The 72089-nt window shown below is 33.8% G+C and overlaps 1 long non-coding RNA gene across 1 annotated transcript; it reads left to right on the plus strand.

Annotated features, from left to right (window-relative positions):
- Nucleotides 1-7502: 7502 nt before the first annotated feature.
- On the plus strand, nucleotides 7503-48351 carry LOC145670754 (uncharacterized). Its single transcript, XR_014128412.1, has 3 exons — nucleotides 7503-7806; nucleotides 45630-45812; nucleotides 48047-48351. It is a non-coding gene; the product is annotated as an uncharacterized LOC145670754 (long non-coding RNA).
- The last annotated feature ends 23738 nt before the right edge of the window (nucleotides 48352-72089 follow it).

Consider the following 72089-nt stretch of genomic DNA (forward strand, 5'->3'; position numbering starts at 1 on the left):
CTTGAGAGAGAATGAGGATCAGCTTTGTCTCATACACAATACACAATTGCGGATGTATTGTCGCACATCAGTATAAATGTCTTCCCAAAAGAAATTTTCTAGAAGCATCGTGTGTGTCTTCGCATAGCCAAAATGACCCCTGTCATCATGGTAACATCTGAGTACTCTCTTTACTAAACTTTTGGGTACAACTATCCTCCATTTATCTTTCAGATGAAAATCACGTTTTAACAGCACACCTTGTTGGATCTTATAATACAGCCGTACTGATTTACCCCAACTTATTTCTGGTACATTGGTCTGTTCTTGCTCCAGAGCACCAATATCCTTCATTAACCTTGGATATTTACGCTGGTATTGCTTCCAATCCTCACTGGTCATATTTGCTAAATCTCCTGGAAGGACATGAAAATTTAAATTGTAACAATTCTAGGTGATTGGCATACGGTAATACAAGACAAAGTATCCGCTGCTACATTGGTTACTCCAGGTATGTATTAGATTTCCAACTCCACATCTTGCATTTCAATACACCACAGATAGAGCCTGGTAATCCAATATTTTATGCTCTTAAAATGCACTAAAGCTTGGAGGTCAGTTTGTACGATCACATGATGCCCGATCAATAGATTACGAAATTTTCTTATAGCTTTCACAACACCCAACATCTCTATCTAAGTAATTGTATAACGAGATTCGCAAGGCTAAGTATGTATCCAGTGAAACCAATAACTCGTTTCCCATCTTTATAATCTTGTGTCAAAATAGCAGCCGTCCCAATAGTCGAGCCGTCGACTATGATATTGAAGTCTTTTGACATATCTGCATGCACCAAAGTATATTTTTACAGATCTCATGTTTTATTTCTTCAAAACAATTCGTATGTCCAGGCAACCACGTCCATTTCTTCCCTTGAAAAAATCCTAAGGTCCTCTGCAATGTTTTTATAGTTGTTGGCCTTGGCAATGATTTTACTAGATCCACGTACTCTGGATTTTTCGCTATTCCTACAGGTGTTACCACAAAACCCTAAGAAATTTCCCTCAGATATCATAAATGTGCATTTCTCTAAATTGACTGCCATATTTGCTTCCTCTAATTTATGGAATACTTGGTCTAACAACTCGATATGAGATACTGGATCAGTCCCTGGAATTAAAATGTTATATATATACAGTAAGATCTTTTCAAGAATAGCAACTCCCAACACTATCTGCAACGCTGCCATTAAACAAGCATCCACATACCTGTGAGCCGCATACTTCCTCCGGATGGTATTCGAATTAACTCCTTTCTTCTTCTATGAAATGCACAGGAAGATGGTCATCCACACTCAACTCATTAATTATATTATTTCATGTATTTTCTCTCTCCTTCGATTCAACCATGGGTACTACGACATCTTGCTCCCCAGTTTGAATGATTACCATGCCATTTCCAAAATTCATTCCCACTTGAAACTTGCTCATGTAATCACGACCCAGTAGAAGATCTTGGTTGTGCCCGCCGACCACAAAAGCTCGAACATCCGTCTGTATTCCTTTAATTGTCACACGAAGATATACTTCTCCTTTCACCATTTTCTTCCTGGTTTCACTATAATCGACAAGAACTACGTGGGGTGCTGGTTTCAATTTCGGATGTGATATAATTTTCGTAACCTTTCTCCATCATTCTAAACTACATAACGTCACCTCAACAAGTGCTTGCACAACTCCATCCAACACACTTACTCGTATGATACCAGACCATTCTTTTATTCGTTCAAAGTCAGTCTTCACGTCGTCAATATTCTCACAATCTGTGTTATACTCCAATTCTTGTCCAGCTTTACATTAAAATTTAACTCGAAAAATATTTACCTCATTCCTATACTCATACTCACGTACACATAAAGGACTATATACACCACTATATACTTCCTCAGGTAATTCCTCACTTACACTTTTCTCATGGGTCTTGTCACAACAAAAGTCGTATCTACCTCCGACCACCGAGGTGGATACTTCATTTAGTTTTTTTAATCTGGACTTCCCCGAGGATCCCAACGGTATTGAATGTCCTCTTTGGAGGATCTCGGGTCATCCTTTCATATTCTTCGTGTGTGTACCATTTCCTTCCTGGTCGTCTATTTCCCCTCCAAGAACTTGCACGATCACCTCGTCTGCCGCGTCCTCGTACACCATCTCGTCCTTCGTACAGTGATTCTTCTCTTGTGTTCGCAGGCTCTGTTTTGTTATCCTCCTGGTCCTTCGATATAGCTCCTACTTTAGCTTTACGAGTAATCAACTCTTCACCGTCCTCCCATCTTATAGCGTCATCTCTTCCTGTTTTCCGTGTTGCTTCCCATGTGTCGTGAATCAGTTCAAATCGTCGGACTGTTTCAAGAATTTCTTCTAACTCCTGGCCTCGGGATGAAACCAACTGTCTCTGATACTGAACTGGTAGCAAAGTTATGATAGTGTTGCAAATCTGGACTTCACTGCTCTGTGAATCCAAGTCCCTAATCTGACAAAATCGATTCTTAAAAGAACGTTCAAAACTCCCATCAACCTTAGGGTTGAATGGTATAGTCTTAAGGCGCGTTAGCCTAGCACATGTCACGTCTTCTGAATGATAATGTTTTAAAAACATTTGCTTGAAATCGGCATACGTGAGGAATTTATTTATTATACATTTGAATAATACCATGACAGCACTGCGTCTCTTAGTACGAATGGTAATACCTTAAGCGCCTGACTAGGTCGCACACCCATTAGCACACTCTCGTTCAAACTGTACGATAAACGCTTGAGCTGACAAATCACCTCTCTCTGGTGGATAATGCGTGAACGATTTTATATCCGTTAATCGCAATTTCAATTCCTCTTCGTCTTCTTCCTTTTCCATTTCCTCCCTATAGTCCTGAGCTGCTTCCGCATACGTTCCGCGACGGTTCGTTAGTCTTGTGGCGTTTCTGTTATTCTTCCCATTATAAGGAAGCTGTCTTCTTTGTCGGTTCCTTCTTTCCGTCTTCGGGAGCCATCCATCTTCTTCTGAATATCTGCTCTCATCAGACCAACTGGTCTTAATCCGTCTCCTTCGTCTTCTCCGATAACTCGGGTGCACCTCAGATTCTTTGCTCCGAGAAGCCGCCGTACTATTGATGGCACTTCTTCCACAGCAGGTACCACTGGAATCACTTCTATTGTGCCTTCCATCTAAGCTTGGAGATTGAGCAGGATTGTATGGCCGCTTCACTTCTGTTTTCTCTTCTACGCCTGAAATATGTCTTTGCCATTCCTCCTCGATCCTTCGTTGAAGTGACGCGATTGCTACCTCCTGACAAGCCAAATTTCTTGTACTTTCCACAGTTCCGAAGTGTTTCCCACATGACAGCCTTCGACTGACTCACTTCCGCGCGACACTCTTGCAGTTGATTATTCATCACCGCGTTGGCTAATTATTCTTCCAGAAACCTCTTATATCACCTTTCTACATCCATAAGTCTTCTGCATGACTTTTAACTCTTCTTTGGCTAACCGATCTTCTATCTGTGCGGTAGTCATCTGCAACACCTTATGCTTCACTTCTGCAATCTCATGCTGCATCCTGTTCTGACATTCTGCCATTCCTGCTACACAGCTTTTCGATACCTGATCGATTCTTTTATTTACTTCTTCAAATTGCTGACTCACTTTTCTCTGTTAGTATTGCCACTTCCTCGAGTTTCAAGACGGTATTCTTCAAATCTTGAATCTCCTGCTGAGTTCCGTCCATATTTCGTGACAATTCATTTACCTGTTTAGTTAACGAGGCGCTCGTCCTGTCACACTTCTTGCTAGCTTCTTCAATCTTGTTCTCCAATTGCTCCCTACTATCCCGTAAATCCTCTTGAATAACCTTCATCTCCATCTGAAAATCTTCCTTGATTTTCGACCTCAACTTACATTGTCCCTTTTCATTATACTTCTCAAACATACGGATAAGCATCTGCTCGATCACATCCAAAGACAGACTTCGTTATCCCTTCTCCATCACCTTACGTCGTTTGCACCGTCCGAACTTGCATAATGCTTCAATAGGTGCATCATCCTCGAGTACATTTTGAGCATTCCATACTTCGTCCATCACTTGACTACACACGCGGTGATACCAGCTATCACACAGGCAACATTGTACATGATACTCACAACACACCATTTTATCTGAGTCTGACATGGCCGCACCACCAGATTCACTTGCACTTGCACTGTCTCTTTGTCGATTACGCCGATATCCACCCATGTTCACTTTTTTACGATGAAGCAAACTACACAAATAGCAGTCCAAGAAATTCACACTCTTGATTGCAACTACGCTTCACAAGCGTGAGTCTCATAATCTAAAATGTGACGGTGACAGTAACGGTACAGAGTATTAGTAGTTAAAATTTGAAACAACATTTTAATAACCTACTGTTCTCCGGATTCTCGGTAGCAGGACCGCACGCTTCGAAAACAAAGTGCATAAAGAAATAATGAATTCAAATAAGAATACCAATACTAATATTACAACGCTCTTGGGACGTAATCGACAACTTACCATTTAAGCTTTCAAAATAAATTTCCACACTGATGATATTGACGAAGTTGTCTGACGTAGCGTGGACGTAAAGAGATGATGCAATCTAGACTCAGAATTTTCAGAATACACTTGCCTAAACTTGTTATTGAAAACCATATGCAATTATTTATTATATTTGTTTCTATATTACCACATTATATCACAAAAGAGTATTCATATACACAAAGGATAATCAACCACAAATGAACAATATTTTGACGTAAACAGTCGCTCCAATAATGATTTGATAACGTCACTAACTTTAATTGTTGATACCGTTCAACATAAAACTGAGATTGACAAGTACTCAAATGAAACAAGATATTTAGAACAAGGAAACACAAAATACTATATAGAACAAAAATAATAATAATACATGCAATAAGGTTTCTCTACTATATTAATATAAGTCTTTCCAAAATAGATGAAAGTCCAGACGACAGTAGCAAATTATATTATTTCATAAGTCTAGAAAGAATTGTTTTAGAGAAGCTTGATCTGTTATTTATTTTTATATTTATTATTTTTAAATATTTCCTTTTTACGGATGTACTGAACTATTATATTATACTTGTCACTTTGGTATAATTGTTTTTATCTTCAGTTCTGTCTTTGCCCGAACAGATGCTTCACTAGTGTAATACTGCTTTACATACAAAGTGACTAACTAAATGACGCTTGATGGTCGCGACTGGCAAACTTATATTTAGATTGATTTCAATTTAGTACTGATACTTCAAACATTCTTCACAGATGAATATGTTACTTAGCACAGCTTTCAAAAATAATACAGTTATGTAACGATGTTATATTACTACCGCAGTTGTTAGATATTTTTATAGCTATTAATTGAAGTTATGCTATTATATAGGCCTATATCATATTTAGATTGATTTTGTTTCAAGCGCTTTTTATGGACATATAACTTGAGCTTAAGGTTAAAAGAATTCAATACAAAGTAATGCGTTCATATTGTGCGCTCATTATATACATGACGTTATATAGTGTATACATCTAGAGTGTATACAAGTTATTAACTTCCATTAATATTGACTGGCCCAAGAAACCTTATATTTAATTTTTGTAGCACTGAAATGCTGTATCCTATAAAGTAGGTTAGGTTATGAGTGAAGTATTTGAAATGAGTATTATTATATCGGCTTACGTAAATAATGTATCAACATTTCAGATTTACTTTTTATATGCGCATATATTTCTACAGTTACATCAAAAGCATTATATAAAGTTACGAGTGCAAAGCATGCTTTAGTGTGTCGTATACCGTATATACATATCACATGCTTTAATCCTTTTCGTTGACATTAGTACGTGAATTAACGTTAAATTCAATTGCTTAAATATTTCTTTTATTTTACTATAACGCATGCAAGTAAAGTATAAAATCCAAGTGCTTCAAGTAAGACAATCTCCATTAGTAATATGGGATGTTTACTTGCAGTGTCTTGCTTCTTGACGAATAAGCCTTAGTTTCACGCACATTCCGCTTTCTTACCTTGACCGGCAGCTGAAAGTACATGTTTACATTTGATTGTTCCTCATATGCTTCTCACTGGTTTATTACATCACTTAAAAATTATTGTTCATAGCTGCATCTCATTTATTCTTCTTTTCTACCTGCCCACCTCTGTGTATTCACTCTGCTGCGCTGGTCATGTGTTGACAATGTTGCTAGTGAAGTTTAGACTACAGTGGTGTTCAGAAGGTAACTCAGCGGAGCGCTCAGTTACACCGCACTAAGTGAGCGAAACGCAAACACGCGAAAACAACACGTATACAAATGCTGATGGGGCAGAGTGTCCTGTCACAATATGAAGTGAATATCGCCACTTTAATTCGTTAATAACTTTATATGGGTGAGAGTACTAACATTGTTCTTGCAGTACTAACCAGTACTAAAATTGTACTAACGATTGACACCACTTTTGTATTTTTTGGAGAATATTTACAATATTGGCGATTCTCGCATGACGTCAAGTGAATATCGCCACTTTAGTTCGTTAATAACTTTACATGGGTGAGAGTAATAACATAGTGCTTGTAGTATTAACCAGTACTAACGTAGTACTAAAGATTGACACAACTTTTGTATTATTTGGACAATATTTACAATACTGGCGATTCTGGCTTGACGTCAAGTGAATATCGCCACTTTAATTCGTTAACTTTACATGGGTGAGAGTACTATAGTTGTGCTTGCAGTACTAACCAGTACTAATGAATTACTAACAATTGACATCACTTTTGTATACTTTGGACAATATTTACAAAAGTGACGATTCTGGCTTGACGTCAATTGAATATCGCCACTTTAATTCGTTAATAACTTTACATGGGTGATCGTACTAACATTTTGCTTGCAGTACTAACCAGTACTAACGATTAGTATATTTTAAATTTGGTTATTAGTATGTGGCGATTTTGACTTGACAAACGTCGACTGTAGGCTCTCACAAATCAGTTGAGTTTCTTGATTAATTCAGGGGCGGATCTAGGACGGACTTGAGGGATGGCGGTGGGTTGTAATACTGCTACTTTGAGCTAGTTTTAAGAGCTCCAAACTCTGGGATCGGCTTCATTTATATATACAATTAAAAAAACTTCCTTCTTCTGGGGGGGGGGAGATCGCCGATTCGCCCACTGGATGTGCCACTGATTTTTTTTTTTTTTGTGTGTAATTTAAAGTCATTTATGTTACCTATAAGTCTTCAGTAAATACAATTCAAGATTTCAAATTTTACTTTAACTCATAAAAAAGGGGTGGCTGGGTTTAAAATGTACAATATGTGTTATAGGTTAGCAGTCCAAAATCTAGCTATTTTTGGCGTAAAAACGCTTATTTCTGAAGGCCATTTAGTCTTTTTTTGTTGAGGAGTTCTTGGCAACACTGGGCAAGACAAGACAAGATGAACGGACTGCAAGGATAATGACATCTTTCGTAGGGAGGTCTAAAATGTGGAAAATTAATTTTTTTATTTAAAATAAAATCCTCCCTGTGGGATACACGTAAAACAGTGTTTTATTCGTTACATGTAGGACTTAAGTGTGAGTCACTTATTTCTTTCAACGTTAGTGTTTCTGCAGAAAAAGAAATGAAAACATACCACCATGAATTTATACAAATTATAAATTTATAATGTGCCAATGTGAAACTATATAGGTTCTAGTGTAGATTTGGCGCGCCGAGTTTTCGAAGATTTACAGGTAAAATTCAGTACTTTGTTTAAAAGGACCGGTTAACTTTAGAATGCCCACTCAAGCTGGTGTTGGCCTACTCACTCAGAAACGAGAAATTAACCTCTGTTTTTTAATTTTAATTTTAATTTACTATTAATTTTATCAAAATAGGTCAAAGCTTCCGTATCCTAAGCTAACCCGACCTACCACTAATCTACCAATCCCTATCTTGCTTTATTCTACCCTAGTGATGGGAAAATTCCCGGGAAGATATTTTTCGGGAATTTTCCCTGAGAATATTCCCAAAACTGGGAATTTTCCGGGAATGTATGTACAATAACAAAGAAAATTGTATTCTATTACTATATTGTGATTTGAAAGTTAAATTCGTTTCTATTTCACAGTATATTATTACTGTTGTCCCCAGGGGAGTCTTTAGAATGTATATACGGAACAATGTTATGTTACTTTATTAATATTTTATTATATTTAGACAGTACGCAAAATGGATATTTATTTACAATATAATCTGTGAAAGTAAATATGTTCCAAAAATGTAAGTCCACATACTTTTAAACCGCTAATCAGTTTAATTTTACATGTTAATGAATTTTCTAAACTTCTACTATTGATATTATAAACATATTAACATTTTAAATGTTGCAAACAAATTAGGTTGGGTAACTGCCAGAAGACACATGTCCAACCATTTCGTCAACATTTGCGCATAAATATGTATGCTCACAATATTTGCAAGATACTTTCCTGTCTTTATCATTTTGCATATAACATTACCCCACACGGCTTTTCTTCCTGCCCATTTCTCGAAATTCCATGCGTTAATTCACATGTAAAAGAAGTTCGAGAACCTCTTCTGAAATTCGAGTCAGGGAGACGAGAGAGACCAACGTCTATTACTGACGGTGGTTCAGGGTTTATTAATAATACTTCATTTCTATTTCTACATAATTCTACATTACTTTACAAAATGGTTTCTTCTCATCATTTGTAAATTAGTGCTTTGCTACTTTCGGCGATTGTTTAGCCTTGGCGCGTCAGGTTTTGGACCTACTTTTTTGAGATATTCAATTCCGATGCTGTTGTTTTATGGTTCCATACGATAAATTACGTTTAACAACATTAAATTTAGTCAGCATTGCCGAGCGAGCGTTAGCGAGTAAAAACGGGTTAGAGTTCCGCATGGCACGTTGTTTTCTATCTTCGTAACCAACAATTCATTTTATTTTCTCACCTAAATCACTTCCACTTACCTTTACGGTTTGTACAAATCCCTTACTGCCCCCCAAAAATGTGTTCGATATTTTCCTGACTACTGTAACAGCACTATCAACTCATTTTTACCGTAAACTATCCTACTATTTGTTAGTTTTGGCCTCCCAATAATAAACAATTACTCTACTTTTTAGTGCAAATGGAAATGGAACTTAAAAAGTCTTATTGTTAGTTATATCAAGTAATGTAAAAAAATCTTAAGTTTTTTAACCTCCAAATTCTTTAAAATCTGGAAGTAAATCATAATATATTAAAATAAAGTAACTAGTAATATAGTTCTCATAATTTGGAAGATAAAGTAACGAAATGGAAATAAATTCCTTCCCGGGAATTTATTGGTCAGGGGAAAAGTCGGGAATATTCCCATTTTTTGAATTCATTCTCACCGGGAATATTCCCACCGCCCATCACTACTCTACCCTACCCAACTCTTACTATTCTCGTTTAAAGCGGTTCTACTTACCGATGCGCAGCTGGAATGTGTATTGTAAAGTTTATCCGAAAAAACATAACTATAAGGAACAAATTTCTCCAGGAGACAGAATTAAAGGCAAATAAATATGTTTGTATTTTATGTTTACAAGTGTAGAATTGTTAGTGTAAAATCAATACATGTGTTTTGCCACGGATAAACTAAGTGAGTGCATATGAAAGATGACTCTATAGGATCTTACTTTCCACCAGCGGTGTGTTTGTGCACGCTATACACTAGTTGTATTTTATGTTTATCAGAGTAGCATTACTTGATATCCACCGGTTTCGTCCTGACTGATGGTTAGATAGCATTAGTCTTTTTATTGGCTACTTTGCACAGGTTGGTTTATACTATTTTGCACTGTTTTTATTTGTGCATACACCTAGTGATGGGTAAATTCCCGGGAAGTATCCCAAAAATGGGAATTTTCCGGGAATTTATTAAATATATACAATCAGAAACAAAATTGCATTCTATTACTATATTATAATATCAAAGTTAAATGAGTTTTTTTTTTTTTAAATCACAGTATATATTACTGTTTTGCTAGAGGATTTTTTAAAATGTATATTCTGAACGGTGTTATGCTATCATTATATTTAGAGATTATGCATAAATGTATATTTTCTTACAATATGTTCTAAGCAAGTAACTATGGGGGAAAAATGGTATAGTAAGTCCACATACTTTTACACTGCCAAACAGTTTAAATTTATATATAGGCCTAAGTGGATTTTTTAAAATTGATTCTACTACTAATATTATAAATATATTAAATTTTTAAATATTATAAATAAATTAGGTTGTGTGACTGACAGAAGACACGTGGCTCAACATTTACGCATATATATTTATGTTCACAATATTTGCAGGATAGTGACTTATCTTTATAATTTTTGACATTACATTGCGACACAGGACCTTTCTTCTTACTCGAAATTTCATGCGTAATTCACATGTAAAAAGGCCCGAGCACCTCTTCATACACAGTAGACAGGCCGACATATATTATTAACGGTATTTCGTGGTGTATTAATAGTACTTCATCTCTGTTTCTACATAATTCCTATATTACCTTAAGAACTGGTTCCTTTTCATTAATAGCGAGTGGGAATCACATGAAGAAATTATCAATTGAATTTTTAATAGTTATGTCACGGAAATCTTTCACGTGTGACAGGACACGCTGCCCCATCAGCATTTGTGTACGTGTTGTTTTCGCGAGTTTTGCGTTTCTCTCACTTCGAGCGGTATGACTGAGCGCTCCGCTCCGTAACCTTCTGAACTCCACCAATGTTGTCTAAACTTCACTGGTAACATTCTCAACGCATGACCAGCAGCAGGATTGTATCTGAAAAAGAGGAGCAGGTGGCGGGCAGATAGAGAAGAATAAAAGAGAAATGCAGCTGAAAAATAATTTTCAAGTGATGTAATAATAAAGTGAGAAGCATAAGAGGAACGATGAAATGTAAATACGTACTTTCACCTGCCGGTCAAGGTAAGAAAGCGGAATTTGCGTGAAACTAAGGCGTATTCGTGAAGTAGCAAGACTCTGCAAGTAAACATCGCATATTACTATTGGAAATGGTCGTGCTTGAAACACTTGGATTCTACACTTAATTTGCATGCGTTATAGTAAAATAAAAGAAATATTTGAGCATTTGAATTTAACGTGAATTCACGTACTAACGTCAACGAGAAGGATTAAAGCAAGTGATATGTGTAAACGGTATGCGACACACTAAAGCATGCTTTGCACTCATAACATTATAGAATTCTTTTGATGTAACTGTAAAAATATATGCACATATTAAAAGTAAATCTGAAATATTGATACAGTATTTATGTAAAGCGGTATAATAATATTCATTTCCATTACTTCACTCATAGCCGAATTTATTTTGTTGGATACTGCATATAAGTGCTACAAAAATTAAATATAAAGTTTCTTGCGCTAGTCAATATTAATGAAAGTTCATAACTTGTATACACTCTGGAGGATCAGTGAATATAAAACGCCATGTATATAATAAGCGCTTAAAATAAAATCAATCTATATTTGATATATGCCTATATAATAGCGGAATATACCTTCAATTTATAGCTATAAAAATACCTAACAACTACAGTAGTAATATAACATCGTTACATAACTGCATTATTTCTGAAAACTGTCTTAACTAACCTATTTATTTGTGAGGAATGTTTGAAGTATCAGTAGTAAGTTGAATTTAACGTAAATAAAAGTTTGCCAGTCATGGCTATCAGGTGTCAATTAGTTAGTCACTTTGCATTCAAATTAGTATTACACTAGTGAATCATCTGTTCGGGCAAAGACAGAACTGAAGATAGAAACAATTATACCAAGTGGCAAGTATAATATAATAGTTCAATGCTACCTAAAAAAGGAAATAATTAAAAACAATAAATAAATAATAAATACATATATAAATAAGAGGTCAAACTTCTCCAAAACAATTCTCCTAGACATTTGCAATAACATAATTTGCTAATGTCGTCTGGACTTTCATTTGTTCTCAAAAGACTTTTAGAAGTATAGTGGAGAAACCTTATTGCATGTATTATTACTATTTTTGTTGTATATAGTATTTTGTATGTTTCGTTTTGCTATATATCTTTTTCTTTTGAGTGCTTGTCAATCTCATTTTTATGTTGAACGGTATCAATAATTAAAGTTAGTGACGTTATCCAATCATTATTCCAGCGACTGTTTACGTCAAAATATTGTTCATTTGTGGTGAGCATTATCTGTTGTGTATATGAATACTGTTTTGTGATAGAATGTGGCATTATAGAAACAAATATAGTAAATAAATATATGTGGTTTTTAATAGCAAGTTTACGCAAGTGCATTCTGAAAATTCTGAGTCTAGATTGTATTGTCTCTCTACGTCCACGCTACGTCTGACAACTTCGTCAATCGTAACAGTGTGGAGATTTATATAGAAAGCTTAAATGATAAGTTGTCGATTACGACCCAAGTGTGTTGTAGTATTAATATTGATATTCTTATTTGAGTTTATTATTTCTTGATGCACTTTGTTTTCGGAGCGTGCGCTACTGCTCCTGAGATTTCGGATAACAGGAGGTTATTAAAAATTTGTTTCATATTTTAACCAGTAATACTCTCCATCGTTACAGACATATTGTTATTGTTCTAATACTGTTTAAATCCTATCCCGAACTACTCCTACTAAACAACCAGAAACTCATTGTTTTTATAGTTTATTTTAGTATATTAGTTAAGTAACTTAACTGGTAAGGATTTGTCTTCGAAGTTTTTTTTTTATTATTATGAAAGCGAATCTCATCGTATTGTCATCCACCCGGGCAGAGCTTGTAGATAAAGGGGCTTTTCTTGCTACTTGTGCTACTTGAGACATTTGCCGGCAAAATAAGCTTTTCTCGTAAGGAGTGCTTTCCTCGTTTCTTTAAACACCGGCCATGTTACATAAACCACGATTGCTCACTGGTAGAGTGATCAACTTCTGCATCGGGGGCTGTGGCTGGTTCCATTTCAAATCCCGGAAAGTGTGCTTTGTGACGTACGACTGTTCCCTTTTCTCCCACTGTCCTCCAGCATGTTCGTGCATCTTATGCTCTCCTTTAGTCTGGGTGCATAAATGTAGGACGTTAAACTTAAAAATGACCATGCTACAAATAACTCTTCACAAGCAGTCAGCTCAAGAAAAGAGAATCTGAGAGGATTAAAATTCGATTAGAATTGATATGATCCGGTAGAATTAAATTAATAGAAACTTGCAAGTCATTTATTTAGGTATTCTTTTCCTTCGGTTTTTCCAATTGAATATTTTGTTTCGATACTTCTCTCTACTTAGTATAGACTCCTAGAGGTCAAGACAGCAATACCTTGTCTCTAACAAAATATGATCACGTTACAACTTTAGGTTTTGCTTCGTGTTTAATTGAAAACTGATCATCGTGATTGGGAAAGAAGTGACACTACAGATTGTCGCTAAATTAAGCTTCAGTATGTCGATAAACTAAGATATTTTTTTTTTAATTTTTGCTGTTCTACATACATTTCTTTACTTGTTAATTAATATCGAACTTCCGAAGAGAAATCTAGTTAAATTTATTTACCGCACCTATAGCGACAACTCCCAATCGCGACTTCCCTTCAGTTTTATTTTAAAGTAGGAACAGATTGAGGAAGAGATATGAAAGTTAAGAAAATGGCAGAAGAGGGAGGGCAAGAAGGAGCAGAGAAGGAAGAAAGAGAGTTAGAAAAAGTGTTCTAAAAAATATATTTTGTTCGAGATAGGGAGAGACCAGAAGAAAATGTTGCAGGAAAAGATGTTGGGTAGTCTGTGGTTAATATAGAAGAAGATAAAGGAGGGAGAGAAAGAATAAAATAGAAATGAAGAAATACGAGATAATTATTAAAATAAAGTAAGGAAGCTTAAATAGATATTAGAAGGTGCTTCATATACAAACTTTACTACTTGAGGATCAATTCTGAACTTGTTGATGAGACACATGTTCCCTCATACGACTCTGACCTAGCTCCAGGTAACTGCACAAGTTTGAATTACCAGACCCAACCCGGAGATGAAAAGTACTAATTTAATCCGTCTTTGTTTCTAAGCATTAAATAACTTTCGTCCAGTAACTGGATTTGAATGGTCAAGGTCGAACAGATGTTTGAGTTAACCAAGGAAAGATAGATCGGAGCTCTGGAAACTTGAAAGAAACTGCATTCTCACCAACTTATTCCGCTGTTTTGACTTGCCTTTCAGAGCCGATTTGGAATAATTTGGTATTAGTTGCCTTCGTGACCTCGGTCATGAATCGGATATACACATGTTACAGTAATACACATACATAGTAAGCAATATTACTTTATATTCACTTTATGATTTATAACATAAAACTAGAGTTATCACTCATTCCGACACACACATAATGGGCAGTGTATTAGTGCAAGTAAATAGGGTAAAATTTACTTAGAAGAAAACTATCTCCCAGTTACAATTTGGTAACATTTATTACACATGTTAAGAATGAATACAAGGAAAGATATTAGTTATATGCAAATAAGTATACATATAGGTAAATCGTTGTACATAGAATGTTAGGTTATATCAGTCAAAGTTCAAAGGTGATAGAAAAAAGATTTTTTTTTTTGCAATTAAACATTAGTAATATTAAGTCATATCTCGAATATTAATAGGTTCAATTTTTTTAAATGAGTCCTTTTTCTCGTCGTTTCCTATATATAACGTTTATGTCAGGTGTCTATATTTCACCTATTTGGCATCCATGCACGTAATTCATCTTTGTGTATACCTATATTGTAATACTTATATATTTGTGACTAACAAATATTTAGTCTATATAATTACTCACATATCGATCTATATAAATATCGAACTATAACACTCTCACACATAGATCAAAACATACATACATGCTACATCGCAATAAGCTAAACAACACATATAACACATATTACTACACAAAATCACCTACCACATATCTGATCTAAACAATCCACTAAACATCACCATAGTTTAATCGGCTCTGATGATTAAAAGGAGGGGATAGTTAGAACCAGGTGTAGCCTTCCAGAAAACTAACCTATTTCTCTTAATTATAAAATTATTGTTTATGACCGTGGAGGGACATATCAAAGACTATTAAGGAAGACCCCTTTCCAGAGAAGAAAGGAACCTTCACGAAATTATTCAACCCATGATGTGTTGGAAGCTTTGGCAATTATAGAAACATTTTAGTATTTAACCTAACACAAAACCGTATTCCGCCATGTCATAAACAATCTAATATACTATACAGACACGAAAACTATTTATGTACAGGCTACCGCAACGAATTTTTGAGGATGAAGGAAATTCTTTAGAGGGAAAACCCTAATCTCCAGAACTTAGTTTGAAAGATTATCCAACCAGAAATCAAAATCCAATGTCAATTCACACTTGTTCATCAAATCAAAGATGGCGATCCTAACATGCAATTTCATATTCCATCGTTTTTATTATTCCTGAGAAGAAATTCCAATAGATCGGGTCTCCAAATAGCTTTGAAACGGTTTCTTTGCCTATTTACGTTATTATTACCTGCTTATTGTAGATTTGTCCTGCAAATATTAAATTTTTCTACAGAGTCAATATTGAGGAGCATCGAAATAAGAAAAGACGAAAATAATATATGAATAAAGAAATTTTTCCTAAAATATAATTTTCTTAATCGTTCTGAAGCTTCTGGATTAATTTTTTTGGGGACAAAAACAAAACGGATTTAATACGTAAACCGAAAATTATACAGTAAAACTTAGTAATACAGAGTACGGTAAAAATTATTCGGACTGGAAAAAAATATACTTCCGCAACTGTAACTGAATGTTACATAATCGATTTGTTATATCATCATTTAATGAGAAACATTTTAAACTCTATAATTGTTTAATGTAATGGCAAGCAAACAATAATTTATGCTGTGGCGTTTAATAAATAATTAGGCATTAAATTCTTTCAATGATCGGTAGTAAGAAACTAAGTTACTCAGTTCTAAGTTATTTAAATTATTAGTTTAGTTGTATTTTAAAGAACATTTGTTAAGTATATGGTCCTTGAGAGACAGTTTTACCGTTATTTATTAGAAGGAAATTAATGCTTAATTAGATAATGAAATGTTTGTTTGTATTCTAATATGCATGAGAAGAATGTTAGCTTTGTGTTGCTCAAAACCATGAGATCTATGTGGCAATTATGTAGAGATATTTTTCGTGCTAAAGGTTATAGTAACAAGGAAGTTAGATATATATATGTTTAGTGTGAGAAATAAAACAGTATTTTTGAGAGGAGGGGGCACGGTGGCGAATGGCAGAGCGTTCACCTCTGGTGTATGGTGTCCCTCGTTCGATTCCAGCTAGCGCCGTGTGGAGTTTGTGGTGGACAAACACCGTGTTCGTGTTTTTTCTCGGAGTTCTTCACTTTCTTCATTCCACCATTTCATTCATTTCTCATCATCACCGCCTCCTTCAGCTTAATGCTCAAAAACGTGGGACGTAAAATTAAGAGATTTCATTTTTTTGACAAAAAGTGGGATGTAGAACGGAGAACCAAGAAGAATGAAAATATCGTAGACTTTCAATTACAATGCTTTACATTTTAACACCACTGAAACTTCGCGTCATTCAGTTTCGTTTGTCTTGTGTTTAGGCTAGCTATGACCGATATTTAATCCTGCGTGTTCTAATTTAGTTTCACTGTAGAGAAAAGGGGGACGTTTGTGTTAATAACCTCAGTGATTCTCGCTCTAGTTAACAGCAAAATGTAAGCGTTCTTTGTGCTTTCTTGCTTTTACCACTCAAAATTCAATTTAATCATATATTACATTTAACTAAATTAAACACGCATGAGAAATGTTAACGTATATATGCTCTATTTTGCAAAAGTTTCTTGGACGTCCACCAGAGTACGTGACTATGGATCATAGTGGTTGCGAGGAGTGACCACTTCACAGAAGGGGCTTAGTGAATCGTGGTGGGAAGTGATGACTATAACATGAGATTTTTTTTGTCCCACGCCCTCTCGGATACACACCTCACCTAAATAATCCAGAACCTTTCATAGTATATAACTTTCGTATTTTCAAAGAAATATATTCACTTAAAAGACTGAAGTGTAGATGTTGCTTGTATTGTGGTGTATTGCACACAAATTTAAATGGATAATTTAGTTGACTAAATTTATGTATTCATACAGAGATTCGTTTAAATATTTGTTATATAATTTATATTACGACCAGAGTTATGACTTTTTGTTTGTTCTTTAATTTTATACATAGAATATATTTGATAATTTTCGGGTAATTTCTGTATGCCTGATGGAATTAAAATTTTAAAGTGTTCAATAGCAACACAATGATAACCTTACGCGTTCCAGCCATTATAAGTAATATCTATAGTTAATTTTCTCATCGATATTGCAGGTACAAATTACCTTTTTTCATTATGATGTCTTAAGTTAATCTCTAAATATTTGATTATTTACAGTTTATATGTGTCACTTCATTGCATTCGTTACTAGATAATTGAGCGTGTGAAACATCTAAATTTAACGCAGTATTAACCTTTACAGATTCCAGCTACGATGAGTAATTTCTGCTGAGGGTAGATAGTAAACTTCACGACTAAAATGCATACGGGTAATTACTATTACTGTTATTAGATATTACCTTTATGTCAAAACGGTTATGATACGCGGCTTTGGCGTGGGAGATCTGGGTTCGATTAAAGCGTGAGCTCATGTGGTTTGTCTTCCACGTTAATGAGTAGGTCAACGTCTCAAATAGCATTGCTGCTGAAAGGGACGCTACACTGAAAATCATCTCAGTTCAAGAGACTTGTACATTACGCAGAACTACAATACGTTGTTCTTTATTCTAGATCTGTAATGTGTATTTCCGTGCATCTCAATTATAATAAGGTATACATTGCTGAAGGGTAATGGGTTTTCAAACGTTTAGTATCTTAAGTATTAATTCTAACGATAAATAGTTCTATACCCATTTTCCTGCATAAGCTAGACCCTTCTCTTTTATTTCATTTTTTTGACTCATGTGCCAAGTATTTTGAATTCCTCAAATTGTCTATATTATGATTATTATTACTAAAGGTTGTGGAGTAATATTACTCACATTGATATTTGTAATGATACTCGTGTCGAGTATTTATCATGTATTTATTGTACACGTTTGTTATGGTATCAATTTCTTTGCCAGTGAAAAATATTTGATTTCTCTTGTGGTGAAAATTTGGGTACAGAACCCAGTACGAAACTTTTTATGTCGGAAGTATAAACGTTCATACCTATTAAGCACTAAGCGGATAAACGAATGTAAGAAAGAAAAAGCTTCATCTTATTGGTCAGGCAGGAAACTTAAGCCAAAAACGTTGTGACCGTTTATCCCCAATTCTGCAGAAAATTTTACTATGTGACTGTGTTTGTGGCATTGAAGGCGGAAATTGGTATTGGTCTCTGGACTACCAAGTAACGCACAAAAATTTAAAGCATGTCTCATTAAGACACGCACCATATTCTCCCTATTTTGACCAAAATTCACCTCATTCATACACGAACCAAAGCTTTGATGAACTGCATAATAGTTGCTGCATAATAATTCATCAGTAATTTGCATACCGTCAGCAATAATACTAAAGTGCTAATGTATGTTGGCGTACAGATTAATAGACGCAGTGGCGTATTTACGATTTTGTTTCGGGGAGGGCTTTACTAACTTTCGGGGGGGGGGCTTTGCCTGAAAATGTGAAAATTCTGCAAGATATTTCATATACTTTACAATAGTAAGTAAGATTTCAGGGGAGGTAAGCTCGGAAGCCCCCTTTCCTAAATATGCCACTGAATAGACGTCTTGTAAATTTGTATTCCATTGATATTTCATTTGTAGTTCTGTACATGGTTTCCACCCTTTTACTGGAAGTAATTACACAGCATCCTTTACACGAAAGAGAAAAGTACATTTTAAACTACTAATAAAGCGCACTATCGTTTTGTAAGGATTTGCATCTTTAACGAACTCTTTATCTGGGCCCGATAAGGTCAAAAATATAGATTTTCGTATGTTTACTATGTGAACATAAGAAATATGGTAACGTTAGCAAAATACGTTTGATCATCTGTTATATATATGGGCCTGAAAATAAATGTAAATCTTTCAAGAATATAAAAACAGCTGAGGTACTGTTATTTTTTGATCTATAACAGATTCTGTAACAATTACTTTCTCTTTTAATTATATTCCACATGTGTGGAATAATCCGATTGTTCTGAATCTAGAGCACACCTTTCTGTTTGTGAGCAGTGTGTTAAAACTTAATGAGACAGTAGACAAACGTGTATGGTTAACTGAAAGGTCCTGTCGCGATAATTTAGAGCGAGGAATGTATTGGATTTGATATGAGCTTAGCATCCGATTGAGCAGTGAGGCTATATGAGACGGGAAACCTAAAGCCTAACCTGGTGTCCGAATCACATCGCCTCAATCGAAATTGGAACCCGAGTCTTCACACACACACACACACACACACACACATATATATATATATATATATATATATATATATATATATATATCTGTGTGTGTGTGTGTGTGTAATAAACTCTGTCTTGGAAAGTGCATACTCACATAGGTTCTTCCTGTTTCTATATAATACTTTGCTTAATTGGATATATTACTCTTAGTTAAAGAAAATTCTCTTTTATTTTTATTTGCAAAACGAGACAACGGAACAGAGGAAACTATGTGCAATCTCATATAAAGGTTAACTTAATAAAAGTACCGTGTTGCTTGTTGCGAGTCATTTTTGAAACGGAAAACAGCCTGGATAAAACCTGAAGAAATGATTTTCGCGTTTCAAATGAATGATTTTCAACATCGTGAACTCAACATACTCTAAATTTTCGTTAATTGTTCATTGAATCTTGAAATCTCGCTGGTTTTCAAAGGCAAATATACAATGTAAATAAAGAAAAAATATAAAGTAATTATACAGGTGCTGCGGAATCTTTCTGAGGTAGGACTCACTTGTGTGGAATGTAATTTCACTTCTGTCTGTGATTCATGCGTCGCATTCAATAAAATTTTATCGGTGTGTGCAATTAAAGTTTGTATAGTGTCTCACAGCGAATTTGCAATACAATACTAAATGGCAGTGCTTTTTGTCTTATGTCCATTGTTGCCTAGCTTAAACTGAATTTTGGTGAAATAGTTTGTTTTGCTAAGTATGTATAGATTATTATAGACAATTGTATTCTATATCAAATAATCTGTTGTTCTCCTATCACTCAGAATTTTCAAGTATTGAAATCAAATGAAATACTGAAATCTTGCTAATTACAAATTCCAACGTCACTTAAAAATTTATCACATCATAAGTTCGGAAATACAAGAGATGCAAAGTTCAAGCTTATACAGCTATTAACATCATACTTGTTGCCAACGCTGCAGAGGTTAGTATTCAATAGACTTTTTTGAGTTTTAAAATGAAAAATTAAATTCAAGAAACGGTGCGTTTATTATTGGAATGCAATATCGAAAAAGCTGACTAGTGAGAAATGTCTTTATTTTCCAGGTTAGAGGGGGATGCGAAGTGAGAAAATTATTGACATTAAAAGTATTTTAAAAATAATTCGCAGGTCAGTATCTGTCTTTATTTAGGTTTTATGACTTTCAGAGTTTAGTCAACTTACCAAAGCTGGGGCATCTCACGAGAAAGAAGATAGTAATTAATTTTGCCAATGATATTTTCTTTTTAATGTTTGTTTTAAAGTTACTGATGTAGAGTTCGTGCTCTACCGATGAGTATTCACTGTTGATGTTATGTGAGCACGAATCAACTGCTTAACGGAGTACGTGACCGAAAAATCGAATCCTACATCACACCAGCGATGACCGTTGCTTGCATTCCGCTCCATCTTACGTTTGACGTACTTCACTCGTTATATATATATATATATATATATATATATATATATATATATATATACCTGGGCGCAAAATTTCCGGTCGCCAGTTCATCATAATCGTCTAGAAATTTAAAGCTACTGACCAGTGTTCAGTAGAATAGTTTCTGCCTAAAACACATAGGGTGGTGCAATTTCTGTTTCGCACAAAAATAATTGTCAGTGAGTGAGAGAAAACACGGAATGTGATGTCTTCACGACGGACATGGAAAGTGTAGTCTTCACAATATAGTTATTCTAGTGTTAAGGTAAGATATTTTTTAACATGTATATGAATTGTCGACCTCAAAATTGATTATCATGAATCTGATTGTCTCGCTTTGAAATTTTATGCCCTCATGTAAACTCTTTCTTTGTCAAACCAACGGCCGCGGAAAGGGGAGACAGAAGGGGCTCTCATAATTTGTACGTGAGGGTTACTGGCGACCGTCCTTTTTGGATTGGCGAGTGCGTCTGATTTTGAAATTTTGCGTCCTGTATAAATACAGTATATAAGGCTAATATGATGACATGAGGGAGCATTTAGCTCTGATTTTATCTCAAAAAAAAAGACAAATTTCAATCGCGAAAAAATACTGTGGAATTTCCACATTTAAATGAGTATAATCAGTTAACAACAACATGTATCACAAAATGCAGTTAGTACTTAAAAAAAAAGAAATATTTCTTCTGATGATCAATATTTATGGAAGAGAAGAAAGGAGGCCAATATATGTTAATCACTCCTATCCACTCCTAGTGATAATAAAGTTATTTGCTTTTAAAATTGATTCCTTTACAGTTCCCACGTGATCCCTAATGTCTTTTCGAATGATGATAATTTTGACAGTAAAAATCGGTTTCGTTTATAATTCCACTTTTCTTGTTTACTTTGGATACGCGTATTAAGATGAGAAAAGCTTTCATAACTAATAACTTCATGAGCTCACAAACCAGATGCAAAGGCTCTTTGTTCTTTTCGGAGTGTATCATAATTCTGTTTGGTTTTGTTTCCACGCCCAGTGATTTGTACATTGGGGAAACCTTATGACATGTACCTTGATTGTACCTTATGATTTGATTGCTCTTACTATACGTCATTTACAGTCACAACTTTTGCGTTTGACTAGAAGTTACATAATAGTTTTTCTTTATCCTTCTTCTGTTTCCAGACCGACACTTTGTGTCTGAGGTTTCAGAAATAATTATAGAAATCGGGGCGGTTCCGTTTGTATTTAGGACTACATTTGTAGATTGTTGAAAAATTTTTAATATTACCGTGTCATGTGCAATAATGTTATATTTACTATATTCTTTGTTATGGAGGGTGAAGTGCAGAAATGAATTTGAGTTGGTAGGCTTCGTGGGAAGGAGCGTCATATATTCCTGAATTTGTTTAAACATTTTTTACATAGTGTAAATATTAATTTTGAGTTAAAAGATGCCTCAAGATCTACCAATCTACAGGAGAAAAAACTATTTAAGTATTACGAAAGGAAGAACTAAAGGAAAAATTGACGACTCGTGGGAAGGTGAAGATATGAAGAAAAAGACTACAGAAAACTGCTGCATCGGTTATGTACGATGGTATTGTTCAGAGTGGAGCAATCAGTACTGTACGTTAGTTTTCGTAAATATTCCATCAAAACTGAATTTAAGAAACATAAGCGAAGACGAAATCTTGCCTAATTTTTCAAGATGCACTTTGCACAGGTTTCTACAAGGCATCGGATTCCGGTATGTAAGGCGAAGTAATATGTTTGCTTTCATAAAATTCGATCATATACGATGGCGTCACCGGTTCGTAAGGCAAATCAGTTTTGAGCAATGCATTTACTGATATTTTATATAGATGAATCTTGCGTAGAATTCGGTTTACTCTGGATAACGAAGGACACCAACGACAACATGCTGCGGTAGAAGGTGTGAGCTCCGGCTTGAAGCCTCCACGTGCAAGGAAAGGAGATTTGTGCTAGTTCACGCGGAGAAATGAAATGGGATTTATAAAAAAATGCCGTGTTGGCATTTCTTTGTGAGAAAATAACCGCTGACGTCCACGATGAACTTACAGTAGATTCATATAGAAGGTTCTTTGCAGTACAATTAATACCAAACATACCGGAGAGGCTGTTTTTGTACTTGACAATGTATCTTAACATAATAGATTATGCAAATCCATTCCAACACAAAAGCGGCGCGTAGGTGAAATCAAATAATGGTTAAACAAAAAACGTATTGCATTCGAAGATAATATTATAAAACGAGAGCCTTTACACATAGAGTTTCAGGAGTAAGAGAAAAATATAAGAATTACGGACCCAAAGAAATGGCAAAAAGTGTGGGGAAAATAGTGATTCACCTGCTTTCATAGCACTGTCAGCTGCATCCGTAGAAATGATATAAACATATAGAGCATTAATAAATTACACAACACAAAGTACGAAGCCAATGATATTAAGGAATTAATATCTGAAGGTTACTCCTAGATACCCTAAAAAAGACCGGTTGTGTCGACCACGTAAAAAAATAATAAACAAGAATTATGGAAGACCGATGAATTGCAGGACGACGAAGAACTTCCTCTAATAGCATGATCATCATCATATTCAACTTAGTCGTCGTCGTCCTCACATCACTATGTACGTTCAGTTACAGACTGAATCCATGGAAGGGTTTTCGTTTTTAAATGAAAGCAGTGAAAGTAATTAAAAGGTATTTAGCATTTGTTCTTTTCTTGTTCTATTCTGAATTTACATTTTTTTAATATTCACAAATGAATTTGTAATTTATATTATGGTGCGATGTTTGATGTAGACCTGGTATTCTTTAAAATATACTTCAGCTCCGTGAGGAAAGTCGGATCTAAACGATCGGAATTGAGCATCAGCCGGTTTCACGATATACTTCGAGCTCCTCCGTGGCTAAGCGGTTAGCATACGCGCCTTTGGCGCGGGAGATCCGGGTTCGATTCCCGGCGGGAGCTCATGTGGTTCGGATTCCATGTTAATCAGTAGGTCCACGTCTCATATAGCCTCGCTGCTGAACGGGACGTAAAACTCAAAATCAATCAATCAATCACAATATACTTTACGATGTAACTCTTGTATGATATAAGGAATAGGATTTGCGGACATTTTGCCTACACAGACGAATGAGCGTGTTTGGATATCATATTTTACGTCACGTATCACTGCCACCCTACCTACCTCCGTTTCAACTCTTATCCAACTTCAGTTGTACTTTCTGTGTTCATAAGAGTTATTTCGTTTATGAAACATGTAATAATTCATAGATGCACATTGAAACAGTACCCACAAAGTTTCCCCCTTGAGCACTGTAATTTAAAAACTCGAAAATAAAATCCTTTTATGAATGTGAATTACGTAGGACGATATTGTGATTTTTGGCATACTGTTCTCAACAAGTAGAATACTTTGCATATGGAAACAGACACATGCAGAACGGGAAAGTAGTGTTATTTACAAGAAAAAGTATGAAAATGCTTTCTACGAAAAGATTTCTAAAATCCTACGCCACGATATTTTTCTGCCTTCCTAGATGTTGCACATTTGAAAGTTTCGGAACAAGTCAATATTTTGTGTTGAAGTTGTATGATTCTCAGCTGAATGGCATTTCATAAACTATGGGAACATAATTTTCCAAAAATTTCTTGTATGCTTGCAAAACTGTGATAAGTAAACTCTATCGTATAAGTCAGATATGTAGAGATCCATGTCTCTAACTTATATATTAATATTATATCATACGGTAATATTATATATCTTCTCATTAAGTACCCTACGTTTGCGCAAAATTTACACCCGTTCTGTTAGCCATACTATTCTCTTTCTATTGAATTAACTTAAATGAAATGATGGAAGAGAAGAGCCTGTTGAGGGTCAGTGATAAATGCAGCGCAAAATTTATTTTGAGTGAATCAGCCGTTTTTTTGTGATAATGCCATCCAAGCTAGGTGTGTAGTTTACGTACCTAAAGAAATATGCTGATTTTTGTTTTTCTTCTTAAATATGGTATTTACCAAAACTACGCATGGGACACACGATAGGCTCAGAGGCAAATGATGACAGAGAGACTCACGAGTTGATTATTTTTTATGTACACCTTAAATCATCTTACTTCTCTTTGATTCCCATTTCAATGGAAGTAAGTAGTTAGGGGTGGTTACTTCTGGGCCAAAACTCCAAGCTAACACATTTCGTATATATTTTTAGTCAACACAGAATGACCCAAGAAACTGTACTAAGTTGCATACCCCAAAGTGAGATTGAATATGCTTTTATGACATTTAAAATCATAAAAACTTACATCTAAATCTTACTTCTAAAACTTACAACTTATAGCGCTGTCTTTGATTGAAAAAATAGTTTTTGTTTGATCGAAATCGGCCCACAGATGGCTGAATGATGATAAGTTAAAAAGTATGTTGATTCGCTCGTACATACATATACACTTACGCTAGACGCGCATACATATATCCAGTTTACAAGCAAGTTGAGAGAAGAAGAATGAGCATATATGTACATGAGATTTATAGTCTCTTTCTTTTTCCTTTTCCTCACACCAACATACATATACATATATAGCAAAGAAGAAGGAGGAAGTAAAACTTGTACGCTTACCAATTTTTTTTCTGATTCTTATTCTCTCTCTCTTTCCTTCCCATCAGCTCTGAATGACAGAGAGGTTTATGTAATAGAAACAGAGAGAGAATGATTAACGGCGGCATATACGTCGCCTCTCATATACTTAGTATTGAAATTAACAGCTAAACATAGCTCGGGCGCTGTATTCTTCGCTAAACTTTTCTCTCGTAACGGTCAGAATTCGAGCGAAATATGTTGCGCTGTTACACGGCCGACTTTGGCTGTGAACATCGTTGTCGACAGAGCCACTATTTAGTTCCAAACGTGCCACATGCGCGCGCTAGTGTTCCATATACAAAATGTATTTCTCACATCTCTTTTTCTCCCCACACAGATTTCTAGAGTTGAAGCATTTAATAACTGAGTTGTATTTGTATATCCAAAGGTCTTAGCTTTTATGGTATTACCATAAAAAAACACTTATACACTTAGAACATACTTAAAATTACAAGTTCGGATACTGATAATGGAATCTTCTGTTTACCTCGTTCTCTATAGGAAACAATGACTTCTTAAACTCTGTCCAGTAATCGTAATTCAGACTGAATAGACAGCCGTTAATATCAAAAACTACTTGAACTTCGGTTTGCACATTTTTCACAATTACATTAAAGTTATTAGTAAGAATGAACTTTTTTTGAGGATCCATTTCTAAACACTCCATTTTTTACTTGTGACAACATATTTTTGTTCATTTTCGTTCATTTTTTGGATTTACATACAGAACTCAACAGTTGGATAGTTACCTTTTAGACCAGTGTATTTGATTTTTATTCCATCTTTAACGATCTCATCAATCATTTTATCTGTTAAGTGTTTTGTAAATCTAGGTGGAAGAAAAACCTTGAACTTCTCACATTCGACTCATATGCTCTTTCCAAACTTAGTTTTAATCTTTTCCATTTTTACAATTTTATATTCCGTATTTAATTCTAATTCTCTTAATCCAATAACCTGTTTTTGTTCAAGACTTCCAAGGTTGTTTAAAAAATCAACGTGTTTTGCCATCGTATTTATTATATAGAAAATCAATGAACACTTTTCAATTTTTATTTTCACCAAAAAACATTTAATCATTTTTATCAATTTCGTTTTATGGAAAAACTTCCATAAAACAATCGTTAATGAAAACAGTTTGAGGATGCAAGGGTATCTTTTCGATACCCTTTAAAGTCGCCTATGGCTAACTGATAAAGGGCCAGCGCTGGTGGTCCTTAGATTCTTGAACCCTAAGGTGAGCAAAACGCTCACCTTTAAAATCTCTATATGTCCGTTGATATTTTGATAACTATCTAAAACTCTTCTACTACTTTCTCATTCTTGGGATCATATGTAATGTTCTTTTGTCCAATTAAAATCGCATAACATATAGTATTAGCAGCCACAGCTTCTGCAAAGTCTACAACAATCTTTATGTTTATTCTCTCATTTACCGATACCTTCTTCCTCTTAGTACAATTAATCACATACATTGGTCTGTTATCTATAAACTCTTTAGGGTCATAGTACATTTCAGTGTTACCACATGTTATTCTCTTAAATGCAGTATAGTCTTCGTACATCTTAAAATAATCCTTGTTAGCGATATCTAAGTTTCTTGATTCTTTTGGAAATATCTCATTCCTCCCATTCTTAAGATAGATATTCTTTACCTTACAATGATCAAACTTACTTGCATCTGCTGTTTGTTTACCACTTCTATCAGTTTGGAACATTACAACTACGAAATCAGGCATATCAAATTGTCTAGAATTAAATTGAGTAGTAACATCAAATTCCAAGAAAGAACCTGCAACATTCTTTTGAACACATTGATAAGTATGGAATGAAAACATGACTTTAGGCTCTTTAAGAATATTCAACTTTAACTTGTTTTCATAATTAGATTCGTATTCAACGATAGGCATTCTTATCTCCATACTTTTTATTGTTATTTTTCCATCATGAGGAGCTGCTCCTGATCCAGTCCATTTGTACAAAACATCGTTATTGTTGTTAGCTTTTGTAAATGTTATTCTCAATCCACCTTTCCACATAACCTCTTTATAATAACTTAAAAAGCCTGGAATTAATCTTAATGGGTACAAAACACTAAAGTCCTTTCTCAGACCAAGTTTATCATCTGTTTCAAATCCTGCTTGTTTTAAATATTCAACTTCTGGTTTGGAAATCTTTAATGTTCCAATAGCTGTAGATTTTATTCCTGGTAGCTCAATCTTATCTATAACCACTCCATGCTTTCTAACCTCAATTTGAGAAAAGAAGAATGGGAAGAAGTTATCTACAAGTTTTATAGTATCATTTGCACCAAATGTTCCTCCAACTGATGCACCAACAACTTCAAAAGTCATATAACAATCTGCTTTGTGTGGATGTACGAACCCATCCCTCACATCGAAATCGAACTCAATATCTTTGTTAGCTTCATTCAAATTATTAAATGTTCTTGTGTTAGCCTTAAAGCTCTGTAACTCGTAACTCTCAACACTATCCATTTATTATAAAGAAAATCTTGAAACAACGCTTTTATGGGATATACCCATAAAAGAATCATACATAATAACAATTAAAAACTTATAATCCCCATCTCAACTTAACCTTAGCATTCATAGCAGTACCAACTCCAAAAGCAGCTAATCGTTCACCAATTGGCGCATCACTACTAAATGCTCTTTTCCATGCTTTAGTTTCTAGTTCCTTGTCTGCAATATGTCTTGACTCTGTATCTTTATTGTCTCTGTAGTATATATCGTGTTCTTTACAAGCCTCATCTAATGGGTTAATACCTTTATCACCTCTTTCTAATCTTTCTTGAAGCTTAGTCGCAGGCCCGGAAAATCTAAAACCTGGAATATGTAATTCACCTGGATGTTTATTAATCAAATCATTTACTAATCCTTTTCCAAGCTTCTCATCATTCCAGAATCGTGGTGGTAATGTATTTAAGATCTTAATCAAATAACCCATACCTTTCGGATCATTAGGAAGAAATTGTGAAAGCTTATTATTAATCATACTCACTATACCTACTTTCTCATATTAAAAGTTATCATTTCCAGCCTTTTCTTCTCCATCTATAACTATTAACCTATCTATAAACCTTCTCACATCATCCATCCATACATACTCTTTAGGTATCTCTGTATATTGTTTAATTCCTTCACCAGACTTTGGTGTTTTCTTTCTTGGTGGTGTTGGAGGTAAAGATGGTTTAATATAATTATCCCAAATAGGCTTGATAATATTAATGTACTTAGAACCTCTACTAGATGCTACTTTTTTATCTCGATTATATTTTTGGAAGGCGGCATCTGATTCTATTATTATTTCCTTGTACTGTTCAAAATCATCATCATCATAATCTTCAATGGTTTTATTAGTATTCGTCGTTAACAATTCCCATAGACCTTCTGTTCCTTTATAAGTTTTACCATTAATTATCAAATCATCACCACTCACTTTAACTTCCAAATTTCCTATCTTGTTTATTATTTTTCCATCTTCTTCTACAGTTCTTATTCCAAATACACTATCATTTCTTTTACTATAATATTTCGTTGCAATCTTACCAAATCACTGTGCTGTTGTTAAAGGTTGTACTCCTTCCACTTTGTCTTTAATTTGTTTTCTCATTTGTTTTATTTCTCCCGTTATAGGCGTATCGCTACTACTTGGAGAACTATCATAAGTTATCTTTTTAGGTGTTTCTAGTAGACTAGGATCAATTGAAACCGACTTATGTGCAACTGGAACAAGTTCAGTTATTAGATTTTTATTTTGTTCTGCTACTTCTTTGATCTCACTCCCCAAGTTTTGAATAGCATCAATTACAGGTTGCTCTTGTGTCTTAAATTTATCGTATATACCTGCTCTTTCTTTGTTCCAAGATTTGAAGCCCTTTATCAAGAACTCCTTCAACTTAATATTCTTATCAATTTCTTTCTCATCCATTTATTGTATAGCAAACGAACAAACGTCAATGAACGTGAAAATATAGGCCAGACTCTTTGATGAAGATTGTTTTAACATCTACACAAGGGCGTCGATTTTCCCGACGTCTGTAAAGGAAAACGGGAAAAACGTCAAAAAACGTGAAAAAACGTCAATAAACGTGAAAAACGTCAAACGTTAAAACGTCAAACATCAAAAAACAACAAACGTTTATGAAGTGTTTTATCTTGTTCCTATACTTACCATTGTTTACCTTCCTTGTCATATCAATTACTATAAAACCATAATCTTCTTGCCAACCTTTTGAACATATCTCTTTAAATTTATCATAAAGCATATCTCCCCCAACAAACTCATTATACACAGGTTTAAGATTAGTATCATCTTGTCTGAATATGCATAAGAAGTTAACGTTATCTCTTATAAGCTGTTTAGGTACTTTCGAATATGTTTGTGCAAGATAGAAACAATCTAAATGTCTATGCCTACCTCTTGTAAAGTAATTTCTAACAGTATCTTGATTCTCCAAAATGTAATCGTCAAACACAACAACAGAGTATTTTTCACATTCATCAATAGGTACAATAGAATCATTACCATTTAAGAACGTTGCTATTTGTTTATTGAACTTTAGTTCTGCCTTTTCAAATCGATCTTTTAACTGCTCATACTTTAGCTGATTCATGCTTTTAGAATATATGTAGAAGTAATTATTGTTTAACCAATCTGGCTGTAATAAGAAGTTAAATAGCGAAAAAGTTTTACCACACGCCGACGGACCTACGATAAGACATCGAACATCATCAGGTATAAGCTCCCCATTTCTTTTCTTAGCTGTTGTTTCTTTTATCATCTCTTTTACATCCCACCTAATAGTTTTCTTACTCATTTATTATAGAGAAAATCATCACATTTTATGATCTTATTTGTCTTAGAGTATTCACAACCTAGAAACGCCATCCAAGATCATGTAGACGAAGAAGATAAGAAAAATTTTTCAGAAGTTAGGGGCATTGATTCAATACCCCACGTTGGGGTTCACCAGCACTGGACCCCTTTCAAACAGTTTGAGGATGAACTGTAAGGCGAGCGTTTTGCTCACCTTTAAAATCTCTATATGCCTGTTGATGAAGGTTGTGTGAGGTTGTTCATTTGGAAGGGTGTCCGTAATGCGGACACCATTTGTAGTCTCCAGGTGTTACGTTGTCTTTAAGGACTTGACTTGTATTTACATAGCCTATCTTATATCTTTAAGTTGTTCTCTCACCTTAAGCAACGTATCTTTTATATATTCACTATCCATCTCACCATTTAATGTTATTATCATCTCTAACTGTTCTTTAAATCAGTTAATACAAGTAACAATGGTTTTATATTCGTCTTTTCTTTTGCTTATGTTTAACTTAGAAGACAAACCTGTTATTATAGCACTTCCAGTTGCAAGAGACGTTGTTAATATCGAGTAAATTGTTACAGGTATAAAAATATTTATAAACCCAGTTGTTGCAGAAAGTATAACTGATAACGTGATCAAAGTGTAGTATGCATATTTAACAATTCGTAGTTTTCTCTTTTTCTTCTTTAAACTGTATTCTAACTTTTGAATGACATCTTCTATTAACTTGATTACTTTCTCTCTTGGAATATCTCTAGGTAAATCAAACTCATTCGTTTATTATATAATAAATAGCTAAGGTATTTAAGCTAACGAGTGATACTTCTGTTTTAAAGAAGAAACTCATTACGAATTAGACAACAGGAGCAACTATTTAAGTATAGGACTAGTTGGGTTTTACAGTACATATCTAACTCCAAAAATAACAACAGAAACAAACAGTTTCTCATATGGTGATTGACAAGTTTTTATACCAGAAGGGCAATACAGCTTAAACAGTCTTAATGAATATTTAAAATCTCAATCCAACAACATAACATTATCAGAAGATCATTTAAGAAATAGAGTTAAAATTGAAACTGATAGTAATGATGTTACAATTGGGAGTATAGGCACTGTCCTCGGGTTTAATGTTTTTGAAGTTTTAGAAAAGAACAAAACACATATTGGAAGTAAGTTGCCAAAGTTTCATCCGTTCTATACAATTAACGTTCATTGCAATATAGCAGATGGCATGTTTGTTAAAGATACAGAGTACACACATAGAGAAACAGGGATCATAGCATCATTCAAAACAGATGCTGAGTTCAAACATAGTATTATTTACGAGCCTACTTATCCATTATTTTTCCCTATAACCAAAGACAAGGTTGACAATTTTGAGATAAGGATAACAGATGAGAATGATTCCTTAATCGATTTTGGTGGAGCAACAGCAACTGTACTTTTACAAACAAAGATTTTCTCTTAAATAAATAGGAAGATGTGTTCTGTTAAAGGTTGTATGTTTAGTGTTCCTTACAACGAACTAAAGGATTTAAATATTGATCATGTATTAACAAAGAAACAACTTAGTGATAAATCTAAGAAAATTAAAGAAGGTAAGGGAATGAATTTAACTTTAACTACTGCACAAATGAAAAAGATTAAGAAAGAGCATATGGGCGGTTTTATCTTTACAATTCCAGCCATTTTAGCAGCTTTAGGAGCAGTTGGCTCATTAGCAGGTGGTGCAGCAGCGATTACTAAAACTGTACTTGATGCTAAGAAGAATAAACAAGAACTTGAAGAACAAAAAAGACACAATATGGCTATGGAAGAAAAGCAGGGGGCGGGTAAACCAAAGTAGTCAAAAAACTAAAACCATTGACCAACTTCGATATAGAGAGGTTGGCTAAAGAATTAAAGATAAAACGATTTAGAGGTGTATTTATGAGTGATGAACTTCCACAAAAACCCTATGTACATGAGTGTGGCGTAGTTAACCTCGATAAATCAGAAAACATTGGTACTCATTGGATATGCTATAGGAAAGATAACAACATAAAGTACGTGCTCGATTCTTATGGTGGTGTTCCTCCTAAATAACTGGTACAATATCTTGGTACCGAAAACTTCTTTTACAATGACGAACGAATACAAGACTTTAATTCAGTTATATGTGGTCATCTTTGTGTTAAGGTCTTAAATCTTCTAAATCAAGGGTATTCTTTTAGTGATGTTATGTATATGATTAAAAATGATTAAGTGCTTTTATGGGTTGTATCCATAAAAGTTTTGTGTTAAGATAAACAATGGAAGCTATACACAATAGATTTTTAGCTTATTTTGAGAAGCATCAGGATGAATTAGATGCACTAGATAGTTATAATTTTTATCAGTATTTTGAGTATGTTAGTGAGATAGACTTAAAAGATAGAAACAACGTATATACAGCTATTGATTTATGGGAAATGCTAATACCTAAATTTTTGTACACGGAAAAAGAATTGGAAAAGTTACGTCCAATAATTACCTTAAAGGACTTGCTGTCAAATTATAGCACCGCACCATTACAATGCAGTTATTGTGGTAGTAAGTCATTAACAAAAGGTATGAGTAGATACATTTGTGACGATTGTTCTGTAGAGAGTGGTTGGGTTTACAGTACTTATAAAGAAACGAGAGCTGCTTGTGCGAGAAAACCATGGTACGATACTACAAAAAGATACAAAGTTACAGTTATCTCGTTTGCAAGCTTTGCAGGATAGAATTATTCCCGAAGAGGTGCTCAAGGTGTTAAATGATGAGCTTAGAGATATACCAAGAGATTTAATATCAACAAAAGATGTTCTAGAAGTACTAAAGAAAAACAAATACACAAAATATTATGATGATGTCTATTTAATACACTATCACCTTACCGATCAAAAACCATTAAAATTACAACATATGGAGGAAACACTTATAAATGAGTTCGAAAACTTACACGAGGTTTTTAGGGAACTGTATCCGAAAAGAGTATTGTTTATTAACTTGAAATGTGTATTGTACCATCTGTTGAAAAAGCACGATGTTCATGTTGATATTGATTTTCAACACTCACCTAGACAAATAGAGATGTTAAAGAAATGTTTTGAAAAACTAGGATGGGCATTTTCTGTATAATAAATGAGTATGGATATATTTGGTAATGTTAAAGATAGAAAAGGTGATGTTGATATTAGTGAAGAAAAATTAAAATTGTTGGAGAATTTAAATGATGTTGTTAGCGTAAGTCAACTTAGATCAATAGAAGCTCAATTAGAGAACGATAGAAAACGATTTGAAGATGCATTAGAAACGTTACAAGAGACATAGATAAAGAAAGAAGATATTGAAAAGGTTAAGGTGGATACTACTAGATTGATTATGCAAAAAGAAACCATGCCTCTACTATATCGATTAAAAGTTAAATACGTTAAGGAGCCAATCTTTAGAATATTTAATCTTTCTAATGGTTACAAATTTCTCTATAATGGGAAAATAATGCACATGGAATTAAGTTTTGATAAATACTTTCTAGATATATATTTGGGTGATACTTTGATTAAAAATTTACCTTTTAACTTTAACAAGAACGATATAATCACAATTAAGCCAAATAAAAATTCAGCTATGGAAGAAGGTCAATTATTGTTTGTTGTAATGTACATAGAAAGAGAGCTTTCCTAAAGACGTTTGCTATATAATAAATATGGATATCTTTGGTAATGTTAAAATGACATCAGAGTTAGATAATACAGTTGTGAGAAAAAATATTGCTATGTTGAAAGAAGAGCTTAACTTCATCAAACGGAGTTATGTTATAGAGCTTCATAGTCGATTGATATCAGAAAATGTTGAAACTCCGTTCTTTTTAATACATACTCTATCTATCACATACAAATTTCTTTATAAAGGTAGGATAATGCATATAGAGTCATCTTACAATACGTATTATATAGATATATATTTAAATGATTCTCTAGTTGAAACTTTTCCATTGCACTTTAATACAAATGATAAATTAGCAGTTAGACCATCTAAAGGTTCTGATCTGAAACATGGTAAATTACTATTGCTTCTTATGCATGTAGAAAGAGAAGACGAAGATAGTGATGATGATGGTGAGAATGTTGAAAGCATAATATTAAACAGCGATAGTTATTGATTTTCTATATAATAAACAGGATGTATTGTGTTAAGTGTAAGAAATCGACAGATACGAAGAAAGATACCATTAGAATTGAACAAACAAAGAATGGAAGATATCTAAAGAAAGGTATTTGTTCTGTATGTGGTGTTACTAAAACTCAATTCGTTAAAAAGCCTGATTGACTAGAAGAAGGTAAAGCTGTTAGAGAAGACATTATAGAAGAAATTCACAAACCATCTAGAAAAAACTTTGACAGATTAAGTGTAGTTATAAAAGGTATCGATGATCTTTGGCAAGCTGATCTTGTTGAAATGGATAGTGGAGTATTAAAAGGTGTTTCCAAATTGAATAAAGGTTATAAGTATCTGCTAACGATTATAGATGTGTTCTCGGAATATGCGTTTGCCGTTCCTGTTAAAGATAAGAGTGGGAAGAATGTTACAGAAGCATTCGAATCCATATTAAGAACGAGAAAACCTAGTAACTTACAAACCGATCAAGGTAAAGAGTTTTACAATAAAGAGTTTAAGAAGTTGATGGAGGAAAATAAGATTAATCACTACTCAACCTATAGTGGTAAGAAAGCTTCTGTTGTTGAGAGATTTAATCGAACACTTAAGCAGAACATGTCGAAAAGGTTCACAACACAAGGGAATTATAAATGGATAGAGATATTACCAACACTAGTTAAAGAATATAATCATCAAGTTCATAGAACAATTGGTTTAAAGCCTGTAGAAGTTAATACGAAGAATGAGCAAACAGATATTGGAGAAAGTGTATCAAAAAGAATAAGCGTGTTAAGCCCAGATACAAGTTAGGTGATCATGTTCGTATAAGTAAGTCGAAAGGGTTATTTGAGAAAGGATATACACCTAATTGGTCAACAGAAGTATTTGTTATTAGTGAAGTTATTCCATCTAATCCGCCTACATATAGAATTAAAGATTTAGAAGAAGAGGATGTGCAAGGTAGATTTTACGAACCAGAACTATTAAAGACGAGGCATAAAGATGAATACTTGGTGGAAAAGGTGTTGAGAAAGAAAGGTGATAGAGTATATGTCAAATGGCTAGGGTTTGATGATTCGCATAATAGTTGGATAGATAAAAGTAATGTTGTAGTGTAAATATGTTTGTCTTTTATGGTTATTATGCCATAAAAGGTTGGTTTGAATGAGATAAGGGGGTAACGAAACGATACCCCCATAACATATATTTCCAGCGCTCGTATTCCAGCTGTGGAAATTATCAAAAAAGTAGCAACACAACAAACTTCGAAGTTCCTCCGAATCTAGGAACTTCAAAACTCATCTTACACAGCAAAACTAGCTGGTAACGATTTCAAAAATGATTAAATAAACATTTTTATATAATAAATATGAGTACTATGGATAATTCTCCTAGTTTAAACGATATTTGCTACGAACAAATTAAAGACAGTTATTGGTATGGTATTTTTGGTGATTTCAAATTGATTATCGATAAGAAAACTGGCTACTTTAATGCTACTAAACTGTGTCAGGTCAATGGTAGAAGGTTTGATCACTGGTTAGAAAATAAAGGATCAAAAGAACTAATAAAAATATTAGAAGAAAAGTATCAGTCGAAAAAAATATATTACATGATTTTAGGAGGAAGACAAAGGATAATCAGGGGTACATATGTTCATCCAGACTTGTTCCAAGAAATAAAAAGATGGTCTCAATTGAAAAAAGATAATGATAAGTCAGGTTTTGTTTATATAGCAACTACCAAACAGCACCAAGAGAAGAATATATATAAAGTGGGTTATACAAAAAAACTTGAACAACGCCTAGGTCAGTTTAATGAGTTTAGGCTTGACTTCGAGCTATTTCATTATGAAGAAACGTATAAGACAAATGATGCTAAAAAGTTAGAGTCACTTGTGCATGAACAATTAGATGAATTTAAATATAAAGGCGAATTTTTCAAGTGTGAACTCAACACGATCAAAGAAGTTATAGAAGAAATTCGAGATGATGAAGTAATCGAAAAATTAAAAGGATTGGATTTAAAAGATGAATAGGTGTAAAAAGGTAAGGGTAATAAGTTTTGGACATCACTATCAGAAGAAGAATTGATTAACAGTATAGATCGCTTGTGATAGATTATTATCTGATAATTAAGGTTACAACAAGGAGGCCACCAGCGCTGGACCCCTTTCAAACATACAACCTCATACAATTTTCAGCGAGAAAATACTTGACATTTTGGACCTCCGAATACAGAGGGGCTAATTATTTTCTGAAATTTAGTACCATCTGCTTGCTTCTTTTGTTTTGTGTTTGTATAAAGAAGTTTGGTTTCGCTGTGTGGGATTTTGCACATGGGGAAATATGTTCCTCCGAAGTACGAAAATGAAGTTAAAAATAAAGATTTTCTATATAATAAATATGAGTACTATGGATAGTCCTCTTAGTTTAAATGATATTTGCTATGAACAGATCAAAGATAACTATTGGTATGGTATCTTCGGTGATTTCAAGTTGATTATAGATAAGAGTACAGGATACTTCAATGCTACTAAGTTGTGTCAGAGTGGCGGTAAGAGGTTTGACAACTGGCTGAAAAATAAAGTTTCTAAAGAATTATTGGAATACTACAATGAAAAATTGGCTTCCTATAATTGTAGGAGGCTAAATTTAACGTATTATATAGAACCAAAAGGTTCAAACGAGAAAGATTTATTAATTTCTGAACATATGTGTACAAAAGAATTTTCCTAGCTATTGCTTTTTGTACATCACATGACTTTTACGAAAAATGTGCTGTAATCATCGAAGACTATTTCGTTTCTAATTTTAAACAGATTCAAGAAGACCAAGAAGAGTTACAATCAAGAGTAGAAGAGATAGAACAACAAATGGAGCAATTACGATTGTACAATCAAGAACTAGAAAGCAAAGTTGATTATCTTAAAACAGTTGCAGCACCATATACAGAAGATCCAGGAAAGATACATAGGCTATTCATTATCAAGAAAAACCTTACTAAAGAACAACTTGAAAATATACTCTTTTACTATGACGAAGAAGAACGAGATCAAAAAGAAAGAATAGAACGGTATAAGTATTGGGTTGGAAGAGTACAAACATGCAATTACGAAAGTAGGATTAAACAACTCAAACTTAAGTATCCAAGTATGAGTATTTTGCTTAACGTCGACGATCCAAACTCTATCAACTTATACAACAGAGCTAAAGAAAGATATGATGATAGAATAACTTGGCACGGTTCGCATATGAACACAGATTTAAGTGATATAGATCTTGTTGACAGGTTTATTCAGTTAAGAGACATTTAAGTATAAAAACGAGAAACTAAATATGCTATTGCTTTTATGGGTTAACCCATCAAAGTACAATTTAAGTGTTAAACATTAAACAAACCATCTGTTATAACACCGAATGCTAAATTCAATATACTACCTAAATCGAGATTATTATGATATTTTCTTATTATAACTCTCCAATCTACGTAATGTCTAAATAAATATATAAAATCTACAGAGAGGTGTTGATAAATTGAGACGTTTTGCCAATGAACTCTGTCTTTGAACTCTGCAATAAATCCTTCTGTTAAATTTTGAAACAATGAAATTGCTTCCCAATCTACTTTGTCAGCGTAATCTCTTATAAGGTTTTCTGATAATTGTTGAGTTTCAGATAAGCACCTCCAAGAAACTTTATCTGCATGTTCTCGTATAAAGGCCTCAGAGAGTTTGTTTCCATAAGATATAGCATCAAAATCAACTTTATCTGTAAACTCACTAATAAATTCTTCAGATAGCTTTTGATTATATGATACTTTCCAATCAACTCTATCTGCAAATTCTCTTATAAAGCCTTCTGATAAGTCTTGGCTTCTTGAAATAATCTCCCAATCAACTTTATCAGCTAATTCTCTTATAAACTCTTCCGATAACTTTTTCCATAAACATATTTCACTCAAATTAACTTTCTGCAGATATTTGCGTATGAAGTCTTCTGTAATGTGATCATAGTTATATTCCTCCTTATAATCATCATAACCTATAGATAACCATTGTTCATCAGTCAGTGAATCTAATATTTCATCAGACAAGTTCATAACGTTCGCATAGAGAATGTATTGTGTAAGAAATGAGTTGTTTTCTTTAGTGGCTTTCTTGAACAAATGATCTAACATACTTATGGACACGCTAAAATTTATTTTGTCTTCATCATTATAACCACCAATATCTAAATATCTACATACACAATCAAATATAGGTTTGTAAGATAATATTTCCTTAGCAGTAGTCATGTTCGTTTTTATTCTTAGTGTTTAAATTTATATCATTTTTGTTGGTTTTCTATATAACAAATATGGAGAAAGAATTTCATTTATTACATGATAGACTTAACCTTATTCATGAAGATCTTAAACTCTTAGCAGCACTACTAGAGAAGCAAATACTGTTAAACGAAAAAGAGTTATTAGTAATGCAACAAAAAACATCTGATTTGAGTAGTGATGATGAATACAAATATGGTAGTGATGATTATGATGATGATGATGATGAGTAAGCTTACAAAAATGATTTAATTTTAATATGTGACTTTGATGGGTTATTCCAATGAAAGTCGTGTTCTAATACAACGCGTAATATGTAGACAATGGCAGGAGTGTACAATGTTAAGCGTTGTATTAGGACAAATGAAATTGAACTGAAATAATCCGGTGAAGATAAAAATTGAAGATTTTCTATATAATAAATAAGATGAATAATTATAGTAAATTTACTGTAGTAGAGTTAAGACGCCAATGTAAAGAGAAGGGAATCAGAAGATATTCCCGATTAAGAAAAGCAGAACTGATAGACCTTCTTAAACAATATGACGATGAACAAAGCAGAAGGCAGATTAGAAATATATTCCCCTTTAAACAAGAAGTATTTGAAGAACCAAGAATCAAAGTTGAACCACAACCAATCGATGTAAAACGCCAAAACATTGCATTAAAATCAAGATTAGAAACATGGAGATTTACAACAGATTACAAACCACAAGATCCAGTTGAACAATATATTACTGCAACATCTAAAGCTATATCAAACAGATTACAAATTAGCTTAAGTAAACATAGTTCATTGAAAGCTAATCTTTATATAAGTTGTACATATAAGAAAGGTGAAGAAACTGAAAACTTCTATTTTAACACTGAAAACCAGGAAATATACCGATCAAGTAATCTAAAGGAAGAAATAACTAAGATGAAACAAAGATTAAGAACAAGAATGGATGAGTTCCAAGCTAGAGGTTCTGGTTGGGCTCTTATAAACATTAACTTTTTACAACTAGCAATCTCCAAATATACACCATATAGAGGATCAACATACATAGAATTACCTAAACAAATTCAAAACAAAAAGGCAGTAATTGATGTAAAGAATGAAGATGAGAAATGTTTCTTATATTCATTATACAGAGCCCTATATCCTGCAAATTCACATCCTGAGCGAGTACTAAAAAATAATGAGCTTTTGTTAAACTTAGAATCTAAATTAAAAAATATTCATTTTCCTGTAAAACTAAACGATATTCCAAAAGCTGAAAAATTACTTGATATTTCTATAAATGTTTATGCATATGATAAAGACTATTCAATCTATATACTACATCACACACAAAACAAGCAAGAAAATCATGTCAATTTATTATATGTAAAACAACAAAATGAAGACCAAGTTAAAACACACTATTGTTGGATTAAGGATTTAAGCAGACTAGTATGTACACAGTTAACTAAAAAGAGAGCTCGAAAATATTTATGTGATAGATGTTTGTTATACTTTTACTCTCAAAACGCTTTAAATAAACATGAGCAAGATTGTTCGTTAAATGAGCCAGTAAAAATAATAATGCCTGAAGAAGGTAAATGTGTTGAATTGAAAAACTACCAATACATAATGAAAATGCCATTTGTGATTTATGCCGATTTTGAATGTTTGTTACATAAAGTTATGGGTTGTAAAGAATGTTATCCGGATAACGAGCCATATACGTAAAAATATCAACAACATAAGCCATCTGGATTTTATTATTATGTAGTAAAGAGCGATGGGAGTAAATCCAATCCTGTTTTGTATAGAGGTAAAAACGCTGCTAAGAAATTTATAAGACTGTTAACAAAAGAAGCCAAACACATATCGAACATATACAAACAAAATAACGAATTACCATTAACAAAAAGTCAGAGAAAAGAGTTCAATGTGTCTAAATGTTGTTATTACTGTAAGCAGGAGTATACTAAAGAAAATCATAAAGTTAAGCACCACGATCATATAACAAGAAAATTTGTAGCACCTCTATGTAATAACTGCAATTTAAAAGTTAAAGTACCAAAGTTTGTACCAGTGATCATACATAACTTGACAGGATATGACTCACACTTGTTTATAAAAGAGCTTGGATGTAATAAAGAAGAAATAGATCTAATACCCAATAACGAGGAAAGATACATATCATTCAGTAAAAAGGTTGGAACTATTAAATTGAAATTTGTAGATTAATTTAGATTTATGGCTTCTAGTCTAGACAAATTGTCATCGAATTTGAAACGCGAACAAATGATACATACCCAACACTTTTATCCTAATCAAGAACAGTTTCGACTTGTAATAAGAAAAGGTGTATACCCATATGATTATGTTAACAATTGGGATAGGTTTAGAGAAAGAAAATTACCGCTAAAGGAAGCATTCTTCAACAAGCTTATGAACACACATATAAGTGATGAGGATTATGAACATGCAAAGAAAGTATGGAAAACATTTGACATTAAGAATCTCGGGCAATACCATGATTTATATTTGAAAACAGATGTATTATTGTTAGCAGATGTGTTTGAGAACTTTAGAGAAACATGTCTTAAAGCTTATGATCTTGATCCTGCTTGGTATATGACGGCACCAGGTTTAGCTTGGGATGCAATGTTAAAGATGACGAATATAAAGTTAGAATTGTTGTGGGATTATGATATGGTATTACTGGTAGAGAAAGGTATAAGAGGTGGAATTAGTCAATGCTCAAAAAGGTATGTAAAAGCAAACAATAAGTATATGGAAGATTATGATAAGAACAAAGAAGATTCTTACATAATGTATCTAGATGCCAATAACTTGTATGGATGGGCAATGAGTCAATATCTGCCGTATAAGGGATTTAGATGGTTAAGTGAAGATGAGATTGAAGAAATAGATTTCACAAATATACCTGATGATTCTGATACTGGTTACATATTAGAAGTTGATCTTGAATATCCTAAAGAATTACATGACTATCACAAAGACTACCCATTAGCTCCTCAAAACATATGTCCGCCTGGTTCAAAACAATCAAAGCTATTAACAACTCTATATGATAAAGAGAAATATGTGATTCACTATTGAAATTTAAAACAGTGTCTATCACTTGGATTAAAACTTAAGAAGATACATCGAGTAATAGAGTTCGAGCAATCAGATTGGTTAAAGAACTATATAGATTTAAACACGCAGATGAGAACTAGAGCAACAAATGACTTTGAAAAAGACTTCTACAAGCTCATGAACAATTCAGTTTTTGGAACGACTATGGAGAATATTAGAAAGAGAGTTAATATCAAACTTGTAAGTGATAAGAAAAAATACGAGAAACTTGTATCAAAACCGAATTATAAGAGTACTATAGTTTTTACGGAAAATTTAGTAGCAGTTCATATGAACAAGGTCAAAGTGCAATTTAACAAACCGATTTATGTTGGTATGTCAATTCTAGATTTGTCAAAATATTTAATGTACGATTTCCATTATAATGTGATGAAACCGAAATATCAAGACAAAATAGAAGTATGTTATACAGATACCGATAGTTATATATACCATATTCAAACAGAAAATGTGTACAAAGACATGAAAAATTACATTGATTACTTCGATACGAGTGATTACCCTAAAGATAACAAATATAGGATACCACAAATCAATAAGAAAATACTTGGTAAGATGAAGGATGAAATTAAAGATACAATCATACAAGAGTTTGTGGGTTTAAGATGTAAGATGTACAGTATAAAAGCACCTCAAATAGATTTAACAGGTAAAGACTTTAAAGGTAAGTTCGATAAAGAAAAGTGTTGTAAGAAAGCTAAAGGTGTTAAGAAGTGTGTTGTGTATAAAGAACTTTCATTTAACGAATATAAGGACTGTTTGATTAGCCAAAAAGAATATTATAAGAAGATGAATTTGATTACAAGTTATAAGCACGATTTGTACAGTATAGAAGTAAATAAGTTAGCTTTAAGTTGTGTAGATGATAAGAGATGTGTTTTAAAGAATGGAATCAATACCCTACCATGGGCTCATTATAAGTTAGAAGAGTTGTAGTTTTAGATGTAAGATTTTAGATTATAAGTTTTAGATGTAATTTTTTATGATTTTAAATGTCATAAAAGCATATTCAATCTCACTTTGGGGTATGCACTCTTTTAGTGGGCAACCAGAGTAAGTTGGTTAGTATGTTTTCCAATATGATTTTTTAACACCCATACAGATTCTGTAGCTATTTATACCTACCAAAAATAAGCCCTGCAAATGTACATGTGATCCGAAGAATTTAACCCCTCCTACAAGAAATGAATGCTTAAGATAAAAAGAACAAATTCAATTAACAAAGAAGGAAGTATGTAATGCACCAAAGCTATAGACTCTATATAGGCAAAGAAAAACGTATGAGAAAAAGCGCTCCACGTCATAAATGACCATAATCATTAATTTACTGCACTCGTTCGTCGTCACACAACGAAATTGGACATGTTAGTTATACAGTATTATTATATATGGATTAAGCACTAATTTATTTATATACATTTACTTTTATGTACAACGTACGAATTATTTTGTACATACTCTTCAACAACGTAAAAACAATGTTCTATGAAATACTTTTGAAGTTTGATTCCAAAGTTATTTACACATCTCAGAATTTTTATACATGATGGTGGTAGACTTATATTAGACTACCTCACTGGCACTGACTGATTTATTATAGCCCTATATATTTGTTCTATGTGTATGCAAGTGAATGTCTCCTTTACTCGTTGTGTTGTATCTGTAAACGTCTTTTTTAACATGAATTTTCATATATATTAATATTTCGAACAAATGCGTTAAGGGAGGAGTCATCATTTCAAGTGTTTTTAAAAACATTTTGGCAAGAAGAGTTACATTCTACTCCTGCAAATATTGGTATAATATTTCTTGTCACTTAAATATGACAAGATTTGTTTGGTGTATTTCCCAAGTACATTAAGCAACATTATATTATAGAATGAAAATTATATTAATATATACACTTAACAGTTTTTACATTAATTCTATCTATTACACATCTAATTGCATAACACAGTTTCTTAACTTACTCTTTACATGTTCTATATGTGGTTCCCAGTTGAATTTATTAGGTATTTTAACTCCGAAAAAGGTTGGAGTCTGTATATGTTTAACTCTTTTATTGTTTATTCTTAGGATTGTATTGGCTTGAGATTACATTATGAAAATTAAGTCGTATGTTTTATTTGCATTAAAAATTGGGTCATTTTTGTTCTTCCAACTTGGAAATTAGCTCTTTGCCTTTTATTAGCTTGATGCTAATTTGCTTTTATCTTTCCCAGTAACTTGCTGAAAGGGGTGTTAAACTTGAAAACAATTCAACTCAAATCTAGAACATCTTCAAAGGACGGAACTAATAAGATGACTGAGAAATTATTTTTACTATATATCCTTTCATTTATTCATGATAGTAGCAAATATTTTACAAACTTACGGGTTGATGTCTTTGGCTACGGGATGCTGTATAACAGTTGCTCTTCGCATAATTTTCTTGTCTTCTTCATAACCCGTATACTCAGTTTTTTTCTTCCTTTTTTGAGCAGGTTAATAGAGATGACGCTAAAGTCGAACATCTTATGAAGTTGACTTACAGCGAAAGACGCACAATACTAAAATCGAATAGGCCAAGGCAAGATGTTTTGCAGCGGTTGCGGGAAGATTATCCTCCTCTCTTTAGTTCGCAGGGAGGAAGTTTACATGTTTTCTGTATTTTTTTTTAATCATTTTCCACTAGAATACAGTATAATTGTACTTAATCCACGAATTTTCTTGATTATACCTGAGTTTAGCAATTCTTTTAAATGAAGATTTTAATTCCATTTGCGTATTTCCGTCAAAAAAATATTGTTGTCTTCAGACAAACACGACAAGTAGGACTTCTTTCTTGTTTCACCCTCAAATATAAATTTCCCTTTCATAGTTTCTAAAGACTAGTAAAAGGTCTAGAAATTTGTATGCAAATGTTTATGTTAATAATTTGAAAAGAAACATCAACAACATATTATCTGATATTTAAGGCACAAATGATTTCTTATATTCCATCTGCAAATTCGTTTCATACGGATTATCTTATTTTAAACGAAATACATAACTCCTATGATTGGGATTGGGAGCAGGGTCCTGTGATCCAACTCTTGACAACTATAGTTAGTTTCGGGAGGGCAAAATTCTATTTTAGGTGTCTTGGTAGAGTGCCCTACTCACCCGGTATTACTTAAGTATGGTTCGGAACAAAAGTAAAACCGTAGGATCTCTCTCATGTATAGCCTCTGCTAAATGAGAGGTTAAACTCCAACGAAAGAAAACGAGAAAGTAGGGATATCAATAAAATCTCATTGTTTTCATAATTTCGTATTTAATATTAAAAGTTATACTGGTTACATGTAATTTACTTTTTTTTTAGATCATGTTGGAAGTGAACCTCATACTACACATATCAGTTGACGACATTGTCGTAGCGTTTTTTTTTTTTTAGATCCTCTGGTGCAAAAATTATGAGAATGCTTCAGGAATCACAAGGAGAGAAAGCAAAAAGTATATTGAGAGAGTACGAGAGCAGTAGCTGTGTTCCAATGTACAAGAATGGCATTGTTGTTTTATTAGGTCTATCGATTTTCCTTGGTGGAGAATCATCTATAGTTCTACCCTGTGATGTCAGGTATGTTATTCCTTTCCACATTTCCTTCGTGAGTTGTACTTTAACATTTATCTTTATATTTGATTAATACACATGGTTGTGAGGTACCGGGAAAACTATATAAACCTGGAAAAATGAGATAATTTAAAATTTCTGAATAATCTGGGAGTAGTTAGGAAATTCTGCTATCAGTTAGGGCAGTTTTTCTTTTTAAGGGTTCACCGTGTATCAAAATTTACAAATTAAGCTTTAACAGATAATCCTGCACTCAGTAGGCCTACGGAATAAGACATTTTTCAGACTCCTCGTGATTTAGATTTGTTTGTTATAAGAAATAACTAAGCTGAGATTTTGCAGTCCGTACAGGGTGTTATGATTCCTTCTCAATGACGTACAACTAGACGTAACGCGTCTATGTTTTCGAAAGTGCAATCGCCATGGTTAGAACAAAAGAAACCAGGTATATGTATATACAAAGCGGTGCACGGTAATTGATCCGAATTCTTGGATCACGCCATAAGTCCACTTTGTTTCTGTCCTTTTCTTATCTCTTCTTTTTCCTGTCTGTCTGAAAAGAAGCTGTGCTTGCGTAAGCCTACGCCATCTTTTTTTTTAGAGCGTTTCGTGCCGTCTCTTACGTAAGTATGTTTTAAACTATATATAATACTCAGTATGGGTAAATACAAAGACGGTTAAAAACGTACTTGCATGACAAGCTTACAAAATAACATTGCGTAAGCTTTCGGAGCTATAGCCCCATCTTCGGAGAAAGAAAAATATATGAGAAAATTAATGAAAAGAAAGAAAGTTGACTTACGGTGTGATCCAACTAACCTACGCCATGAAAGTAATAAAATTCATTCGGCAGTGCGTTTTTTTTAATAATTTTATTGTCATTTCTGTGGTAGAGAGAGAAAAATCAGGAAATGTTAGGAATGTTTATAGCTCGCCACTCTGAATACAGTACTAAAACTCAGGTTATTAATATATTTAAAACTTCTGTTGATATACAAAGTGAAGCAGCATTTTATACTGACTATCATATAGTTGCTTTTGTTGCGACCTGTCTTGGATTACATTCAGGTACAAATCTTACTAGCTATATCGATCCGTCTCCTTTAGTCTAACCGACACAATCGTGGGACGTAAAACTTAAAGATTTCATTTTTTTAGGTATATTGACAATTCTTATTATTTATCAATTTCTTATGCCCTATATAAGATTCGTGACTGATGATAAAGTTGTAGTATTGAAGCAAGTATTTAATGTTAACGTTAACTTGTAATGAATTTGATCAGTACTTACTTGCTTACGTGTTTATTTGTGGAATTAAGATTCCTTGTGTCGTTTAATGACTTATTATTAAATCTAGAGTTATACCTAAAATTTTATTTCAGGTGTTTAAATTAAAATTAAGTATATATTAGCTCCCCCTTAAATATTTATCTTAAAAATATTGTTCGTTTTTCTTATTCCGAGTGTCTACTGAAAACTATTTCTCTCCCGTTTACAATTATACTTTGTCAATGCTTTTGAAGAAGCTTATTCCACTGATATTTTCGTCGCTGACAGAAAAGCAAGAATCAGCACGGCTCAGTAGTAACTTGAAACTGAATTAGTGATTCATTTTCATGATTATTGCTTTTAAATTTGGTATTGTAATTATGTTCAACTGTCCAAGAAATGAAAAACGAAATCCCGAATTTAGGCACTATGGTACTGTGTAGATTGAAATTAATTTTATAAGAGTGAAAAATTCTGACCGACTTTGGATCGAACCCAAATTCTCAGCCTCCCGTGCTGATGTCTTATCCATTATGCTACCGGTCCAACCATTATCCAGACACTTAATCTTACACTGTCTGCAGTTTGTCACTCTTAAAAAATTAATTTGGCGTGAGTTGGCATGCAGGTGACGTATTCTACTAGATGGTAGGAACATCGCAGCATAAAAATGGAAGAATAGTGTCTGACTGGTGATTGATCTGGTTGCATATATGTGTAAGACATCAGCATATAAAGCTCTGGAAGCGAGGCTCGAGGTTCGATCCCCGGTCGTGTCGCAGTTTTTCACTCATGTAATAAAAAATGTTCAACTATTTTTTACAAAAACGTTTGTAAAGTTATATTGATGAATGAGAAATAAATTTCTTGGTAGTAAACTGTTAAATATTACGTTCAGCTTTAAACTATTCTCTTTCTAATGTTGTTGTGTTATGATTTGCATGTTCTTAACTTTAGCTCTTTACCGCAGGTTGTACCTGGTGAGGCTCAGATAATTAGTGAAAACCAAGATATCTGGAGTGAACAATCCTTCAATATATATGTTGAAGAAGAATTAATTTGCAATGCGGAAGATATAACAAAGGCCATTTCCGCAATGATATGCAGCCCATATATTTTTGATATTGAATACGGGAAAACAAGTAGGAGATTGATGGAATTTCAGCAGTTATTTATATTGAAATCTCCACCGAAAATTCCTGCATCGAAAACTGCAATGAAAATGGCAAAAATGCTCTTCTAGGGCAACCTGTAAAAGAAAAAAGCTATGTACAATAAATTGAGCTCTTTTCCTTTTTAGACTTGAAAGATATATTATTTGAAGGCCTTATGTTTTTATCTTTTTTCCTCATAATTGTTGGGACGTACAGTAGTTTAGATGGGTCTTATAAATTGAGTCGCCTAAATTGTATGTTGCATATCAGATATACAGGGTAGTCAAGGATGTGAAAACGATGGAATGAATTTAGAACCCTAGCAAAACTATGAAATTGCGGTTTATTGATGGTGTGATGCATGACAGAGTGAAATTATTCCACTTTACGTGGGAGCCTCTTCGACCATTTATTCAGAATCATACACATTCACATTAGATGAGCCAGGTGTGTCAAATATATTGAACGAAAAAGGTGAACGAAAGTTTTCAAAATGCATAAAATATGAACACTGCCAAGATCCTTCATGGCTAAGCGGTTTGCGTGCGCGCCTTTGGCGTGGGAGACCAGGATTCGATTCCCGGCGGGGGCTCATATGGTTCGGATTCCACGTTGATCAGTAGGTCCCGTCTCACATAGCTTCGCTGCTGAAAGGGACGTTAAAACTGAAAATCAACTCAACTCATGAACACTGCCCTGGAATAAAATATTAACACAATTAGTGACGTGTGGTCCCTGGGACTTCCCTAACTGCAAGGAAACGTAACAGTGACGCTTAGAAATCTGAACTCTACAGCTACTTGTAGCCAATTGCGAGCGAAAAAGGACTGGGAGTGGCACGTATTCAAGGTCAATTGTTTGCTAGAGGGAGAAGAAAAAAGGCGTTCGGTGTCCGTGGAACCTCACTTCAACAACTAAGGGTAAAAAAAAATACTTCAAGCGGCAACAAAAAATCAGTTTCAGCTATACATTAAAGTATTGTGTTAATAGCTGAATATACAGGGATTAGACAAAAAATCTAAAACGTTTGCAAAAGTGAAAATCATGCCTAGTATAGTGTTGAGCCTCCTTTTCCTTGGATCCGACGTGGAATCGACGTATACAGCTTCTGAATCGTGGTGTGTGGAATTTTGTACCAATGTTCCTGCAAAACATGTTCCAGTTCGGTAAGAGATGCTGATGGAAGGTAATGAGACCGAACATGCCCTTCTAACTCAGACCACAAATGCTTAATGATGTTCAGATCTTTTGATTGTGGGACACAGGGGAGGTGTGATAAGTCCTGGGCATGCTCCTTAAACCATGGGTTACCGTTTTTGCAGCGTGACAGGGTCCAAATAACCTTGGTAGATGCCATCACCATCAGGGAACAATATTTGGGCCAGGGGTAGAACCTGGTCCCCCAAAATGGCCTCATTTGCCTTAGCGTTCATCATTCCATGCAGGGCTGTGATGGGACCTGCAGAAAATCACGATATCACTGTCCATACTGTAACAGAACCACCACCATGCTTTACAGTTGGGAGAAGACAATCTGTATCATAGGCCCCCTACGGTGTTCTCCATACGTAAACACGACCGGTTGTTGGAAACAAGGTGAAAGTCGACTCATCGGACCACATTACGTGTTTCCACTGCTCATGAGTCCACGCCTTGTGGTCCTTGCACCACTGGATACGACTCTGGGCATTTAGTGTTGTGACCAGGGGTTTGGCGATAGCGACCTTGCCATGAATTTTCATTTTATGAAGAGCCCGTCACACTGTTTTCGATGAAATCGGGCTCTGTAGGCCGTAATTGAGATCAAACGTAATTTTCATTGCAGTTGTCATCTTTTAGCTGCTACAATCCGTTTTAATGCCCTCCGGTCCCTATCTGACAGGATTGGTTTTCGACCACTCTTTGCTTTGCAGACATCATTTGCCCATGAATTGTGTATGTCTTCGTGACATTGGACAAAGTGCCTTTCGATACCCCAATAATGTTCGCCACTGTTGCCACTGAAGCTCCAACCAGACGGGCACCAACGATCATGCCTCTTTGGAAGTCTGTCAGGTCGCCCATTTTACCGCATCACTTTCACACCACGACACTCACAAGTGAACTGGTTTCTGCTGACGGAAGAGGAAGATCGACATGACACATTGAAAACAAAAAACGATCGTCAACCGCAACACGTGTTGTACAGTGGAGGGCCAAACGTACGTGTCCTGTATGAAATGTTTTTTAGATTTTTTGTCTATCAACTATATTTAGAACACTTTACAAATTAAATATTTTACGTAATAGCCTCAAACCATATTTCACAATTCTTATTCTACTTTGCAAACTACGCTGACGGAAATGGAAAACTAAATACCAAGGAGGAGTTACGCTCGGTGAATGCAACTTACGCAGAATATCCACTTTTATGTTTTATTCCAGTGACACCAGTTACAAGGTCAAAACTCCAAAGACGCGCGTGTACTGCCATGTAAATGCCGAATGGGTTGAGCCATTATACTCGTGCTACGCTAGTGAGAAACAGTAGTGTCATTGTACAAGTTTACGGTAATGTGTGCAAAGAGTGTGCAGAATACCTCGAAGACAACAACTAAATTTTTTTGGCAATTAACACAGTTCGAATGGGACCGTGTCATAGAGCTGCGTTAGGGTGGATTTTTATTTCGTGACATCGCAGCAAGAATTGGTCGAGAGGTCTCCAGGGTATACAACTGTTGGCAGCGATGGCCCCGGAAGTCACAACTACCAGAAGACTGGTTTCCAGTCCTTCAAGGTCCACTGGAAAAAGAAAGGTTCAGCATATCTCCACGATGGCCCTGGCGGATCGGAGGGCGTATGAAGCTGAAATTTGAACTGCAGTGAGACCTGGCGTCAGCACAAGAACTGTTGTGAATCGTCTACTGGAATGTGGGCTCCGCTCTAGACGTACTGTGAAGTGTTTGGCGTTTACTGCTACCCACCGTAATAACCGCCTACAGTGGTGTCGCGAGAGAGTCCATTGGAGGGCAAAATGGAATTCTGCGGTATTCACGGCGAGAGCCTTTCTGCCTGGGTACCATTGATGGACGTACACGAGTCAGGAGGTGGCCTGATGTAAGTTTGTTGCCAAGCTTCATTAGTTGTCGTCATACCGATCCGAGATCGGGCATTATGGTTTAGGGAGAGATTTCGTATGACCACACGACCTCACTAGTGATTATTCCTAACACCATGAGAGCGCATATCTACATTACAATGGTGATCAGACCCGTTGTTTTCCCGTTCATGAACGCTATGGAAGATGGTCTGTTTCAACAATATAATGCTTGTCCTCATACCACAGCTGAAACTCTACGTGCTCTTCAAGAAGTTAACGTGTTACCTTGGCCGGCAAAATCCCCAAATTTGTCTCCAATAAAACATGTGTGACAGATGATTGGATAACGCCTCCGGACTCATCCTCAACTAGCAACGACCATCGCCGATCTCATCTTACAGGTGCAGCAAGTGTGAAACGCGACAAACAAAATGACATGCGCCACCTCTACGATCGATTGTCTGCTAGTGTGGATACCTACATTCAACAAGGCGGTGAATACACTGAATGCTAAAGTCGAATATCGTCCACTTTCGTCTTGTCGTCCACCTGTATTATGTAAGTTCTGAACTTCAAATTTGAACCAATGTAATAACACATGTACATGATTACAGATATTCTGTGTAAGTTTCACTGACCTAGCATAACTCCTTCCTGGTGTTGGGATTTCCATTTCCGTCAATGTATCTTTAAAGGTATATCCTTAGTCAAAATTTTGTGTATTTATTTTCGACCGTAAACGATACAATTATTTACGTTTCCAGTTTTTAATAGATGGTGACAAGGAAACTGTACCCAACACATTAGAGTATTTGACAACTTACATTTTCATGTTGCCTTTAGTATTTTCATTCGTTACAATGAATAGCAACATTGCACTTATTTCTCTTTAAATCGTCTTTGCTTCATTCTCAGAGTTTAGAAGAGTCATTTACAAAATTTTCAACAGTCATTATCGAAACCTAGAAAACTCATTGTCAAAATTTAGAAGAATTATTTTTAAATTTTAGAAGCTATGGTCGAAAATTAGAATAATCATTCCCGAAATTTAGGAGACCCATTTTCAAACTTCAGAAAAATCATTTTCAAATTTTACTGCAGGATCAAGCATTTGTCAAAATCCTAAATTTACACTCTGAAATAAACAAAAAGGCTGTATAGTATTGTACCCAGTAATCTGTAATCTGTATAGCAATCTGTAATCTGTAGAGTATATAGAATTCTATAGTATCTGACCACTTCTAGAATAATAGGCCAATAAAACAATAAAAAATTGCAATTTCGTGACGTTTTGATCACACATCAGGAAAAAAGAAAGGAAAGTTAAAATTCCCTGTCACGTTTTCTGATGTCAAAGTTTAGTGCAGGTAATAATTATGTTTGATGGAGTCTAAGATATAGCTCCACCTCTAAATTTAAGTCTTTAACAAATTTGGAAATAAACCAAAAATTACATATAGAGTCCTTGAGCTTGGAACCTTGGATGACCTCGGATTAACTATTATAGAAAAAGTTCCAAATTAACACAAAAGTATAAAATTCAGCCTCTATGGTGAATACTCTGTCAACTTTTGCAATTACAGAAATAGGAATCAGTTCGTTCTAATTTCTGACCACTAGATTTTAACAAGATTTAACGGGGCTGCCTGGAATTTATAATCATCAAATGTAGTTTTGAAGAAAGCATTATTCTCCACAAAAACAAAAATATGAACATCGACCTCACGAGATTTCATGTGATAAAATGTAAATAGAAAGTCTTTCGAAAATGGGGAAATCTACAAGGTGTTTCAAAACAATATCGGCAACGTTTGGTAGGTGATTCGTGACACCAAGATAAGACAAAAAGTATTGATCAACCTGGGTGCACAAATGCTTCCTTTCGGAGTTATAGGCTCCAGAAAACATTAAAAAATGAACTTTAAAGGTCCATAGCTCTAAAACTATGGGACTTACAATAATCCGGTCAAGGCTTCACTTAAGAACTAATATGGGCGCTATCCAAAAAGACATGTTTCAGAATCCTGCGGTAGTTCTCTAACAATTTTTGTAGAGGCAGTTTGGATACTGGCGTTTAATCTGAAGTACTCACCAACTACTCCTATAAAAATTGTTTTGGAAGTACCACCAGATTCTGAAAGATGGATATTTGGTTGGGGCATATACTAGTTCCTAAGTGAAGTCTTGACCCGAACATGGTATGTCATATAGTTTTGGAGCTATGAATCTTTAAAGTTAATTTTTTCATGTTTTCGGTAGTCTATAATTCCGAAAGCAAGCATTTGCGCACCCAGGTTGGTTTATACTTTTTGTCTTATCTTGGTGTTAGAAATCACCTCGCAAACGTTGTCGGTATTGTTTTGAAACACCCTGTATATAACAAATATTTTATCCGTATACATATTACAGTGCTTAACACGAAATTTAGGAAAGAAGAGTACCTAAAATAATTTCCCTTTGCTGATATACACATCATACTAAACAGGAGCGTTTTCATATGTTAGTTTAAAAGATACAGGGACGTTTCACAGTAAATAGTTCACCCTATGTGATCAGGGGGAACTATGTATTTTGAAATTACTTTCTAAATTTTAAACTAACAAATAAATACTGAATTATTTTATAATACGAATATGGAAAGGGGGGCTTCATTGTCATTTTCTGAAAAATTACCAAAACTAGATTGTATTTACTTTTTACATAGAGCTACTTCAGGTTATTGCACATTTCAAGAAAAGTAAATAGCAAAAATATGCACAAAAAAACCTTTAAAAGTAATGACCTACGTCCTTTATTTTTGTTCCGTACTTTATGTATGTTAATCAAAAAATTTAAAATGCCACAACAATTCAGCGACTCAGGCGAACATAATTGTAATCGCCATTTCCGGTGAAGTTGAGTCATTAGTTGGAATGTTTTGCGATCGAACCACTTAACAACATGTAGGTAGTTAAGCTCCGAAATGTACCTGCAGATCGGAGCGGAAGTTTGTTTGATATGTGTCACTGCATTGAATTGCATGAGGACGTGGAACCCTTTCTTTCGCTTTAATCGAAAGTTAGAAGATTTGACATACTATTATGTTTCCCAGAGCTGCTCAGTTAGTCAGTGTTACAAACTAAAAACACTTATATTATCATCGAAATCCACAAATAGCGAAATTTTGGAGGCGTGTATGACAGTAATAACGCAAGTAGGACGAACCTGGTAATACATGTTCAAAATATCTCGATGACAAATATGTAATATGATATAATATGGTTTATTTGTTATAAATATGAAATAAACAACTTATTTCCAAGGACTTTATTTTTTAAAAAAAATACTTGATGAGTGTCACAATCAATCAGGTAATTGGATTTTCAATAAATATAATCATCATAATGGCATTACAGTGGTTTGTATAAAATTAAAGACAAATTCTGACAAAAGTATATACTATTCATATAGTAAATAATATCGTTACAGTTTCGGCAACGTTTATTTGCCTTCATCAGACACATTTTGAATACATACTTCTGATGATGGCAAAGATACTTTTCTAAAAATTATAAAGATATTGTTTATTAAATAACACTGGTGAGTAGTGAAAATGCTTCGGAGTTAAAAGTAACCAATTTTTACTAATTTTAGGGTGCTGGTAACGAATATGAAATTAATTTTTGAAGATTGGCTCGTGTTTCAAAAAAATACGTACATTATCACCGGATGTGCTCTGTTGGGAAAATTAAGGATTCAAGGCAGTAGTAGAAAATGGATCGATCTGGAACATATGAGGCCAACTCAGGAGCCCCTGGGAAATCGAGGACCTTGATCCGTCAACCCACGGTCTTTTACGACCTCCATTTTAGGGGTGTATTTGTTCCCTTTTATGAGCACTTTTTAGGGGGTGTACTCGTTCTCTTTTATGAGCACATTTTTAGGGGTGAACTCGTTCCCTTTTATGACCATATTTTTCAACCCCTATTTTAACATAGAAGAGCAGATAACACATAAGAGTGCATAACACACAGCAGAGCAGATAACACATATGACTATGTAACACACAGCAGAGCAGATAACACATAAGAGTACGTAACATAACAAGGGTGTATTCGTTCTCTTTTATGGGCATATTTTTCAACCCCTATTTTAACATAACAGAAATTACACTGAGACTACGAACACATAAAAGAGCACATAAGACTACGAACACATAGAAGAGCAGAAGATTACGTAACATAGCAAGGGTGTATTTGTTCTCTTTTATGATCACTTTTTCAACCCCTATTGGAACATAGCAGATAATACATAAGACTATGTAACATAGCAGGGGTGAACTCGTTCCCTTATATGAGCACTTTTTTCCACCCCTATTGGAACATAGCAGATAATACATACGACTACGTAACATAGCAGGGTGAACTCGTTCCCTTTTATGACCTCCATTTTAGGGATGAACTCGTTCTCTTTTATGAGCATATTTTTCAACACCTATTTTAACATAACAGAAATGACATAAGAATACGTAACATAGCGCATCAGACAGAGACTACGAAACATAGCAGGGGTGTACTCATTCCAACCCTTATTTTAACATAACAGAAATAGCAGACAATGAGCAAAGATTACAATCGAACACCCACGGTCTACAGATAGTCATTTTAGAGGGTGTATTCATTCATTCTCTTTGATGACCATTTTTCCCACCCCTAATTGAAATTTCATAGCAGAGCAGATAATATATGATTCTTTTTTTTAAGAGCACTTTTAGGGGTGTATTCGTTTTCTTTTATGATCACTTTTTCAACCCCTATTTTAAAATAGCAGAAATTACAAACACACAGCAGATACATAAGACTCGTTCCACCCCTATTTGAACATAGCACAGCTAATAAAAGAGTATGGCTCATTTTTCAACCCTAATTTTATCATAACAGAAATCACACAGAGACTACAAAACATAGCGAAGATTAAACATAGTCCAATTTAGGGGGTGTACTCGTTCTCTTTTATCAGTACATTTTAGAAGGTGAACTCGTTCCCTTTTATGATCACTTTTTCAACCCCTATTTTAACAGAGCAGATAATACATAAGATTACGTACTTTCTCCACCCCTTATTTTACCATAGCAGAGAATACATGGAGACTACGAACACATAGTAGAGCAGATAATCTTTAAGAGGTGGACTCGTATGATCATTTTCCCATCCCTATTTTAACCATGGCAAATAATACATAAAACAGGGGTGTACTCGTTCCAACCCCTATTTTAACACAGACAATGAGCACATTATAGCAAAGATTACTGAACCGTCTACCCACGGTCTACAGATAGTCATTTTAAGGGGTGTATTCATTCTCTTTGATGATCACTTTTTCCACCCTTATTTGAACATAGCAAATTCATTCCACCCCTAATTGAACATAGTCCATTTTTAAGGGTGTATTTATTCTCTTTTATGAGTATCGTTTCCAACCCCTATTCGAACATAGCAACAACTTAGAGAATAATGGGGATGTACATGTTCCTTTTTTAACCCCTATTTCCCACAGAGGCTACGGACATAGGAGATTACATAGCAAAGATTTTTTTTACCTAGGTCTTATAGTTTATGTGGGATACGCCCTTTGTATGACACTTAAAACCCAATCACTCGTAAACGAAGCAACATATTGAGGTGGTGTTTCCACATTTAGTAATTGGTCATCAGGTACTACAAGTTCCAAAAATAATGACCATCGAGGTCAAAGGTCAAAATACTTAAAAGCTAATAGTTTGTAAACGGAGCCACATATTGAGATGGTGTTTCCAAATTTAGTAATTGATCATCAACTACTACAATATTTTTACTTGGGTCTTATAGTTTATGTGGGATACGCCCTTTGTATGACACTTAAAACCCAAGCACTCGTAAACGAAGCTACATATTGAGGTGGTGTTTCCACATTTAGCAATAGGTCATCAGGTACTACAAGTTCCAAAAATAATGACCATCGTGGTCAAAGGTCAAAATACTTAAAACCTAATAGGTTGTAAACGGAGCCACATATTGAGATGGTGTTTCCAAATTTAGTAATTGGTCATCAACTACTACAAGTTCTAAAATAATGACCATCGAGGTCAAAGGTCAAAATACTTAAAACCTAATAACTCGAAAACGGAGCCACATATTGAGATGGTGTTTCCAAATTTAGTAATTGGTCATTAACTACTACAAGTTCCAAAATAATGACCTTCCAGGTCAAAGGTCAAATATTTAAACGCAAATAACTCTTAAACAGAGTAACGTATTGAGGTGCTGTTTCCAAATCTAGTAATAGGTCATCAACTATTGCATGTTCCAAAAGTACTGACTATCGAGGTCAAAGGTCAAATATTTAAGCTTTAATAACTTTAAACAAAGCCTGTGGGACCTATTCAGTTTTGTACCAAGCAGAGAGAAATGAAGAATGAATAAATATGATTGGTTTACTTCGAGAAAGAAATCAAAGATATGCCATTTTAACTATTTAAACAAACGAAAGGATAAATTTGAATGACCTATTCAATTTTGTACCAATGAGAAATGCAATTTTGTACTACTCAAATAAACAAAAAAAACGAAAAGAAAATATTTTAACTAACTCAGACTTTTAAACCATTTTGTACTACTCCAATAAACGAAGGAATACCAGAAAAAAAGAAGAATGAATAAAATTTAGGTGGATTATTTTCTTTTGTACTAACTGGAAAAGAGAAGAGCTACTTTAACTAGCTCATTATGTACTGTTTAAACAAACGAAAATTGACCATTATGTTACTTTTGAACTTACTGAAATGTTCTATTTTTGTATCAATCAGAAAAACCCGAAGAAGGATAATTTTAACAAGTTCATAATTCCTGTAAAGAAAGAATAATTTCGATGTTCTACTTTTTATACCAACGAGAAAAAATGAACTAGCTGAATATACGAAATAATAAATTTAAGTGACCTATTCAATTTTGTACCAATGAGAAATGGCATTTTAACTGGCTCATAAAAAGGCGAAGAAGGACTATTTTATATAATTTTACTACTCAAATAAACAATGGAGTATTTAGTTTTGTACCACCGAGAAAAAAAGAAATTGCACCATTTTGGAGTATTCAAATAAACAAAGGGCTTGTAATTTGTGTCAACTCTAAAATCAATTAAACGAAGTAATGCATTTGAGTGAGCTATTTAATTTGAAAAACCGAAGTTGAGTATTGTATACCATTTTGTATTATTTCAACAAACAAAGGAATAAGCAAAAAAGGATCATGTTATATCATTTTAAACTAGTCTAATAAACGAAGGCATAAATATGAGTGAGCTATTTAATTTTGTAGCAACCAAAGGATCATTTTAACTAGCTGAGTATTTTCACGAAAGAACAAAATTGTACTAATCAGAAAAAGCGAAGAAGACCCATTTTAACTAACTGAGAATTTCTGTACCTTATCCAATCGAAGAAGGTCCAATTTAGCTAACTCAGAATTTATATACCTTTATACTAGCCCAATGAAAAAAAGAACAAATTTGGGTGTTCTACTTTTTTATACCAAACAAAGAAGAACCATTTTAACTTGCTGAGTATTTTATACCATTTTGTAGTACTCAAATAAACGAAAGAATAAAATTGTACTAACCAGAAAAAGCGAAAAAAGACCTTTTTAACTAGCGCAGAATTTCTGTAACGCAAAAATTAAATTGGATGGAGTAACAAGAAAGAAAGAAAGATATGCCATATTAACTATTTAAATAAACGAAGGGATAAATTTAAGTGATCTATTCCATTTTGTACCAAGGAGAAATGCCATTTTTATCTAGCTTAGAATTTCTAGTGCATGTTGTATTATTTAAACAAAACGAAGTGCTAAATTTGAGAAAGCGAACATGAACCATTTTACTCAAATTTGGATGGAGTATTTAGCTTTGTATGAACCAGAAAAAAGTAAAGAAGGACCATTTTAACTAACTCAGATCTTTATACCATTTTGTACTACTCCAATAAAGGAAATTTTATTTTTGTACCAATCAGAAGAAAATCAAAGAAGGGTCACTTTAACTAGCCAAGCAGAAAAAAAGGAAAGAATTAACACTTTGTACTAACCAGAAAAGTAGAAGAAGGATCAGCATTCTATACTTTTTGTGCCATTTATTGGGGTGTCCTATTTCCTTTTTTACCAACGAGACCCATTTTAACTGGCTTAGAATTTTATGCCTTTTTGTAAAATTTGTATCAAACCGAAAAAAGCAAGGAAATACAATTTTAAATAGCTCAGCATGTTACAGCTTTTTGTGGTTTTGGTCTACCCAATTTCTTGACAATGTTGTACTATTTCAACAAACAAAGGAATAAATTTGTGTGACCTATTCACTTTTGTAACAATCAGAAAAAGGAAAGAATAAATTTGAGTGGCTTAAGCAAAGAAGGTCAATTTATACCTTTTTGTGCTATTAAATTTGAGTGACCTATTGAAGAATGAATAAATTTTGTTTGGAATTAAAAAGCGGAGAAGGTCTATTTATGTACATTTTGTACTACTCAAATTCTACTTTCTGTACAAACCAGAGAAAAACAAAGAAAGACCATATTCTGCTACTCAAACAAACGAAGGAATAAATTTGTGTGACCTATTCAATTTTATAGCAAGCAGAAAAAGCCCCTTTTAGTTTTATACCAATTACGAAGGTCCATTATAACAAGCTCGGTATTTTTATACCATTTTGTATTACTCTAATAAATTTGGGTGGTCTATTTCATTTTTGTAACAATCAGAAGAAAAGCTCAGAATTTTATACGTTTGTGGTGCTACATTTCGTATATTTCTGTGTCATCGAGAGAACAATTTAAATTGCCTCTCCCGTCACTAAGTAAGGCTCATAAAATATTTGAACGTGAGATTCAACAAACCAGAGTTGCGTCATAATTGTATAGCAAGACTCCATAGCAATTTGCATACTACAGAAAAAAGAAGAAACAGCATGCATGGCCCTTTTTGATCACAGCAGAAGAATCAGCACATCAAGGAAAAGAAAAGTTTTCAAAGTTCAATACAGATATTTAAACAACGTTATGAAAGCGTTATCTAACATTTGTATTGCTAGTATACTGTCTATTGTTCAACGATTCAATTATTTTTAGACTTTCCTTCCTCGTCTAAGTCAAAATGACAAATATATATTTTTGCATTTATGTATTTTATTATAATGGAATATAAGTTTATGGAGTATATTTGGAAAATAATAGAACATACATCATGATGTTATATTGCCTTGAAACATATTATTTAAGACGGAGAATGCATAGAATGCTTGTATTGTAGATATATAAAATTATTTATTTGATTTGTTTTTGCTGAAGAGCAGAAAAAATGACTAGCATGGAGATTGTTTATGATTCACCTAGAGAAAAAGAAATTCAGCGTGAAAACGAAAAACCTATACTGTTAATTCACCCGTTTGACCCCGATTTGCCAGATGAATTACGTGATAAAGTGAGAATGATATATCTGACACAAGAAATAGATGAAGTGTATTATTTTAGACGCTATAATAGATATAATGATGAAATACTCCCGGAAAGTGATGATGACAGAGTTTCAAATATTAACTGTTTTGAAGTGGAAGCTAATGAGTGCGGCTGTATTAGTGAAAGTATTAGGGATACATGTGTTATACAATTATTTAATGAGTATACACCAAAGTCAGTATTATTATGTGAAGCATGTTCTGAACATAATGAAAATGAAAAAGATCACAACTGTTTGCTGCAATATGATTACGAATTATTACAAAAGGTGTGGACGATCTTAATTAAACGTGAAATAAGAGAGAAAATCTATAAACTTTATTTAAAGAAGCATTTTAAAGGTTGTAATATTAAGAACACTTATACTTTGAATAAAAAATTTAATCTGATATATGAATACATTACAGTGTGATTATTCTGTCAAAGAAATACTAGAAATGTTTTTAGAGAAAGATAAACAATTATTTAATTCTGTAAATGAACAATGAGACACTGTAGCATATGCATTTGATTGTGTATGAATAGACGAACATATTAGGACTAAAATTACAAAGGGTTACATAGAATTGAACTGTTTATAAATGGATCAGTTCGTAGTATTGTAATATTAAGAATCTAATAGATTACATTGGACTAGCACATGTAAATAATAGTTAGAGCTAAAATACTGAATTACCGGCAACTGAATTGTCAGTGAGGGTCAATTTAAATTGTTCTCTCGATGACACAGAAATATACGAAATGTAGCACCACAAACGTATAAAATTCTGAGCTTTTCTTCTGATTGTTACAAAAATGAAATAGACCACCCAAATTTATTAGAGTAATACAAAATGGTATAAAAATACCGAGCTTGTTATAATGGACCTTCGTAATTGGTATAAAACTAAAAGAGGCTTTTTCTGCTTGCTATAAAAGTGAATAGGTCACACAAATTTATTCCTTCGTTTGTTTGAGTAGCAGAATATGGTCTTTCTTTGTTTTTCTCTGGTTTGTACAGAAAGTAGAATTTGAGTAGTACAAAATGTACATAAATAGACCTTCTCCGCTTTTTAATTCCAAACAAAATTTATTCATTCTTCAATAGGTCACTCAAATTTAATAGCACAAAAAGGTATAAATTGACCTTCTTTGCTTAAGCCACTCAAATTTATTCTTTCCTTTTTCTGATTGTTACAAAAGTGAATAGGTCACACAAATTTATTCCTTTGTTTGTTGAAATAGTACAACATTGTCAAGAAATTGGGTAGACCAAAAACACAAAAAGCTGTAACATGCTGAGCTATTTAAAATTGTATTTCCTTGCTTTTTTCGGTTTGATACAAATTTTACAAAAAGGCATAAAATTCTAAGCCAGTTAAAATGGGTCTCGTTGGTAAAAAAGGAAATAGGACACCCCAATAAATGGCACAAAAAGTATAGAATGCTGATCCTTCTTCTACTTTTCTGGTTAGTACAAAGTGTTAATTCTTTCCTTTTTTTCTGCTTGGCTAGTTAAAGTGACCCTTCTTTGATTTTCTTCTGATTGGTACAAAAATAAAATTTCCTTTATTGGAGTAGTACAAAATGGTATAAAGATCTGAGTTAGTTAAAATGGTCCTTCTTTACTTTTTTCTGGTTCATACAAAGCTAAATACTCCATCCAAATTTGAGTAAAATGGTTCATGTTCGCTTTCTCAAATTTAGCACTTCGTTTTGTTTAAATAATACAACATGCACTAGAAATTCTAAGCTAGATAAAAATGGCATTTCTCCTTGGTACAAAATGGAATAGATCACTTAAGTTTATCCCTTCGTTTATTTAAATAGTTAATATGGCATATCTTTCTTTCTTTCTTGTTACTCCATCCAAATTAATTTTTGCGTTACAGAAATTCTGCGCTAGTTAAAAAGGTCTTTTTTCGCTTTTTCTGGTTAGTACAATTTTATTCTTTCGTTTATTTGAGTACTACAAAATGGTATAAAATACTCAGCAAGTTAAAATGGTTCTTCTTTGTTTGGTATAAAAAAGTAGAACACCCAAATTTGTTCTTTTTTTCATTGGGCTAGTATAAAGGTATATAAATTCTGAGTTAGCTAAATTGGACCTTCTTCGATTGGATAAGGTACAGAAATTCTCAGTTAGTTAAAATGGGTCTTCTTCGCTTTTTCTGATTAGTACAATTTTGTTCTTTCGTGAAAATATTCAGCTAGTTAAAATGATCCTTTGGTTGCTACAAAATTAAATAGCTCACTCATATTTATGCCTTCGTTTATTAGACTAGTTTAAAATGATATAACATGATCCTTTTTTGCTTATTCCTTTGTTTGTTGAAATAATACAAAATGGTATACAATACTCAACTTCGGTTTTTCAAATTAAATAGCTCACTCAAATGCATTACTTCGTTTAATTGATTTTAGAGTTGACACAAATTATAAGCCCTTTGTTTATTTGAATACTCCAAAATGGTGCAATTTCTTTTTTTCTCGGTGGTACAAAACTAAATACTCCATTGTTTATTTGAGTAGTAAAATTATATAAAATAGTCCTTCTTCGCCTTTTTCTGAGCCAGTTAAAATGCCATTTCTCATTGGTACAAAATTGAATAGGTCACTTAAATTTATTATTTCGTATATTCAGCTAGTTCATTTTTTCTCGTTGGTATAAAAAGTAGAACATCGAAATTATTCTTTCGTTACAGGAATTATGAACTTGTTTAAATTATCCTTCTTCGGGTTTTTCTGATTGGTACAAAAATAAAACATTTCAGTAAGTTCAAAAGTAACATAATGGTCAATTTTCGTTTGTTTAAACAGTACATAATGAGCTAGTTAAAGTAGCTCTTCTTCTCTTTTCCAGTTAGTACAAAAGAAAATAATCCACCTAAATTTTATTCATTCTTTTCTTCTTTTTTTCTGGTATTCCTTCGTTTATTGGAGTAGTACAAAATGGTTTAAAAGTCTGAGTTAGTTAAAATATTTTTTTCGGTTTTTTTGTTTATTTGAGTAGTACAAAATTGCATTTCTCATTGGTACAAAATTGAATAGGTCATTCAAATTTATCCTTTCGTTTGTTTAAATAGTTAAAATGGCATATCTTTGATTTCTTTCTCGAAGTAAACCAATCATATTTATTCATTCTTCACTTCTCTCTGCTTGGTACAAAACTGAATAGGTCCCACAGGCTTTGTTTAAAGTTATTAAAGCTTAAATATTTGACCTTTGACCTCGATAGTCAGTACTTTTGGAACATGCAATAGTTGATGACCTATTACTAGATTTGGAAACAGCACCTCAATACGTTACTCTGTTTAAGAGTTATTTGCGTTTAAATATTTGACCTTTGACCTGGAAGGTCATTATTTTGGAACTTGTAGTAGTTAATGACCAATTACTAAATTTGGAAACACCATCTCAATATGTGGCTCCGTTTTCGAGTTATTAGGTTTTAAGTATTTTGACCTTTGACCTCGATGGTCATTATTTTAGAACTTGTAGTAGTTGATGACCAATTACTAAATTTGGAAACACCATCTCAATATGTGGCTCCGTTTACAACCTATTAGGTTTTAAGTATTTTGACCTTTGACCACGATGGTCATTATTTTTGGAACTTGTAGTACCTGATGACCTATTGCTAAATGTGGAAACACCACCTCAATATGTAGCTTCGTTTACGAGTGCTTGGGTTTTAAGTGTCATACAAAGGGCGTATCCCACATAAACTATAAGACCCAGGTAAAAATATTGTAGTAGTTGATGATCAATTACTAAATTTGGAAACACCATCTCAATATGTGGCTCCGTTTACAAACTATTAGCTTTTAAGTATTTTGACCTTTGACCTCGATGGTCATTATTTTTGGAACTTGTAGTACCTGATGACCAATTACTAAATGTGGAAACACCACCTCAATATGTTGCTTCGTTTACGAGTGATTGGGTTTTAAGTGTCATACAAAGGGCGTATCCCACATAAACTATAAGACCTAGGTAAAAAAAATTCTTTGCTATGTAATCTCCTATGTCCGTAGCCTCTGTGGGAAATAGGGTTAAAAAAACATGTACATCCCCATTATTCTCTAATTTGTTGCTATGTTCGAATAGGGATTGGAAACGATACTCATAAAAGAGAATAAATACACCTTTAAAAATGGACTATGTTCAATTAGGGGTGGAATGAATTTGCTATGTTCAAATAAGGGTGGAAAAAGTGATCATCAAAGAGAATGAATACACCCCTTAAAATGACTATCTGTAGACCGTGGGTGGACGGTTCAGTAATCTTTGCTATAATGTGCTCATTGTCTGTGTTAAAGTAGGGGTTGGAACGAGTACACCCCTGCTTTATGTATTATTTGCCATGGTTAAAATAGGGATGGGAAAATGATCATACGAGTCCACCTCTTAAAGATTATCTGCTCTACTATGTGTTCGTAGTCTCCATGTATTCTCTGCTATGGTAAAATAAGGGGTGGAGAAAGTACGTAATCTTATGTATTATCTGCTCTGTTAAAATAGGGGTTGAAAAAGTGATCATAAAAGGGAACGAGTTCACCCTCTAAAATGTACTGATAAAAGAGAACGAGTACACCCCCTAAAATGGACTATGTTTAATCTTCGCTATGTTTTGTAGTCTCTGTGTGATTTCTGTTATGATAAAATTAGGGTTGAAAAATGAGCCATACTCTTTTATTAGCTGTGCTATGTTCAAATAGGGGTGGAACGAGTCTTATGTATCTGCTGTGTGTTTGTAATTTCTGCTATTTTAAAATAGGGGTTGAAAAAGTGATCATAAAAGAAAACGAATACACCCCTAAAAGTGCTCTTAAAAAAAGAATCTTATATTATCTGCTCTGCTATGAAATTACAATTAGGGGTGGGAAAAATGGTCATCAAAGAGAATGAATGAATACACCCTCTAAAATGACTATCTGTAGACCGTGGGTGTTCGATTGTAATCTTTGCTCATTGTCTGCTATTTCTGTTATGTTAAAATAAGGGTTGGAATGAGTACACCCCTGCTATGTTTCGTAGTCTCTGTCTGATGCGCTATGTTACGTATTCTTATGTCATTTCTGTTATGTTAAAATAGGTGTTGAAAAATATGCTCATAAAAGAGAACGAGTTCATCCCTAAAATGGAGGTCATAAAAGGGAACGAGTTCACCCTGCTATGTTACGTAGTCGTATGTATTATCTGCTATGTTCCAATAGGGGTGGAAAAAAGTGCTCATATAAGGGAACGAGTTCACCCCTGCTATGTTACATAGTCTTATGTATTATCTGCTATGTTCCAATAGGGGTTGAAAAAGTGATCATAAAAGAGAACAAATACACCCTTGCTATGTTACGTAATCTTCTGCTCTTCTATGTGTTCGTAGTCTTATGTGCTCTTCTATGTGTTCGTAGTCTCAGTGTAATTTCTGTTATGTTAAAATAGGGGTTGAAAAATATGCCCATAAAAGAGAACGAATACACCCTTGTTATGTTACGTACCCTTATGTGTTATCTGCTCTGCTGTGTGTTACATAGTCTTATGTGTTATCTGCTCTGCTGTGTGTTATGCACTCTTATGTGTTATCTGCTCTTCTATGTTAAAATAGGGGTTGAAAAATATGGTCATAAAAGGGAACGAGTTCACCCCTAAAATGTGCTCATAAAAGAGAACGAGTACACCCCCTAAAAAGTGCTCATAAAAGGGAACAAATACACCCCTAAAATGGAGGTCGTAAAAGACCGTGGGTTGACGGATCAAGGTCCTCGATTCCCCAGGGGCTCCTGAGTTGGCCTCATATGTTCCAGATCGATCCATTTTCTACTACTCAAGGTAACAGGAGCTGTCCGCTTATTTCAATAATCTTCCATTGTTTGACTGTAAGTGTCATTATTATCCTCAGATTCGTACGCAGCGGGTGGCTCCTGAGGTTCATAACTCCCAAAGTTCCGACTTTTTTGTAAAGGTCAATGAATTGTTAAGAAAGTTGATACCTGTAATCTACACCATATTCCGCGTGAAGGTAGTTTACATTATGTTGAGATCATTTCCGGTTGTTCCTGTAAAGCATCGGGAAGTTATCGCTTATTCCAAACTTCGAAAACTCGAGGTGGGTGCGTGATAGACGAATTTGCGTGGAAAGTGACAACATGACTGTGAAATTCGCAATAATAGTTTGATCCACTGATAAAAACACATAAAATAACCAAATAGCAAGACTGTAGGTTTGTTTGTTACATTATGAGTGCAATTTATTTAGGAAAAAGCGTGTTCGGTGAACCTGTATTTTGACATCAATGTTCATTTTCGAACTTGTATTAACAATAGAGAGGATACTCAGAAAACACTATGCCAAATTGTAATTTGATATACCTACTTGAACATACTACAAACTCAGGTTGTTCTGGAAATCTGCTATATATTAAAAAAATGCACTTTAAGCCGCATGTGTGACATTAGTCCACAGTGTAGCAAAAAAAATGTTTTCAGGTGCAATTTTACAAATTTTAATATAATTTAGCCTCAAATTGTATTTGGACCCCAGTAAAGTTTCGGACTCTTCCCGAAATAAATTTCTGCGTACGTCTCTGATAATCCTTATTGCTCGCACTTCATCACTGACAAAAAGCATCAACCACATCACGGTTTAGTTTATATTGAAGCGTCTGCGAGTTTGCCAGAGAAAACGTGTTGTATAGGGTTACTTTGTAGTTACAATTTGCCATTTCGGACGTGATCGTGGTGAGATGTTGGATTCGTCGGTGTTCTATTATTATTATTTATTTATTTATTTATTGTTTTATTGTTTTATAACTACTGAGCAAACCATGTCGCGTAATTGTATTTACAGTGCAGAGCAATTTGTTGTTTTTAACGAAGTGAAACGAAAAGTAGGATTTCACTCCTTTCAAAAACAAAGCTTATCACGTGTACTTTTTGGCTTTAAAGTGGAAGATATGAACAAGAAGTGGGCATCACATATTTCTTGTAATATTTGTTCTACAAAGTTACGAGACTGGATATATGGAAAAAGGCCATTCAAGCCATTTGCACTTTCAATGATAGGGACAAAGCTGTCAGATCATACTTCAAACTGCTATTTTTGTATGGTTCCTCCGATTAAAGGTCTCATCCAAAAAAAAATGGACTACTACTTATTATTCAAATATTCCTTGAGATTCAGTGTGTCACATTTTGAAGAATTAAAGGTTCCACATCCTTACGTACTTTACGCCAGTGTTTCATCCGATGAAGAGCAAAAGGCGGACAAAGTCAACCCAGGTTGCTAACTTGTGTTGCAGATTTATCCAGGGCTGGATTTAGTGGTATGGAAAGGTGCACGAGGACCTCTCCTCACATTGTAAATAAAGTGAGAAGCTAGCAGTGAAACTTTCTGCTGTCATGTTTCCATTTGGGCTTAAACCAAAGGGAAGTATTGCTAAATCGATAGTCTAAGTCAATTTTCTCGAAGTTGAAAGAAAAGGATTCACCGAAAACAGACACTTAGCATTTCCAGGGCATTTTTTCATTAAAACCACAACCTAAAAGCATTTAAAAATTCCAATTCAATTCAAATGTACTGGTAGTTATTGGTGTACCCCTGAGGAATTCCTGGATCCGACCCTAGATTCAGTATCTTCCACCAATCCTGATTTCACAAAATGTCGTCATATTATACTCAACCTGAATTAAATTACCTGACGTTGTGAGAAAGTGGCGCAGAACTACTGGCGTCCATACTCAAGAAGTTGGGAGCTTATTCTGAAGTTCTAAAAGTGGCCGTGTTTTGAACACGTCAGAATCCCTGAAACAGTATTTTCAGTGGATGGCGTAGTATGTTGTAACACTGCAACTGGTGTTATGAATAAACTTAACGTAGAAGATAATCCAGAATAATGGCGGCTACTCATAGACGCATCAAAACTATTCTTCAAATATATTCTACGTAAACTGCAATAAATTGCTTAAACTAAAATCAGGCAGGAGATCCTTATTGACAATTAAATTCGCTAACTCCTCAATGATCCTGAGAACAGCAAAAATTATTTTTTAAAAAAACACGCATCATTTTCACATTGAATACTGTAGTACTACGGTTTATTTCCTGCATTCTAAAAGTGTAACAACTATATTATAAAAAACAACTAATGATACGTTAAATTGACTCTGCATTATATCAGCCAGTGCTTTGGGACCATTTTAATATTTTACTACAAACTGCAGTAAAGTTCAAGTAACACATCTCTTTCAAAATTGAATATAACGCGAGTAACGAGTTGAATTCACCGTCATTTTTCACCTTATACTAATTATTTATAGCAGGTGTTCTAATCCCCACATTATGATAATAAAATTTATCGATGGGAGTTATTGTATTCACCACATTAAATATTACTCTTTCAATTACGATATTTTCTTCTAACAGCTCAGAACGGAAATTATACTTCCGTTGCGATAATCAGAAGGAAGGAAATATCATTAAAAAGGAAATGAACGCCAGTATATAACTGATTTGTCTGTAACACTACTAAAAAAAGCTATTTCAAAAATGTTGTACACAACTCCATAAAATTTTACACTTTTGTCAGATTCCGTATTCTCATTACTTTGCAGTTTGCTGTGTGAATTTATGTCATCACACTCGAATTATAAACACCATGTTCCACAATAGTTTATTTATTTATTTATTATGGATGATAAACACCACAGCCAAAGCCATAATGGTCATATATACAATTATGTACAATAAAATGTTACAAGAAAAATACAAGCAAAACAAAGAGAAATTAAAATACATGAAATCATCACAACCAAATACATTAAAAGGTAAATAAAGAAATTTTTACACCAGTTGAATACAAACTAAATTATAAAATAAAATTACAACCATATCCTCAATTCAGTAAATATTAAATTAAGCAGGATGTATTACTAAGAATTTACATATGTTGATAATAAAAAATAAACAAATTAGATAAATATTACTAATTAAACACATGGACAAATATAAACAATATAGGTAAAAGAAAGATAATGAAAATTCAATAGACAATATACAAACTAAGGTTGAATTTTGTATATTAATTTAATAAAACAATCCAAAAACTGTCTTCTAAGCATTGTAAAATTCGAATCAAAGAAATCAATTTTAAATGACTTCTTATTTATGTTGCCAACGCAAATAAATAATGGAGAACCAACTAATTTACTATTACACAATATAGAACGATAAACCCTAGATTTATACGGGGGGCTTGTAATATACAAATATTCAATTAAGTTCAGTCTAGCATGTATTATATCATGAATAAATTTAATTTGCCTTAAATTACGTCGAACTTCAAGAACAAATAAATCCAGTTTAGCAAGAATCTCCCTATTAGTCAGATCGTATAATTTAAATTTATATTTCAACCAAGCCAAGAAGGAAATATGGACTGACTCCAGAACTTGAGTAATACTGGTAAGGTTACGGTTCCAGATTAAACTAGCAAATTCCAAGTGGGATCGAACATATGCACAATATAAGATTTTGCATGTTGAAATGTCTTTAAAATCTCTAGCAACCCATTTGATGAGTCCCAGAGTCCTTCTTGCCTTGGAAACCATGGTAGAAACATGATGATCAAATAGTAATTTAGAATCCATCATAACATTTAGGTCTTTGTTGATTGAAACAGGTTGAATTGTATGCTGATTTATTGAGTATGAAAAATACGATATATTTCTATTCCTGGAGAACGATATAGCTTTTATTTTGTTCATATTCAAGGGAAGTAAATTTTGTACAGACCATTGATAAACTGAGTTAATATCCGCTTGTAATTTAAGGTGATCCTGATTACTTGCTATTTCTGAAAATATATTCAGACCATCAGCGTACAGTATAAAAGGACATTTCAAATAATTACCAATATCATTCACATATATTAAAAATAATAATGGACCCAAGTTTGATCCTTGAGGAAGACCAGAAGAAATCTTGTACACAGATGACCTACAACTCATGTATCTAACTACAAATTTACGATCAAACAGGTAGGAAGCGAACCAATGTATCAAGGATTTAGGAATTTCAAAGAATGAAGTTTGTTAAGAAACATATCATGAGATATTTTATCAAAGGCTTTAGCAAAGTCAAATTAGATAGTATCAACTTGACCACGATTATGCACAACAGGAGAAACCAAGTAAAAAATTTATTCAAATTTACTTCAGTTGATTTACCCTTCAAAAACCATACTGTTCAGGTATAATAGAATATTCAACGGAACTATAAAGATAATTGTAAATAAGCTGATGAAAAACTTTTGGTAATACATCAAGAATAGAAATAGATCTATAATCAGTTACGAACCTTCCATCAGCTTTCGGAATTGGAGTTACAACAACAGTTTTCCATACATTAGGATAGAAACGAGATGCTAAACTCCAATTAAACAATGATGTCAAAATTGGTGCAATTATTTCAGATATACCTTTAATTATAAAAATCGGAATTAAATCAAGAACTACAGAAGCTTTAACATTTAAAGATTTAAAAACATCAATTACCTGTTTAGTAGAAAAGAATATTTGATCACCACAAAATTGACTGTCCATAAAAGTAACATTATCATCATTCACATTATCATCTTTATGATAAACAGCTGCAAATTGTTTGGGCAAAGCTTCAGATATCAGCTGAGGATCAGAGAGAAATTCATCGTCAACTAGTATTGCCTTATGTCCATCTTTAGCATTTATTTTATTATTCGTGTACTTCCAAAATCTTTTAGAATTGTTTTTAAAATTATTCTCAATCTTATTATAATATTTAGTTTTATCAATAGTAAGTTCCTTCTTAAAATCAGAACGAAAGTTAGAGAATACATTATAATCTTGAAAACATTGGGTTCTTTTATACTTCTTATGAGCATTATTCTTTTTTTAAGCAAGTAAATTAAATTATGAGAATACCATCTCGGATATTTAGAAATTAATTTGGTTACTAAAGGAACATTATTCCTAATTGCATTCAATATAACATCATTAAGATTTTGAGCAACAAGATCAATATCTGGATTCAGCAAAATATTGGCCCAGGGAAACCCTTGGATTTCTTTATATAAAGAAAGATAATCACCCTTTTGATATAACAAAAAGCTATCACTTGGTATCTCCTGTATTAGAGATAATAATTGAACAGTAATCTCAATCGGATCATGATACTGATCAGGCGGAACCAAAGATACTGCTGAATGATTAGATTGAACATAAGTGTTGAACAAAATTAAATCA

The sequence above is a fragment of the Thermobia domestica genome, chromosome 14, assembly GCF_964235325.1.
Source record: "Thermobia domestica chromosome 14, izTheDome1.hap1.1, whole genome shotgun sequence".
Taxonomy (NCBI): domain Eukaryota; kingdom Metazoa; phylum Arthropoda; class Insecta; order Zygentoma; family Lepismatidae; genus Thermobia; species Thermobia domestica.